Source organism: Macaca nemestrina, chromosome 4 (assembly GCF_043159975.1).
Source record: "Macaca nemestrina isolate mMacNem1 chromosome 4, mMacNem.hap1, whole genome shotgun sequence".
NCBI lineage: Eukaryota > Metazoa > Chordata > Mammalia > Primates > Cercopithecidae > Macaca > Macaca nemestrina.
The window spans coordinates 153,654,524-153,723,229 of NC_092128.1; the positions used below are offsets into that span (position 1 = coordinate 153,654,524).

Consider the following 68,706-nt stretch of genomic DNA (forward strand, 5'->3'; position numbering starts at 1 on the left):
GGGCCTTAGACCCGTCCTTCCTCTCCTGAGCTCTACCCTCCCCTGGCCTTTCCATCCCTCCCAGGCACGGGCATCCCCGGTTGCTCTTCCTCCCAACATTGGCAGGAACCTCCCGTACCACCCAGTGTTTCTTCAATAGAGTCGGTCGTTTTGCAGCTGCTGGTCGCCACCACCAGACAGAACTGTGGGTGTAAGGGACGCGCACAGGCAGCCAGCAATGGCAGCCCGCAGGGTCACACAGGAAACGTGCTGTAAGTGACATTCATATAAACAGAAATAACGGGCCGGGCGTGGTGACTCACACCTGTAATCCAGGCACTTCGTGAGACAGAGGCAGGAGGACTGCCTGAGCCCAGGAGTTCGAAACCAGCCTGGGCAACATGGCGAAACCCTGTCTCTACCAAAAAAAAGTTTTTAATTAGCTGAGTGTAGAGACACACACCTGTAGTCCCAGCTACTCAGGAGGCTGAGGCAGGAGAGTCGCTTGAGCCCAGGCATTTGAGATAAGCCTGAGCAACATTGCAAGACCCCTGTATCTAAAATAAATACTTAATTTTTTTTTTTTTTTTTCAAGGCCAGGCGTGGTGGGTCACACCTATAATCCCAGCACTTTGGGAGGCCGAGGCGGGTGTTTCACTTGAGGTCAGGAGTTCAAGACCAGCCTGGCCAGTAGTGTAAAACCACGTCTCTACTAAAAATACAAAAATTACACAGGCATGGTGGCAGGCACCTGTAATCCCAGCTACTTGGGAGGCTGAGGCAGTAGAATCGTTTGAACCCAGAAGGCAGAGGTTGCAGTGAACCAAGATCGCACCGCTGGGCTCCAGCCTGGGTGACAGAGACTCTGTCTCAATAAATAAAAATTCAAAAAAAGAAATGATCCCCTCCAGCCCCCAGAACACACACTAGCCTTTCCTTTTTGTCACAGCGCATGAAAAGCATCCACTCTGACGTGGGGAGACATGGAAACCGGGAGTGAACGTTTGTGAAGTGACTCTGTTTGACAGGTGTTAAAAGTCTCCAGCAGTGACTTAAGTGTTTGTGGATGGGCGTCCACGTGGGTAAATGAACCTGTCCAAGTCAGCAGAGGAGCCGAGTCTCAGAGGGGAGCCACACCCTGCACGGAAAGCTCTGCAGCAGTGCGTGGCAGTCCTGTCCGTAGGTTCCCGTGGGCTCCTTGCATTTTCAAATGCAAGGAATTGTTTATCTAATTCAATAGACACATTCCCTGTTTTCATTTAGACTTCTAGAATTTCATCCTCTTCCTTTAAGCCCTTTTTAAAATTTGGAGTTGAGGCGGGGCATGGTGGCTGACACCTGTAATCCCAGCACTTTGGGAGGCCGAGGTGGGTGGATCAGGAGTTCAAGACCAGCCTGGCCAAGATAGTAAAACCCTGTCTCTACTAAAAATACAAAAATTAGCCGGGCGTCGTGTGGCTGGCTCCTGTAATCCCAGCTACTCGGGAGGCTGAGGCAAGAGAATCGCTTGAAACCGGAATGTGGAGGTTGCAGCGAGCCAAGATGGCACCATTGCACTCCAGCTGAGCAACAAGAGCAAAACTCCATCTCAAAAAAAAAAAAAAAAAAAAAAAAAAATTAGGGAGTTGATAGCATTTATTAATTTTGAGAATGAAAATGTAAAATGTAAGCATTATAGAAAACCTGAGTAACACTATTTATTTTGTACATCAAAGTCGTCCATCAATCATTGCAGTATAAAATGCTCCAGGTGTGTTTCCACGTGGACTGGACTCTTAAAAATAACCATGTCATATGATCGAGCGGTCATTAAAGCTCACGTAATTAGGGCTAAGTCGTTCCCATCGGGAGAGGCTATTGTGGGACTTGTACCTCGGGCCAAGGGATGCCCTGGGCTCTGTTGGGGCAGAGGAGGGAGCTCTGCTGGGCGCGCTCTCCTTTGCCCTCTTTAGGCATTGCTCCTGCTCCGGGGTCCGTGACAGACATCAGGTTGTACCATCAAGAGCCCCACGCGTAACTGCCTCCATGTGATGCAGGCGGGAAGGCGGCTAGAGGATGGCAGGAATGAAGAGGAGACACCCGCCTTCCGGCAGGGGCTCCCTGCAAGCCCCAGGAGGCCGCCTGGAGTTGGGTTGGCAGCCGACACAGCTGCTGCCCCCACCCTGCCCATTCGGTAAAGGTCTCGAGCCCTCACAAGGGGGCGCCCAAGAGGATGGCCACCACCCACCCAGAGGGGCACAGGTCAAATGTGGTGGAAGTTTGATCTCACTTCAGATAAAAAAAAAAAAAAAAAATCGCCTGTTCTTGCAGCTTCCCTCCCTCTTTCCTTCCTGCTCTCCTGTACATCTGCCTGTGTTAAGCGACCCTGAGAAAAGCGTGTTCTCCGCCTCTTCCAACCTGGTCCATTTCCTGTGGTTTCTGTGACTCGCCTGTTCCCAGGGGCCTCCCCAAGGTGGGCAGAGCACAGGGAGAAGAAGTCGCTGAGCACCGGACGCAGCTCGGCCCTGGCCTGCCCGCTTCTCTCTGACCACAAGACCAAGCCCGGCTGCACAAGCCCCATCCTGTTAGAAGGGACAGTGGCGCTCCAAGTGAGAAAGCGTTGGAAGAAACGGTGAAAAATTCACTGCCTTCGCTGCTGAAAGTCTGACCGCAGGGGGCGGGACGTCGGCTTCAGACTGGTTCCCACGCTGCCCCCAGGAGCCATCAGCCGCGCTCATCACCTTTGTCCACGTGCCAGGCGAGTGGGCACCCGCAGGTGCCACCAGCGTGCAAGAGTCAGAGCTGAAAAACGCGTCCCCATTCATTCCCGCCGGTCACAGACCACCAAAGGAGGCCCGTGAAATAGACTCACAAAGCTTGGTGAGGGCCCTTGAACCGAAGATGGTCTTAGACTAGCCGGGGACACACACGTGTTGGCCTTTGCTGAGAAATGACGTTTCAGTCATACTGGATCCAGAAAACCAGGCACACTGTGGCGGGCAGAGCACCCTGCCTGAGAGAGAAGATGCACACTGGGCCCATAGTCAGCAGAGCCAGAGCTCTCGGCAGCAGAGGAGCACCACGTTGGAGCCAGGTTACTCCGGCACTGGCTCAGTTTCCATGTAACGGAAGTGCGTTCAAAGCCTGGGGAGCCTCCGTGGTGGAATCTGGCGGGTGTCGTCTCTGGTTAATCTCACCAGAGCTCGGGCGCCTCCGAGAGAGGGCAGGAGGTTAGTCGGGCCTGGCTGCGGTGGACGCTCCGTGAGGGCCGTTCCTGCGCAGCCGGGGAAGGTGGGGGCCGCCATGTTTGCTCGGCTCCAGTGAAAATTTGGATTGCCTCATCATCGTCGCGGGAACACTGCAGCGGGGAGACAGACTGAACGCGCGGTGACCTCAGGATGCTTCTTGGAAATTGCTTTTTAAAATAAACCCCCGCCATCAGCCTGTTTTCATTTGCCTCCCTACCCAAGAAGCCGAGTTCAAAAATAAACCTCCGTTCTTCCGGGTTCTCATTCATCAAGGTGCCACTGTACGATGTCAGAAAAGGGAAGGCTCGGGCTGCCTTCTCCACCGGTGATTTGCATCTGTTTTGAACAGCGTTCGCAGGCCGCGGCTCTTCACAGTCAAGCAGGAAGCGTTTCCTAGATTACCCTGCGGTGTTTATCTTCGACGGCCTGGTGTTCCAAGAGCCATCGATTTGCTGTTTCCTTGGGTTTCCTTGAAACTGGGCACCTCTGTGTGCCGTTGTCCCCACAGGGACCACAGCTAGATTTCAGCTCTGGTGCAGCCTGCGTGCGGGGTGAGCTCCAGAGAACCGCTCCCTGGGGCCTCTCCCAGGACGGCAGCCAGGTCCCCGCGAGTCTGTCACCCTTTCTGGAGCTGCAAAGCCGGCCTAGAGGACGGGCCCTCATCTGCTCCCAGCACACACAGGCAGGCCCAGGTCAGGTCTGAGAGCCCCATCGCGAAGCCCTGATTCTGTCTGTCTTCACAGGGATAAAAATATTCCTGTCCGGGCCTCACCCTCCTTTAATAAACAAATCAGTGAAGCCCCAGCAACCCCGGGGGTGTTTTCATTGGCACCTCACCTAAGAGTGCCGGCCACCCACCCAGGCCGCTCCCCAGAGTGGGAAGGAGCTGCCAGGGCCAGAAAGCCTCCTGGTAATCAGAACCGAGGGGCATGGGTGCTGGTGTGGGGGCTGCTCAGGAATCAGGGTGCAGGCCTCCCAAGACCGTGCACCTTCTTAACTCTTCCTGCTCAGACCTCCAAGGTTGCTTTCCTAAGAAAGCCACACAACAGCAGGAGAACTGAGGGTTCAAGCAAGAATAGACCGCGTCTGAACATCAACTCTTCTGCTTCTGAGGCTCCAGCCCTTCCCAGTCCCATCTTGGTGGCCACAGCCATGCAGTGGGGACGCAGCCATCTGCCTTACAGGTCATTTCGAGACTCGAGGATGATGATGAGAAAAATTCCATTATGTAGGAGAGACCCCTTCAGAGGTGGAGTTGAGCCACCAGGGAAGGTTTGCCTGTCCAGGTGGACTTGGGCAGGGCAGCCGGTCCCTCCCTTCCAAGACCTAGCTGACCCTGCCCATTGGGTCTGCAGAACAGCTCCCTTGGCACCATATGGAGACCCTCTATGTGTGGGTGTGTCCCTGGAATGTTCTAGCCTCCCCTTTGAACTTGGTAGGATCTAAATTTGGACACCCAGCTTTATCACTCGTGCTTGACTAAGCCATTTTATGTTTAAGGCTTTTGGAGATTTCATCAGGGAAAGGTCTGAAGCAGATGTCCCATGGGACAATATGAACAGGTCGGCATCCCTCCCCCCTCACCCATGCTCTGGAAATGGGGGTGGGGGCAGAGCTCCACTCACTGTCCTGTGCCCTCAGGGTTCACACCATGGACTGGAGTCGGGATGCTGCTTCTCCCCTTTCTTCCGTCTGACAATGAGTTTGGGCTTTGGGGAGGAAGAGAGAGAACATGAGATTTCGGAAAGGACTGCTGGGCTGCCTGAAGAGAGATTTGCCTCCAAGAGGGGACACTGCTCCTCACCCCTTCATCAAAGCATGGCTGTGACGTGAGAGTGTGTATTCTAGCTACTTCAGAAGGCAAGTGTCAGCTTCCCCAGCCTCATCGCACACACACAGCAATACAGATAACGTCTGTTGTGACCTGAAAATATTTTTAGATCCATGAGGCCCCGCTGACTTGACCTGCCAAGATGGGTGAGGCTCTCAGAAGAGAGGTCATCGTCAAGCTGGAAGACCCATCCTTGTGAATTCAGGGGCTTCTGACAGATAAGGAGACGAGAAAGCAATTAAGTGGACTCTGTACATTTTTTTAAAACTGAAAAAACCATGGCCCTGTGTTTCTTGGAAACCATCATCTCTAAATTTAATCTCAGTTCAACTTTTGCAGTGCTTAAGGAATTTAGAAAGATTCGTGAGCTGTGACCTTCCTCGAGAAGGCAGCCCTCATTATCTCTCTGCTGCCTTAGCATCCTTCCTGCTGACTGTCCCAAGTTACCCTTCACCGCAGCACAGACAGAACCTGGGGCTAGCACAGGGGAGAGGAGGGAAACCAATTTCTCTTCCTCAAAGTTGCATTTCAAAACTGTCCTCCCAACAGCTGTCTTAAAAAATGTCACTCACATCTGCAAAGGCTGTGGATAAAAGGGGTTTTTTTAGTGGTTTGCTCCTGCCTTCAAAATGCTTTTTTGGGACATGCATCACAGTTGAGGGTCAAAGGACATGGGTACAGAGAGACAGTGCGGAGGCTTTGGCCATAACCCCAACGCACTCCCACCCTCAGCCTGAGCCAGGCTGTTCTATTTTTATCACCTCTGTTTAATCTCACATCACTCCAGCTGTTAACCTTTTGCAGAAGATGAAATCGGAAAACAGGTCAGGTCGTCTAGCAGGTGCACCAGCCAAATCCCCACAGCGAACGCCGAGTGGGGCTGACTGTTCATGAATGGCCACAGCGATATTCTGTTGCCTCACATTCCCTGCCACAGCCTCTCCCTGTGAACCTGGGGTGGGTTCCTTGTCACTGCCTCAGTAGAGTGCAGGAAAGGTGACACTCTGTGACGTGAGGCCGAGTTATGAAACACCACAGAGCTTCCATCTGTCCCTCAGAATGTCCACCTTAGGAGGGCAACCGCCATATTGTGAGGAAGCCCAGGTCACTTTCTGAAAGGCCTGGCTCTTCATCTCCCCTCTTCGTTCTGTCACAGTTACCTCCCAGGTCACTGTCATGCCCCTTAGAAGCTATGCAAAAGAGAGGGGTATGGATGAAGGTCCTAATGCTACTTCTGAGCTGCATCTTTGCTTCTCTGAAGTCAACACCTACTTGTCCCTTTGCATTTTCTGAGACTGGGACCAGGAGCCTGCTGTCTGGCTCTGGCTGTCTGCCCTGCTTGTCCGGCTTCCTCACAATATGGCAGCTGCCTTCCTAAGAAGATGCCTCTCCTCCATGGAGAGCCTCACGTGGGCAGGAACCAAGGCCTGACATTCCCAGCCAGCTTCCTCTTGGCAGCCACGTGAACAAACCCTCCAGTTGAACCACAGAGGCAAACCGTCTCCACCAAGCTCTGCCCAAGTTACAGATTCATGAGCTAGACTGTTGTGATTTAAGCCACTAAGTCTTGGGTGGTTTGTTTGCAGCAACAGCCACCAGGCTCCAGCTTTCACCTTCTGTTACTGCAGTGCGCTCGGCCGGCACCTTCCATTGGCCACTTTCTGAAAGGCCTGGCTCTTCATCTTCCCTCCCAGGTCAGTGTCATGCCTCTTTGAAGCTATGCAAAAGAGAACGCGACGGATGAAGATCCTAATGCCGCTTTTGAGCTGCATCTTTGCTTCTCTGAAGTCAACACGTACTAGTCGTTTTGCATTTTCTGGGACCTGCAGTCGGCCTCCACCAATGTCAGATTCACAAGGAAGCCTCAGTCCCCTCCCCTGCATAGCCCTTCCAGTTTTAGTTTTATATTTTGGATTGTTTTTCTTAGAAGCCCTCCATAACTGTATGAGCCACCCACCCACAAAAGGTCCAAGCTGCCCTGTTCTTGCCTCTTTCCAGATGAGAGAGCGTGAGCGGTGACCCCGCCCTCGTCGCTCCGAAGGGATTCCGCTGTCAGAACCGGAAGTCTCTGTCCCTGGGACTCTCCACTGCAGGCTGAGGGGGACGTTTGACAATAAAAGGGTCAATTCATCAGGAAGACACAACAATCAAATGTGCATGGACATAAAGGAGCTTCAAAATGCAGGAAGCAAAATTCGGCAAAATTGAAGGGAGACAGATAAAATGCCCAGCCATGGCAATAACACCCCTCTCTCAGCAACTGATCGAACTAGACCAAAAAAAAAAAAAAAAAGATCATCTGATCACCACCTCCACCTACTTGGTGGTACTGACAGTGCAGCCGCCTTTGCCAAGAAACTGTCCCAAAAACATCACCGCAGTTTATTTTCCCCACAGTGAGCAGCAGCTGCCTCAGGAATAAGGGGGCCTCTGCCCTCAGTGCATGTCAGACACCCTCAACTCCTGCAGCCTCTGTCAGAAGAGATGGCAAACCCCAGAACTTGCATGGAGAGCCCCGGTGAAGCCCGTCAGGATCAGAATGCTACTAGCGCCACAGAACTGGGCACTTTGTGTGTGCATGGGGTTGACGCTTGAAATAGAGGCAAAACCCTGTCGCTTCCCCTTTGTGGAGGAGACTTAGCCTTGGAAGCTGGGTTGCAGCGTGGAACCCGTGTGCCCCCAGGGTCACTCCTCATCTGAGCTGGCCTCTCCAGCTCTGGCTATAAATAACTAAAGGGCAGGCCTGCAGCCTGGAAGGAGACAGGACGCACGCTGCTTCCTTCTGCCTCTGTGGGCGAGGGGGTTCTGTCCCAACCCCAGCACAGTCCGGGTTGTACTCCATGAGAAGTGTCCAGGAGCAGAGAGACCTCTCCATGTGTGCAGGCCCCTGGGAGCAGCTGGCTGGGACATAGGAGTTGAAGGAGGCACCTGAAGACAAATGGTCCGTGGCTTTTCCAAATAACCTTTCCTTTTTTTTATTTCCTTTTTATCCTCAGTCTTGCTGTGGTGCCCAGACTGCAGTACAGTGGCATGATCACATCTTGCTGCAGCCTCGACCTCCTAGGCTCAAGCAATCCTCCCACCTCAGCCTCCTGAATATCTGGGACCACAGGCATGAACCACTGCATCCAGCTCATTTTTAAATTTTTCTTTTGTAGAGGCAGAGCCTCACCATGTTACCCAATCTGGTCTCAAACTCCTGGCCTCAGGCGATCCCCCCGCCTTGGCCTCCCAAAGGGATGGGATGACAGGCCTGAGCCACCACCCAGCCAGGCCCTTCCTCTTAATCCCTGGCAGGTCAGTAGTGGCCTCAGCTACTGGACAGCGCTGGCCAGCCAGCATCCTAGGGAAGGAGACGCAGGGCAGCCCCTGCTGTGCTAACTCTCTTCCCCATCCCAGGGGCAGGGGGCCGACTCTGCTCTGGAGAGTTTTCGGGCACTCAGCTTCCTCCTCAGGGAGAAGAACTTGTCCCCCAGGACCTTGCGCAGCCCCACACTGTCATTGCTGCTGGGTGGGTCCTGCCTGATGGCCGGGAGCTGGCCCGTGAACATCTCCCAGGGGTCGAGGGCATCCACGGCTCTGTCCACCTGTGCCAGCTCCTCCTCCGCCACTTCCCGCTGCAGGGCCTGGATGCACATGGCCAGCCACCGTTTATGCTCCTTGATAGCCTCCTCAGGGCCCCCAAGTGCCGGCGGAGCCTCTGAGGCCACCAGGGAGCTCAGCCCTTCCTCTGGCTCCACCTCTGGCCCCGAGGAGAAGGTGTGACTGTAGGCTTCAGGGGTGAGGGGCTCGGACACGCTGGTGCCGGGCTCCGAGTCACTCTCGCAGCACATGCCCGAGTCAGCGCTGGCGGGCGGGGTGTCCTCCCACACCGACGGCTCCCCCGCCTCCTGGCTGGGCCATGTCCCCGCCACTGCCTGAGTCCAGGTGTAGAGTCTCTAAGAGGGAGAAACACAGGCTGAGTTTGCTCCCTGCCAGCCCTCGTCTAGCCAGGGAACTGCCAGGAGACCCAGCTCCTTACCTAAGGGGACCCCACCGTCCTCAGTTACCCAGGGGCAGGAGTCAAGCTGGTGGCGTGAGGGCTCTTCTGACCAGCAGCCTTTGAGGACTCACGTCCAGGCTGTGCCGGAGTCGGAGGTACCCACCCCCAAGAGCCCACCATTCAGGAACTTCATAAGCTACTTGTTATCCACAGTTAAAGAATAGAGCACTTACAGTTTGTTTTTTTTGAGATAGTGTCTCACTCTGTCACCCAGGCTGGAGTGTAGTGCTGTGACCTCGGCTTACTGCAACCTCCACCTCCCAGGTTCAAGCAATTCTCCTGCCTCAGCCTCCTGAGTAATGGGGATTACAGGTTCCCACCACCACACCCGGCTATTTTTTATAGTTGGCCAGGCTAGTCTCAAACTCCTGACCTCAGGTGACCCACCCACCTCAGCCTCTCAAAGTGCTGGGATTATAGGCGTGAGCCACAGCGCGCGCCCAGAAAGTATACATAATTAAATAAAATTTTAAATTTTAAAGCAAAGGTCCGGGCATGGTGACTCACGTTTGTAATCCCAGTACAGGGAGGCAGAGGCAGGAGGATCACTTGAACCCAGGAGTTCAAGACCAGCCTGGGCAACATAGTGAGATGACAAGGGGAAAAAATAGAAAAAAAAGCAAAAGGAATACTTGAAACTCACTTCCTAAATGTTTTCTACATCTCACTCTTACCTCTGCTCTCAAGGTTATTCTCCTCTCCTGCATCTGTACAGGGGACATGCAGTTTAACAAGCCCCCACTGCACACCTCTTCCCAACTCAGCACTCACTGATATCCCATTGGGACCTGACATCAGCCATAGTGGGACTGTTTACACCACAGGAAGTGGCAGAGACCACAAGTCCGGTTTTCTTTGAGAACATTCCACTGATTGCTTTCAATGGACAGCAGTGACCTTTTCTGGCCAGGCCCTTGGTTGGCTCTCCAGCACCAGCCAGAGCCCTGGGACAGCAGGTGACCTCACATCCGCACCGCTCCCCTCCCTACAACAGCAAGGAGGGCCAGGCTACCCTGGAGTGCCTTTGCCTTGGCGCTTTTCCCTCCATAGCCACGGGCGATGGTGCTCGTGGAAGGGAGAGCTCTGGGCAGAAGGAGGAGCTACACCCTCCAGCTCCAATCCAGACTATGCCAGGTCAGCATGTGTAGGGAGGGGCACACACGTTATAAAAGTTCATGTCAGATGGTTGCACAAGACCCCAAGTGAAGGCATCAAATGAGAGCTCTCAACCCTTTCTGCAGACCAAGCTGCCCTTCTGCCTGTTACACAGCCTCTCCAGGGTACTAAGAGCTGCCCCTCGATAGGGCACAGCTGGCAGCAGCAACCTTTACAAGGCGTCATCAGGTGCCAACCGGCCATCATGCCGCCTGCACCCTCAGGAGATGCTCCTACCCTCAGCCGTGGCTGCGCCTGGGCTCCCCCCAAGTCATAGGCTCCTCTCAGCCTTCCACTTGGGAAGGCTGCTTCCTCTGTGCCCCCTTCACCTTCCCTTTACTGCCAGAGTCTTCGAAGAAGATCCCTACAGAGAGATTCCAGCACTGTGAGCTGGAAATGCCCCAGCCTCTAGTTCAGCAGTGTCACCCAGGAGCCCTGCGCGTACCGCTCCTCACTCTGCCCCAGAAGGAAGGCGGGCGCGGCCGGGCCCTGCAGGGGGTTCTGACAAGCTGAGTCTGGGAACTACACTCCCACCTGCTTCCACGGCCTGGACCCAGCACCGGACACTCCCACCTGCCTCCACGGCCTGGACCCAGCACCGGACACTCCCACCTGCCTCCACGGCCTGGACCCAGCACCAAAAGGAGGAGGATGCAGGGGCTTCCCAGCGCAGTTTCATTGACTGCTCTTGTGCTTGTGCACAGTGCGCACCTGATAACTGGTTTTCATCCAAAGGTGGGTTTAAAGAAAAATTACCACCACCTGCCTTTGCACTCAGAACTCAGAGTACAACTTCCGAGCCTGCAAACAAATCTTCCCTCATGAATACAGACAAGCCATTTGCTCAGCAGCCCCACCCCGGGTGACAGCAGAGGGAGTTAGGAATGGAGGCCGCCTCCAACACAGCCTTGTTCTGTCAGCTCCCACCTCCTCCCAAGGAGCCTGTGCCTCCTCTGAGCAGCAGTGACCCAAGTGTTGGTGACGGGAAAGAAAAGAGCAAGTTACCCTGGGAAGACCATGCCACCCACCGGCTGCACCAGGAAGGCCCCATGCCGCTGCAACCTCCTGGCCGCAGCCGCCACATGCGGGCACTGGCAGGACTCGACCTACCACCGCCGGTGAGATCCGGATGGAGCTCAACCCCAATGCAGGTCCCGGGGCTCTGCACTGCCTGGAACCCGGCAGTTTGACAAAGCGTGTGCGCAGTCCTCGTGCCCTGCATGGTCTCCAGGTGGCGCTCGCGGGGCCTCCAGAGCACAGGTCCCAGCAGCTGGGCAGCGCAACTCGGGCAGCGCAACTCGGCAACTCACCTGGTACCTCTCGATGAGCCTGAAGCCCAGGATGTGCTGCAGCTTTCGCAGACAGATGGGACAGAGGTCCAGGGGCCGCCGCAGGGCCTCATCCAGGCTGAGCGCACCCTGCATGAGGCAGCGGAGCCAGCGGCAGTTCCCCAGGCCCAGAAGGTGGCAGAGCTCGTGGCACGTGACCTGGGGGGAAGGCCACCAAGCACCTTGCCTCACCGCCTTGCCCCCGTATCCGGCAGATCCCCAGGCAGCCCCAGCAGGGCCAAAATGAGGACCTGGGTGAGGCTGGATGGCCTGGAAGTGGTCCGGGCGCCCTCCCCCTGCCCCAGGTGGCACAGGCGTCAGTCCGCATCTCTGGCAGGGCTGCATTCAGGGCCCCAGGGGAAAGGTGAGTCAGGATACACCGCCCTGGGGAGGCCACACAGGATCGGGGCTTGGGGCTCTAATCCCTACCCTGCTTCTTCATAGCTGTGTGGCCTTGGTTTCCTCATTCCGTGAAGTTAGGGGTCCACCCGCTTCACAGTGAGGATGGGGCGGTGTAACGGACTGACTGACGCAGCGCAGGCTCAGCCAGCACCCTCCCGTCCCCTCTTCCAGCACCCTCCCGTCCCCTCTTCCCAGTCCCAGAGCCCCCACCCACCTTGCAGCACTGAACCATCCCCAGGGCACTGAAGCACAGGGCCCAGCCTCTGTCCTGCAGGGGGGCCTCAGGGCCATCTGCTGCTGCCTCCACCAAGGCTGGATCAGGGGCGCTGGGCCCCGACTTCGGGAATTCCCCCGAGAACCGGGCGAAGCTGCAGACGCCCACTTCTGGAGAGAGATGGTGAGAAGGGCACGCTCAGGGGTCAGCCTTGGCTCTAGGGGGCCCACCATCAAACCCACCTCATGCTCTCGTGTAAGCCGGCCATGGCCTAACAATACTTAGGTCCTGGGAGGCCCTGTCCTGCCCACATGAAGATGGGCCCTGGGGCAGAGGCCACGGCTGAGGAACAGCCCCTATGCCACCCCTCAGGAGGAGCTGGAAGGGACCGCCTATTCCCATGTGTGGGTGTTCACTTCCACCACGAGGGTGCCCTGCAGCCCCGGGGGCCACGGCCCCATGCCAGGCTGCCCCCCAGGCAGAGCTGCCAGGGCCCCGGCTCACCGTGCCCTGGAAGGAACTTGCTGAAGGTGAAGCTCCAGGCCTCGTGGGGGTACAGGTCGGACAGCGTGAGGCCCAGCACACACAGCGCGTCCCCTGGCTTGTTGTTCTTCAAGAAGGACAGGATGCCGTCTGCGGGGAGAGGGCCAGGGGATGGGGTCAGGAGGCAGCCAGGGACCCCTATCTACCGAGCTCAGGCTGGCACACCCTGTCATCCTCTTCCTCTGCCTGGGCCCCTTCCCAAGTCAGGTGTGGGCCACCTGCATTTGGTGTGACCTGAAGGCACACAGTACTGCATGATGGGGAGTGAGGGCCAGGGCCATTGGAGATCAGGACAGGGTAAGTCTGAGAGGCCATGGACAGCCCAGTGGGGGCGCTGGAGAGACAGCCCGGCCGACAAGACTGGCGCTTGCAGCCCCGGGAAGGAGAAGCTGCCCCAGCAGCTGAGCGACAGCCCCAGAGATGTCCACATCCCAGCCCTGGGACCCGGGAGTCCCCACAGCAAAAGGGACTGCAGATGATTAAAGATCATGAATGGGGGGGGCGGTATTCTGCATCAGCCAGGTGAGCCTGATGCCATCACAAGAACCCTCGCTAAGGCCGGGTGTATTGGCTCACACCTGTGACCCCAGCGCTTCCGGAGGCCAAGGTGGGTGGATCACCTGAGGTCAGGAGTTTGAGACCAGCCTGGCCAACGTGACAAAACCCCATCCCTACTAAAAATATAAAATGAGCTGGGCATGGTGGTGCATGCCTGTAATCGCAACAACTCAGGAGACTGAGACAGGAGAATCACTTGAACCCAGGAGGTAGAGGTGGCAATGAGCTGAGATCGCACCACTGCGCTCCAGCCAGGGCAACAGAGCGAGACTCCATCTTAAAATTGAAAAAAAAAAAACCCCTTCGTTAGAGGCAGCAGGGGGTCTGAGTGAGAGCACAGGGCCTGAGGGTGCTGCAGGGCTGGCTTGGAGGAAGGGCTGTGAGCCAAGGATGCGAGTGCCTCTAAAAGCTGGAAAGGGCTAGAAATGGATTCTCCCCGGAACCTCCGGAAGGAACCAGCCCAGCCGACCCTTGACTTTAGCCCAGAGAGGCTCCTGACCTGCAGAGCTGTAAGACCACAGTGGGTCATCCAAGCTAGCAAGTTGTATAACTTGTTAGCATGGTTCCCAGGAGCGTGAGTGTGGACAGATACAGGAGAGGCCCAGCGGCTGAACCTGGGCGCGATGACGTCAAAGCCGGGAAACCAGGAGCCCAAGGAGGGAAGGAAGGAGGCAGAGCAGCCACTGCGGGCCCAGGAAACCTGGAGAGGGTCTCAGAGTTACTGCAGAGAGGAGGGTTTGGGGCATAGAGGCATGTGGGGGAGAAAAGTGTTTTCCAAGGAGTTCTACCATTAAAAGGAACAGATTGCCAAGGAGGTGTGTGTGTGTGTTTTGAGACGGACTCTCACTCTGTTGCCCAGGCTGCAGTGCAATGGCGCAATCTCAGCTCACTGCAACCTCCGCCTCCTGAGTTCAAGTGATTCTCCTGCCTCAGCCTCCTGAGTAGGGGGGATTACAGGTGCGTGCCACCACACCCTGCTAATTTTTGTATTTTTAGTAGAGATGGGGTTTGTCATGTTGGTCAGGCTGGTCTCAAATTCCTGACTTCGTGATCCATCTGCCTCACTTCCCAAAGTGCTGGGATTACAGGTGTGAGCCACCGCACCCGGCCCTGTGTTTCTGAGACAACATCCCACTCTGTCACCCAGGCTGGAGCGCAGTGACACAATCACAAGTCACACTGCAGTCTTGACCTCCTGGGCTCAAGCGATCTTCCTGCCTCAGACTCCTGAGCAGCTGGGATGACAGGCATGAGCCACTGCGCCCCACCCAAAAAGGTTTAAATTATGAGTTTTCGGTTTCAATTATGAATTTTTTACATGGCCTTTCGTATTAACTTTTCAATTCCGATATGTATTTTCCATTTACTGCACAACTCATTTCAGACCAGCTACATTTTTTGTGTTCAGAGCCACAGGGGGCCAGTGGCTACTATCTTGGACAATGCGGGTCTAGGGTATGACCTTGGGAAATGAGTGACGGGTCTTGGAGGAGAGGCCAAGGAACTTTTGCTAACAAGGTGATGATGATTGATTGACAATGCCAACAAGGTGATGATGACAGTGATGATTGTTGTTAACCAAGTTATGTCCCCCCAAAAGATGGGTGGAAGTCCTAACCCCCAGGACCTATCATTGTTTGGAAACAGGATCTGTGCGGATATAATCTAGTTAAGATGAGGTCATTAAGGAGACCCAATGACTGGAGTCTTAGAAGAGACTCAGAGGCACATGGTGTAAAACTCACATGAAGTCAAAGGCCGAGATTGGAGTTGTACAGCTGCAAGCCACGGAGGGCCGAGCATTGCCAGCAGCCTCCAGAATCTGGAGGCAGCCAGGGAGGACCCTCCACAGAGCCTTCTGAGGCCGCATGGCTCTGCCAAAACTTTGGTTTCAGAACCGCGGTCTCCAGCAATGTGAGACAAGAAATGTCCCTAAGCCACCCCAGTTTGTGGTACTTTGTTACGGCAGTCCCAGGAACCCAATACAGTGATCCAAAGCATGCTACTCTCTGGGCAAGATGGCAGGACCCCATCTCTACAACAATACAAATAGCCAGGTGTGGTGGCACGTGCCTGTGGTCCCAGCTACTCGGGAGGCTGAGGCGGGAGGATCGTGTAAGCCCAGGAGTTCAAGGCTGAGGTGGGAGGATCGCGTAAACCCAGGAGTTCAAGGCTGCAGGGAGCTATGATTGCACCACTGCGTTTGAGCCTGGGCGACAAAGCAAGACCCCATCTCTAAAAAACAACAAAGAAAAATTAAAAACCAGGCTGAGTTGACCATACAAATGCAACCCGGCATACCCTCTGAGTTCCACCTGCTTTTGAACCTTCCCGGGTGCATATCCTTTCCCCCCAGTTTTTTTCCCCAAGGGGCTCCCCTGTGCACCTTCTGAAGTGCGGGGCTGGGGGAAACAGCAGTTCGTTCACTAAGCGGAGCAGGTAAAAAGCCCTGCAGTGACCCTTGTGGGACTCACTGCTATCTCTGAGCTGCCACAGTCCTGTCACAGACAGGACGGAGGCCGTAACAGGTGAGGTGCACTGCATACAGCGTGGGGGAGGTGGAGAGAGCTGAGGTTGCAGAGGCCGAGCCTGAGAGGCCCAGGGTCCCCAGCTCTGTTTTAGGGCCAGGGCCAAGGCAGGCCACACTGCCCCCAGACCTCACTCTAGGACCTCAGGGGTGGGGGAAGCCCATGGAGTGTCGGCTGCACCCAGAAAGCAGGCTGGGACACAGAAAAGAAACGTACCACTCAGGCGATGGCACCCCAGCCCAGCCAGGGGATCCCTGTCAACCCCCAAATCTCAACAGTCTGCTCCCTGTAATGGTACACTAGGGAATTTAGACAACCCTCCTGCCAAAAGATGGTCAGACAGGCAGAGAAAATGACAACAGCTGCTTCAAACACCCAAGATGGGGAGGAGTGGGTTACGGAGGAAGCCTCGGCAGCGGTACGGGGTAGACAGCAGCCCTTTATATGACGACGGTGTTGGCTACGTGATGTACACATCTGTCAAGACTTCCGAACCGTACACTAAAAAGGATGAATTTTACTATCTAAATTACACCTCAACAACCAAGGCAGAGACCTAATGAGAAAAACGGGGAGGATTCGAGCTCAAACAGATGAAGCTGGACTGTTTCTGGGGTGGGGGAATGGACAGAATGACCCTAATGACATGCCTTCTACCCTGGGAGGGATGCGGAGCCCTGGGGACCATCAGAATGACCCAGACAAGCTTCATGTCTTTGTCCCACAGTCAGCCCTTTGGTGCCCTGGCAGAAGGAAAAGAAAATCCTCTGTGGTGAAAAACATCAGCCTGGGCCAAAAATTCTCAAAGTTAAACTAATTTTTCCAATAAGATGCCTAACTAACAATCGAAAATAAGGCACAATGAGGCAGGATAACTGAGACAAAATTAGCAGAAATAACAAATACAGGCACATGGGCACTCCAGATTAGTGCAATCATCGGACAGACTGTCAAAAGCAACTATGTTCATGGACATCAATGCTGAACTTAAAGAAACGTCAGAGGCAGCTGAGACCCATAAAAACAGGACACTGCTAATTTGAAAAAGAATCCACTAGAAACTACAGAACTCACAAACATGACAACTGAAATTAGGAACACAATATACGGGGGGTTTGTTGATTTTTTTTTAGATGATGGGGTCTTGCTCTGTCTCCAGGATAGAGGACAGTACAGTAGCTCACTGCAGTTTCAAACTCTCAGCCTCCCAAGTAGCTGGGACTATAGGTATATGCCACCACGGCCGGCTATTTTTATATTTTTTGCACAGACAGGGTCTGGCTTAGTTGCCCAGGCTGGTCTTGAACACCTGCCATCAAGCTATCCTCCCACCTCAGCCTCCCAAAGTACTGGGATTGCAGGTGTGAGCCACCATGTCCAGCCTCAATATATGGGTTTAAGAGTACCTTAGATGAGACCAGGTGTGGTGGCTCACACCTGTAATCCCAGCACTTTGGGAGGCCAAGGCAGGCGGATCACGAGGTCAGGAGATCGAGACCATCCTGGCTAACAGTGAAACCCCATCTCTACTGAAAATATAAAAAAATTAGCCAGGCGTGGTGGCAGGTGCCTGTAGTCCCAGCTACTCGGGAGGCTGAGGCAGGAGAGTGGCATGAACCCGGGAGGCGGAGCTTGCAGTGAGCCAAGATCATGCCACTGCACTCCAGCCTGGGCAACAGAGTGAGACTCTGCCTCAAAATAAACAAACAAACAAAAAAAACCTTCGATGTGACTCCAGAGAGAGTTAGTAAGCCGAAGGATGAGAATAAATTCAGATTAAAGCATGAATGATCAAAAAAGATATAGAGAAGAGAGTAAGATGGATTAATATACATTCAACTGGAGTCATAAGAGAAGAGAGTGGGGCAGAGGTGATAATCGACAAAAGAAGCAATGGCTGAGAGTATCCCAGAACTGATGAAAGCTGTCCATCCACTCATTCCAGCCCCTTTAGAGGCCCTCCCTAAACTTGAACCTAGGTTTCCTATCCACCAAAGAGCCCTCACTTCACCTCTGCTTCTCAACCCAGCCTCACTCTCTCCAATCACCAGCAACCCGCAGGGAAGGGGCGAGGGCTTGAGGGTTAGGGGTCTTCTAGGCACATGTCAAGTACTATGCAAAGATGGAAGGTTGGAGTCATGCCAAGTGGCCTTAGAAGTGCTCACTTCAAGCCAGCGATGGTGGCTCACGGCTGTCATCCCAGCACTTGGAGGCTGAGGTGGGCGGATCACTTGAGGTCAGGAGTTCAAGACCAGTCTGGCCAACACGGTAAGATCCCATCTCTATTAAAAATACAGAAATTAGCCGGATGTGGTGGCGTGCGCCTACAGTCCCAGCTACTCAAAAGGCTAAGGCAGGAGAATCGCTTGAACCCAGGAGGTTGCAGTGAGCCGAGATTCGCACCACTGCTCTCCAGCCTGGGCAATAGAGCAAGACTCCATCTCAAAAAAAAAAAAAAAAAAAAAAAAAGAAGGGCTCGCTTCTCCTGCTCTGCGTGCTCTGGCGTTTTCCCGTGGGCACTGGCTGTATGGCCAGGTCCCCGGACACTCCTGGGTGGAAGAAGGAACTCCCTGTTTCAGTGCTGCTTCCCACACACCTAGGAAATGGACATTTCCCACCAAAAAGGAAGAAAAGATTCCTTTCCTCTCCTGGGCGCCTTCCTCCCACCTCTTCCTTCTGGAAAGGGGCTGCCTTGGCATGAGCCGTGGCTGCCGTCCTCACTCACCTGTGTGGAGCTGGAGCCTGTCAGAGTCCCGGCTGGGGCGCGAGGAGCAGCGGATGGACGCGGCCGCCACCGAGGGTAGGCACTTGACACGCAGGCCCAGGAAGAAGGCCTCGGTGCAGCTGCACAGCTGGCGCAGCAGGGAGCTTCCCACTGGCTCCTCGCTCAGATCTGGTGGGAGAGCAGCGCCATCAGCCCTGCGGCACCCCTGCCCGCCTGGGACCCTCTCCCCGGGAATCGCCTGTGGACACCGGCCAGCTGGGTGAACAAGGCCAATGTGGACCTACCCTGACAGCAAGCAGAGCATCGGGCTTAGAAAGAAGATGGAAAGCATGACTTTTTCAAAAGGGCAAACACCGAGGGACATAGAGGAAAGATTCGTGCACAGATGAAAGGACAGCAGTGACAATTGCATGTGAGCTCAGGGTGGGAGCAGGCAGGGCCTCACCAGGGACAGGGACTTCAGGGGTTAGCATCAGGCACTGCAGCTGAGCAGGCAGCACACAGAGCCGGGCTGCCTGGCTGCAAAATGCCAGCCTGGCTGGGGCAGAGAGCAGGACACAAGGGTGCAGGTCAAGGCTGGGGAGGCAGCAGGGGGCTCCCAGGGCAGCCCCTGGAGGGATGCACACACCAGATCACAGGTCAGGAAGACAGATGGACAAGGACCAAGGTTGGAGGCCAGGAGACCAATGAGAAATCGGCTGCCAGGACCCCAGGCCAGTAGCATCAGCCTCACCCAGAAAAGGAGGGAAATGCAGAGCCCGGCCCAGCCCCCGCCTCCTGACCCAGCCCCTGTGTCTCGACAACATGCCCATGTATCTGTGCGTCAGAGCTTGGGACGTGAGGCTCTGAGCCATTAGCAGGGAGGTGGAGGGAAGCGGGTGGTTCCCAAGCTGTTGGATTGGCTCCTATGGGGTGGTGGATGCATGGACCACGAGGGCTGGCGACAAGCCTGCGTAGGGTGAGCCCAGCCAAGGTCCAGCCCTGCTCTGGCTTGCTGTCGAGATGCCGAAAGGCGTGGTGCGCTGGCGTGAGAAGCGGACACCGGCCCTTTCCTCCTCTCCAAGCCCGAGAGCCCCTGTCCCGTGTGCCGTCTCTGCCAGGCTGCTCTTGGCATGTGAGAGGCACAGAGGCTGGCCCTGCTCCTTGCGCTCCCCGCACCTGCCTGGGCCGTTCCCTTCTGAGCGCGGATGCCTGGTGTCTCGGCCCCCCATTCACCCTGGGTCCCCCAGACTCTGCCAGACACAGAGCTCTGAGGGCAGTGACCACTCTGGGCCCTGAAGATCCCCACCCTGCTCAGCCCACCCCCTCCCACTACAGCATCAGGATGAGCACCCCCACGCCAGGGTCAAATAGACCTGCATTCCAGTCTCGTCCCTACCAGTGACCAGCTCTGCAACTCAGACAGGTCAGGGGACCTCTCCCTGCTTCCATTTCCTTGCCTATGAAATGGGCTGATCCTCATTTCGGCACCCCAAAGAAGAAATGGTCTTTTTTTTTTGAGAGTCTCACTCCGTCACCCAGACTGGAGTGTAGTGGCATGATCTCAGCTCACCGCAACCTCTGTCTCCCAGGTTCGAGCGATTCTCCTGCCTCAGCCTCCCAAGTAGCTGGGATTACAGGTGTGCACCACCAGGCCCGGCGGGATCTTTATACAGCCCGCAGCACAGTGCCTGGGATGGCTCTAGTTTCAACAGGCATAGCCAGGACCACGCACATCTGGATGAGGATCAGCCCCAGAGCCTGGGCTGTCTGAGCATAGTGTCAGGATGGGGTGGGAGGAAGGAAGCCTTGGCCCAGCCAGGACCTCCCTGCCTCCACCCTGGCATCCCAAACACCCAGGACTCTCTTCCCTCGTTTCAGTCCTGCCTGGGGGCTATGCACAGACATCCCCCCTTGTACTACATATAAGCTGGTCCCCCAGGAGCGTGCCGTTGACGGCGGTGCCCCATACCTATCGGCTGTAGGTAGATGTGCTTCCGAGCCAGCCGGGGCTTCCGGTGCTGCAGGGAGGCGTGGAAGGTCTGGAAGTCCTCAGGGGCCTCGGGGCGGCTCAGGAGCCAGTCGAAGGCCGTGCGGATGAGCAGGGTGCAGAAGAGTGTCCTCTGCGGGTTGTAGGCCTCGGCCAGGAAGAGCCGCTCGGCAGGGGAGAAGGCGGTGACGTACAGCTGCTGCAGGGCCGCGTCAGTGGAGACCAGGGCATCCTTCAGGGCCCGGGGCCCGAAGCTGAACTCCTGTGCGTGTCTACACTGCAGCATGGTGGGCGGGCAGGGCCTGGCCACTCCTGAGAGCCCCTGCTGGTGTCCATGGGCCACCCCAGGGACAGCCACGGTCTCGTCCAGAATCTTCCCTCGGGCTGATCTGAGCAGCTACTGGGGGCTCCCCACAGACAGACACTGGTCCAAGGGCCCGCAAAGCCCAGATTTGCCTGGTTCTGGATGCCCTCTGGCATGGGCGCTTCTGGGCCCACAGCACCCTGTGGGTGACAGGAACAGGTGTCCCCTCACTGCGGAGCACACATGGCCTGATGTCCTAGGCAGGGGATGGGTTGCTCCCGCCCAGGCCTGGGGAGAAGCTCCACAGAGGACGAGGGCATCAGAGGGAGCCCCAGCCCCTCCAGGACACAGCACTGCCACCCCGCCAGGTTGGAAGGACACTTTCAACCACTTCATCTTCTCTGGCAGATTGGGTCCATGGGCCACCCAGGGGACGGCCGCATCTCTTCCAGAAGCTTCCCTCATCCAGAACTGGGTATTGGGAAGTACCTCCCACTCGGCAGGGGCAGGGACATGTGTCCATGGGCCCCCAAGGAAGGGCAGGGGCCCCCAAGGCCATTCTTCCGTTCCCTCTCACCAGCCAGCTCTGTCTGGAGCCCTTGGAGGGAAGAGAGACCTTCTCCCCTCCCTGCTGAGCTAGAAGGGCTCCTCCGGGTGGAAACCAAATGCTCCTCTCCCCAGCATGATCACAAGGTGTGCACCATCACCTGGGCCCCCATCGCCTGGGGTTCCTCCTCACCCAGAGCCCCCATCACCTAGGGACCCCCCAATACCCAGGAACCCCCATCATGGCAGCTCCTCATCCCAATTACGAGCTTTCCTGGCAGGTCCCTGTGCGCCCAGCAAGCATACGTTTGGGGGGGTGGGGGTAGGCAGCCCCCGCAGCACCCAGACAGCCCCAGGACACACATGAGGGTCCCGAGATCCAAATGAAGCAGTCAGGACAGGCGTTTGTGCCACACCCCACCAGCTAGAAACAGGGAGAGGCGGAGAAGCAACAGCCGATTTCAACGCCTAGGACGGACCAGGCAGGGAGGAGACGATGGGGGGCATGGGGCTGGCAGAACCGTGACAAAGCTGCCCTGCAAAGCAGAGGCTCTGACCAGAACGGCAGCTGGGCAGCCCTGCACTCATCAGGCACACGCCTGAGAGCCGTCACCGGTGGCACGCTTGGTTCTGGGCTATGCTTAGGTCTCTGTCCGGAGACTGTGAGACCTGCCAGGGTGGATGGAGAGTGGGCTGGGGAGGGGAAGCCTCACAGAACAGATCAAAGCAAAGGGGCGGTTATGGGGATAGGCTAGAAACCAACCAGAAACCACAGAAGTGAGATGCACAAATAATGCAGCAAGGCAGGTGAAGCTAAGGACATATGAATCAGCAGCCCTCAGACAAGGCTTCCTCTAGAAAGTTGAGCCAGACACGCAAAACCCATTTATCTGCAGATCAGCAAGTTGCAAGACGTGCCAGCCCCAGCCGGAAAACCAGAAACTGTTTTTGCAAGGAGAATAAACAGCGCTATACGCTCTTTAACCCTGATTTCTTTTTAAGAGATGGAGTCTTGTTGTGTCGTCCAGGCTGGAGTGCAGTGGCGCCATCATAGCTCACTGCAGCCTCCAACTCCTGAGCTCAAGTGATCCTCCTGCTTCAGCCTCCCAAGTAGCTGTGACTATGGGTGTGTACCATGCCCTGCTAATTTTTTGTAGAGATGGGGTCTCACTGTGTTGCCCAGGCTGGTCTCAAATTTCTGGGCTCAAGCGATCCTCTGTCCTCAACCTCCCGAAGTGCGTCAGCCACTGCACACAGAACCCCACCCCACCCCCCAACTTCTTTTTGTTTTTTAGATGGAGTCTTGCTGTGTCACCCACGCTGGAATGCAATGTCATGATCTGGGCTCACTGCAACCTCAACCTCGGGTTCAAGCAATTCTCCTGCCCCAGCCTCCCAAGTAGCTGGGATTACAGGTGCCTGCCGCCATGCTAGGCTAATTTTTGTATTCTTAGTAGAAACAGGGTTTCACCATGTTGGCCAGGCTGGTCTCAAACTCCCGACCTCAAGTGATCCGCCTGCCTGTGCCTCCCAAAGTGCTGGGATTACACGCATGAGCCACCGCACCCGGTTGGTGTTTTGTTTTTTGTTTTTTTTTTTTTTTTAACAGAATGTTTCTATCTCTGTTGCCCAGGCTGGAGTGTAGTGGCACAATCATGGCTCACAGGGGCCTACTGAGTAGTAGGAACATGCGCACACGTACCACACCTGCCCACTAACCCCAGTTTTACACATTCATCTGGAAAATACACGTGTATGTGCTCACATTCCTATGTATATGTGAATACATAAACAAATTTGATATATGTAATTCATACATTTTCTTTTGGGGAAAAGGTGACACAGCTGTATATCCATGTGTGCACACAAATATACACAGATATATTTTTTTCCAGAGGAACGTACTGGCTTAGAGTAGGGGAGGGGCTGGGACTGAATTTCCACTGAGATCACTGCCCACCCAGAGCTTTCTATAGTTTCTTTCTCCAAATATATTTTACAAATGTAAGATCCAACTGTATATATAATCCTGTATCTTTTTGTTTCGTAAATCATGAGCATTTTCCAAATCCTTAAACAGTCTACAAAAAAGCTATTTTTGGCTGAGTGTGGTGGCTCACGCCTGTAATCCCAGCACTTTAGGAGGCTGAGACAGGCAGATCACTTGAGCCTAGGAGTTTCAGACCAGCCCAGTCAACGTGGCAAAATCTCATCTCTACTAAAAACACAAAAAAATTAGCCGGGCACGGTGGCATGCACCTGTAGTCCCAGCAACTCAGGAGGCCGAGGTGGGAGGATCACCTGAGCCCGGAAAGTCAAGGCTGCAGTGAGCCATGATCATGCCACCGCACTCCAGCCTGGAAGAGGGAGTGAGACCTTGTCTCAAAAAAACAACAAATTTAAAATTTATTTTAAAAAGTAAAAAATAGGGCCAAGCACGGTGGCTCACGCCTGTAATCCCAGCACTTTGGAAGGCCGAGGCGGGTGGATCACCCAAGGTCAGGAGTTCGAGACTAGCCGGACCAACATGGCAAAAACCCGTCTCTATGAAAAATACAAAAATTAGCCGGGCATGATGGCGGATGCCTGTAATCCCAGCTACTCAAGAGGCTGAGGCAAGAGAATCACTTGAACCCGGGAGGCGGAGGTTGCAGTGAGCTGAGATCGTGCCATTGCACTCCAGCCTGGGCATCGCTGCAAGACTCTGTCTCAAAAATAAAAAATAAATAAAAATGCTATTTTCAACCACTGCCCAAAAACACTGTGATGAACATCTTTGTACTAAGTCTGTGTTTCCATCTCCTCAGGATGAATTCCTAGAAGGGAAAATTCTACAGGGGGATGTTTAAAGGATCTTGATTTGTATTGCAGATTGCTTTGCAGAAAGATCACACCAGTTTACAATCCCACCAGCCCTCAAGGTTTTTTGTTTTTGTTTTTTGTTTTTGAGACAGAGTCTCCCTCTACCCCGCAGGCTGGAGTGCGGTGGCCCAATCTCAGCTCACTGCAACCTCCACTTTCTGGGTTCAAGCGATTCTCCTGCTTCAGCCTCCCAAGTAGTTCGGACTACAGGCACCTGCCACCATGCCCAGCTAATTTTTGTATTTTTAGTGGAGACAGGATTTCACCATGTTGGCCAGGTTGGTCTTGAACTCCTGACCTCAAGATGATCTGCCCGCGTCGGCCTCCCAAAGTGCTGGGATTACAGGCGTGAATCACCATGCCCAGTGAGCCCTGGAAGTTCGAAGTCTTCAGCAGCAGATAAAAATGACTATTGGCCAGGCGCAGTGGCTCACGCCTGTAATCCCAGCACTTTGGGAGGCCAAGGTGGGTGGATCATGAGGTCAGGAGATCGAGACCATCCCGGCTGACACGGTGAAACCTGTCTCTACTAAAAATATAAAAAATTAGCCGGGCATGGTGGCAGGCACCTGTAGTCCCAGCTACTCATGAGGGTGAGGCTGGAGAATGGCGTTAACCTGGGAGGCGGAGCTTGCAGTGAGCTGAGATCGTGCCATTCACTCCAGCCTGGGCGACAGAGCGAGACTCCGTCTCAAAGAAAAAAAAAAGACTATCAAGAGCCACAAACCACACTGTGTTCCAGGCAGGGCTTCATTGCTTTTACTCTCAGAGAAGTGGGTGCAGTTTTTGTCCCCATTTCCAAGAGGGTGAAACTGAGGTGGAGCAGGGTTAAATCTAACTTAGGCAATGCCACGACACACCAGAATCTGAGGTTGTGGGGGGCAGAGCAGAGGGGTTGGAACACACGGATTTTGTTTTCTAATAATAGTTATGTCCATTTCCTTTTTTTTTTTTCCAAGACAGTTTCTCTCTGTCATCCAGGCTGGAGTCCAATGGCACTATCCCAGCTCACTGCAAAACCTCCGCCTCCAGATTCAAGTGATTCTCCTGCCTCAGCCTCCCGAGAAGCTGGGACTACAGGTGTGCGCCACCACGCCCGGCTAATTTTCTATTTTTAGTAGAGACAAGGTTTCACCACGTTCGACAGGCTGGTCTCAAACTCCTGACCTCAAGTGATCCACCTGCCTTGGCCTCCCAAAGTGCTGGGATTATAGGCAAAAGTCACCGCACCCAGTCTTTTTTTTTTTTTTTTTAAATGAGAGAGAATCTCCCTGTGTTGTCCAGGCTGGAGTGCCGTGGTGCACTCAGCTCACTGCAGCCTCCAACTCCTGGGCTCAAGCAGTCCTCCTGCCTTGACCTCCTGAGTAGCTGAGGCTACAGGCATGCACCAACACACCCAGCCAATTTATTTTTTGTAGAGAAGGATCTCACTACATTGCCCAGGCTGGTCTTGAACTCCGAGGCTCAAGCAATCCTCCCTTATTAGCCTCCCAAAGTGCTGGGATTATAAGCCTGAGCCACCGCATCGGCCTGAACGTGCAGATTTTCAAGCACAGTGGTTCCCATCGCCATGGGAACCTTGCCAGGACCATGTGGGTTCTATGCAGCCCGAGCCTGTACCCAGACCCCCATGCCCACCTCCAGACACTAGCATGGGTCTCACTCCTGGACTCCTGGAGTGAACAGGGCAGTCCTGGCAGGTTCACACCGGGGTGGAATTCCCGCCTCTGGACCGCAGGGAAAGAAAGAAACATCAGATGCACAGACAATGGAGACGACCAGATCCCGTGGCCGTGGAAAGGGCCGTAGTGGGCAACTCTTGCAGGAGGCCAGAGGGTGAGCACGGAGGAGCCAGAGGGTGAGCGAGGAGGAGCCAGAGGGTGAGCAAGGAGGAGCCAGAGGGTGAGCACGGAGGAGCCAGAGGGTGAGCGAGGAGGAGCCAGAGGGTGAGCGAGGAGGAGCCAGAGGGTGAGCGAGGAGGAGCCAGAGGGTGAGCAAGGAGGAGCCGCGAGGACAGACCCAAGTCAGCCAGAAGCAGCTGAGAGATGCACGATCAGTGGTTCCGAAAGAGGCTGGGTGGGTCCCAGGGCAGGCGAACACACGGGTTCATTCATTTATCCAATATATACCAAATACTAGGCCGGACGCGATGGCTCATGCCTGTAATCCCAGCAACTTGGGAAGCCAAGGCAGGCAGATCACTCAAGGTCAGGAGTTCAAGACCAGCCTCGCCAACACAGTGAAACCCCGTCTCTACTAAAAATACAAAAAATTAGCCGAGCATGGTGGCATGCACCTGTAGTCTCAGCTACTTGGGAGGCTGAGGCAGAAGAATGGCTTGAACCCAGGAGGCAGAGGCTGCAGTGAGCCGAGATCGCGCCACTGCACTCCAGCCTGGTGACAGAGACTCTACCTCAAAACAATAAAATAAAATAAAATAAAAAATCTATTATAAATAATAGATATTAATATATATTCAATAAATCTCATATATAACCTTATATTAAGATTATATATAAGATTATGACCAGGTGCAGTGGCTCACACCTGTAATCCTAGTACTTGGGGAGGCAGAAGGATCACTTGAGCCGGGGAGGTCAAGGCCAGCCTGGGCAACATAGAGAGACCCCCGTCTCTACTCTATGAAAATAAAATAAGGATTTATTAGGAGAATTGGCCCACGGGCCTCAGAGGCTGAGAAGTCCTACAGTGTGCTATCTACAAGCCAGAGACCAGGGAAGCCCGAGGCGGGACTCAAACTCAGCTCAGGTCCGGAGGCCTGAGAACCAGGGCAGCCGACAGTGGGCATCCAGTCCCCGGGCAAGAGAGGATGAGATGTCCCAGCTCCAGCGGTGAGGCAGGAAATGAGGGGTGAACTCCTCCCTCTGCCGTCTGTTCTATTCAGGGCCTTGAGGGATTGGAAGGTGCCCAGCCACTTGGGGAGAGCAGTCCCTCTTCCTGAACCCACTGTCCTAATCCTAACACCATCTTGAGCAGCCTCACAGATATGCCCAGGAGCAGTGTTGCATCAGGCACCCTGTGGCCCAGTTAAGTGGACTTGTGACAGTGACATCAGCTGTCAAGGGCTTCCTGGGTGCTGGGCCCTGTGCCGGGGGCTCTTCCAACATGAGTGGACAAAACAGAGGTCCCTGGCCCCATGGAGCTTAGATGCTCCAGCAGGAAGGCAGGTGGCAAACGTGCTAAGTAAATAGCGTATATGGTAGCTTAGAAGGTGACAGGTCCTATTGGAAAAAGAAAAGGCTGGCTGGCTGCGGTGGCTCACACCTGTAATCAGCACTTTGGGAGGCTGAGGCGAGCAGATCATGAGGTCAGGAGATCGAGACCATCCTGGCTAACACGGTGAGACCCGGTCTCTACTAAAAACACAAAAAATTAGCCAGGCGTGGTGGTGGATGCCTATAGTCCCAGCTACTCAGGAGGCTGAGGCAGGAGAATGGTGTGAACCCGGGAGGCGGAGGTTGCAGTGAGCCGAGATCACACCACTGCACTCCAGCCTGGGCAACAAGAGCAAAAACTTCATCTCAAAACAAAACAAAAAGCCACCTCCCTGCAGAGGGGGGCAGGGTTCAGGGGTGCCAGGCCCGCACTCCCATTCCTGAGACAGTGATCAGAGTGGGCTCTGTTGAGGTGGGATCTCTGAGCAAGGAGGCAGCGGGGAGGAGGGGCAGACTGTCCCAGACAGAGGTGGGTGTACACAGGCCGGCGGCAGATACGTCTGGGGGCTCAGGGGACAGCCAGAGGAGGCTGGTGTGGCTGGAATGAATTGGGGGAAAGAACAGGGGATGAGATTGAGGGAAGATGGGGCCACGTCAGGAGCTGGGACGCTGTTGGAAGAGCTTTAACCTTTGCTCTGAGTGAGGTGGGGAACCGCTGCTGGGCTTGCAGACAAGAGGTGGGGTGCGGGGCTCCACAAAGCCCATCTCCTGCCCTAGCCACGCCAAGTGTCAGGGTGTAGAGGTAGCGCCCCCAGCAAACTCTGAGTCCCCTCAGAGCCTCCCGGGGACCCACTATGGAAGAGGCACCCAGGAAACCCTTGAAGCTGGAATGCCCTCAACAGCACGGGGGCTGTGGCATGAGCCTGGCCCTTTTTTTTTTTTTTTTTAAGTTTTTTTTTTTTTGAGACAGAGTCTCACGCTATCGCCCAGGCTGGAGTGCAGTGGCGCAATCTCGGCTCACTGCAAACTCCACTTCCCAGGTTAAAGCAATTCTCCTGCCTCAGCCTCCCAAGTAGCTGGGATTATAGGCACCTGCCACCACGCCCAGCTAAATTTTTTTTGGATTTTTAGTAGAGACGGGGTTTCACCATGTTAGCCAGGATGGTCTCGATCTCCTGACCTCATGAGCTGCCCGCCTCGGCCTCCCAAAGTGCTGAGATTACAGGCGTGAGTCACCGCGTCTGGCCAAGTTTGGTCCTCTTTTAACCCCATTGTGCCTCAGTGTCCTCCCAGGTGAGATGGGTGTGGTCCCACCTGCCTTCCTCCAGGAGCGTGGCTGGCCCAAGCAGGAGGAGGCGGCGCTCAGCCGGCCTCCAAGCATCTGACGCCACACGAAACTAACCAGCTTATTTTTGTTTCTGGGTGCCGGTCACACGACCTGTTCACCGGCTCCTCGCTCCCAGACCTTCTGCTCACCAGCGCTGCCACCCACGAGGGGCAAGCACCATCACCTTCCAGTTATCTCTAAATCATCCCCCTAGCACCACAGCCAGCTCAGAATGATTTGTTCTGTCGAGAGAGGGGCCTATCAATTATTTCTCTGGAGCAGCCCAGGGCCTTCCACATGCCCAGGAGGGTCTGTGTCCCAGCTTTCCAGAGAAGGAGACAGTAAAACAGATAGCAATGCCTACGGGCACCCTGGACCGGCCCTGACCAACATTCCCCTTCCCGTGCCTGCCACCCTGCAAAGTCCCAAAATCACTTACTTTTTTTTTTTTTTTTTTTTTTTTTTTTTTGAGATGGAGCCTTGCTCTGTCACCCAGGTTAGAGTGCAGTGGCACGATCTCAACTCCCTGCAACTTCCGCCTCCTGGGTTCACTGCCTCAGCCTCCCGAGTAGCTGGGACTACAGGTGCCTACCACCATGCCCAGCTTAGTTTTGTATTTTTAGTGGAGACGGCGTTTCACTATATTCACCAGGCTGGTCTCGAACTCCTGACCTTGTGATCCGCCTGCCTCGGCCTCCCAAAGTCCTGGGATTATAGGCGTGAGCCACCACGCCTGGCCCAAAATCACTTTCTGATGCAACACCTTGTCCAACCTCCAAAGCCACCCTGAGGTTCACCCACATCATGGCCCAGGAGACTGAGGTTCAGAGAAGGAAAGCCACTTGCCCAGGGTTACACAGCTCACCAGGATCTTGACCCCCCTACTCCGGTCCTCATACACGGACCTTCCCCGACTCTTGAGGGGGCTTTCCTGCCAGCACCCACATCCGCCTGACCACCCAAAGACCCTGGTCAGAGGCTTCCCTGCCAGCAAACCCTCCTACTCCAGGCAAAGCATCAGGAAATGAGAAAGGCCTTTTTTCTTTTTTTTTTTTTTTTTTTTTTTTTTTTTGCCTCTCTCACCCAGGCTGGAGTGCAGTGGCACAATCTTGGCTCACTGCAACCTCCTCCTCCCCGGTTCAAGCGATTCTCATCCCTCAGCCTCCCTAGCATCTGCGACCACGGATGCACGCCACCACGCCAGGCTAATTTTGGTATCTTTAGTAGAGACAGGGTTTCACCATGTTGGCCAGGCTAGTGTCGAACTCCTGGTCTCAAGTGATCTGCCTGTCTCGGCCTCTCAAAGTGCTGGGATTTCAGGGGTGAGCCACCGCACCCAGCTGAGAAATGCCTTCCTTTTACCAAAAGTTCAGAAGCCCTAACACATTGGTTCCAGGTGTGATTTGGGCCCAAACTGCAAACCTCAGGCCCATCTGAGTCTTTCAGGGAGGACCAAATCCCATAGCAACAGGAAGGGCCGCAACGGCAAGTTTTTCAAGGGGCCAGAGCATGTGCACAGAGGAGCCACAACCACAGACGGCCGTTTGCACACCTGCAAGCAGTGGTGGGCACACAGGTAACTCAGAGAATCTACGTGGGAAACCCAGCCAGAGACACACCGACGTCAGCCAACCTGAGCCGCCCAGGAAGGAGTGGCCATGCCAGCTCCAGACTGGCCTGGCTGGAAGATCAACAGGACGTGAGAGGCAAGCTCTAAAAATAGCCACCTCCTGGGACAATCGCTCGAGTCCAGGAGTTTGAGTCCAGCCTGGGAAACACGGCAAAACCCCGTCTCTATAAAACATTTTAAAAATTAGCTGGGCCTGGTGGTGCATGCCTGTGGTCCCAGCTACTAGGGAGGCTGAGATGGGAGGATTGCTTTAGCCCTGCAAGTGGAGGCTGTGGTGAGCTATGATTGCATCACTGCATTCCAGCCTGGAGGACACAGAAAGACCCTGTCTCTCTCATTCACACACACACACACACACACACGAAAGCACAGCCACCTCCCAGTGAAGACTGGAGAATGGGCCGGGCGCGGTGGCTCAAGCCTGTAATCCCAGCACTTTGGGAGGCCGAGGCGGGCGGATCACGAGGTCAGGAGATCGAGACCATCCTGGCTAACACGGTGAAACCCCGTCTCTACTAAAAAATACAAAAAACTAGCCGGGCGAGGTGGCGGGCGCCTGTAGTCCCAGCTACTGGGGAGGCTGAGGCAGGAGAATGGCGTGAACCCGGGAGGCGGAGCTTGCAGTGAGCCGAGATCCGGCCACTGCACTCCAGCCTGGGCGACAGAGCGAGACTCCGTCTCAAAAAAAAAAAAAAAAGCCTGGAGAATGGTGTGACAGGCTCCAAGCTGGGCATGAGAAGGCCCAGGTCCCTCCGTCCCTCGACCCAGGTACAGCTCTCGGACGTCCAGGGCATGACATCTGCCCAGACAGCATTTCCTCTCAAGGAGCCTTGTGGCCACATGTGTCTCGATGGGTCATTCAGGAAAACCCCAGTCCCCACTGTCAGCTGCCACCCAACAGTCCTTCCATCCTGCCAGGTCATTTCTGCACAAGACCACTCCTCACATAGAGCCAGAGCTGCATGTGAGCCCTGGGGGTACCCACGGGGAGGGAGCCGCCGTTAGTGGGGGTCAGCTTCCCAGCAGCCTCTGGCACTCATCAACCCATCCATGCTCCAAAAAGGAGACCCCCCAAATGGAGGTTCCTCGCTGTCCTTTGGGTCCTGCCCCAGTGTGTCCCCCTCCTCTGCTAACTGCAGTCATGACAGCAGCCAACAGGTCCTGTGCCTGCCTCCTCCAAGCCACACATGGAGCCTCATGGGGAAACAGGCTCAGACGTTAAGTGACTTGGCCCTGGTGACACAGCTGGGGGGCAGCAGGGCCTGGTTTCAAAGCCACGCTTCACACTGGAACCCCAGCTGCTCCTGGAGCAGGGATGTTCTAATGGGAGACAGAGGGCAGGACATCTCCTCTCCCAGAGCACCCATGTTCCACCCCTGCTGCTGTTAATACCATGGGTAAACTCAGACGCTTCTCCTTCCTCTTCCCCTTGCCTTTTTTTGTCCAAAGACTAGAAAAGAGCACGTCCACATCCCCCCATCCCCCCCACCCCAGGGAGGGTCGGCCACTCTGAGCAACAAGGGCGGCCAGGTTGGCCCAGTAACCAGGTATCCAAGGTTAGGCTGCCCTAAACCGCGGAGCTCCGGGCACTCGTTCTCCCCCATCTGACCACGCAGATGCCCGGGCTTCGGGCAAGAAACCACGCTCTGATTCTCGCTATTCTGAATGCGCTTTGCAAAATCTCCCAGCAGCTGCATCGAGCTATTCATTAGCTGACAGCCGAGACCTTCAGGCGGAACCAGACGGACGGTTTGGGGGTTTCTCACCTCTCAGTTTCCATTCGCTAGGAGGGGAAACCGGGGGCTTAGACCACAGGGCTAGTGGCCTCCGGGCCAGACCCTTGGCTTCCTGTTTTCTCTCCTCACCTGCGAACCCCAAACTCCTCTCCCAAGTGTTTCCCTCCCGTGATGGGTGCAGGAAGGACCCACGTCCCTGCCCTCCCTGGCCCTTTGTAAAGTTTGCCATTTCTCTGTCCCTCCTCCCTCGCTTTTCTGGTTTTGAGACCTGTCTTGCTTCCCTGCAGGGGTAATATCCATCGTCTTCTCCCTCAGTCTCCTCGGTGAGGAAGTATGCCCGGCACATACACAGGCTTGGGGGACCCCGGGGCGCCACGACATTCTCTGGGCCCTGGAGGCTCCCTGGGGACGTCCGGCACCCTCCTGGCTCGCCCCAGCCCGGAAGCGCCTTCTTTGGGGCGCCTGGCGCTGGATTCCCGAACCGTCCCCAGTTTGCTCCCATCGGGAAGCGTGCAGGTCGCCCTGGTCTGGGAGGATGGCGGGGAGGGGGCGCTTAGCCCTTCCCTGGCCCGGCCTTCTCTCTGCGGGACCTGCCCGAGCTGTGCCGACCCCGGCGCCGCGCTGCACCAAACCCTAGCCAAGTGCGCCCTTCGCCTCTCCGCTGTCCCTGCGCGCTCGTAGCCGCCGCCGCCCGGGCGTCCTCGGGGCTTGCTGCGAGGGCCGGGCCGGATCCGGAGCTGCCCCTGCCCACCCGCCCCGGCACGGAGGTCCCTCTCCATTCCCCCCGCCCCCGAGTCTTCTCCGCGCGCCCCGGTACCTCGCAGTCCCGCGTTCGACGGAGCCGGCAGAGGCCGCGCCCCCGGCAGCAGCGTGGGCAGCTCGGCCTGGGCCGGGAGGATCGGGAGGTCCCGGTGACGTCAGCGCGCGGGGCAGGGACCGAGGCGGGCTGGACTGGGGCCCGCGTGGGGCTGCGAGCGGGACAGGAGGGCCACACCCCTCCCGGCGCTCGGTGTCCTGCCCCACTCCCTCCAGCTGCCCGCAGTGCAGCGCATGTGGGCCCCTCCAGCCTCCCAGAAACACCTGGGCAGGGGGCCCCAGAGCCTAAAGCCAAGCAGGTGAGGGAGGTCCGTCAGCTGGGGCCAGTTCATGCCTCCCCAGGTGAGAGGAGTAAACTAGGCTACCCGGCAAGGTGCCAGGTGAAGAGGTGAACCAGGCCGCCAGGAGAGGCCCCTGGTGAGAGGGGTGAACCAGGCCGCCAGGTTAGTCCCATGGTCAGTGTGGCCCTGAGAATGGGCGCCCTGCTCTGCCCTGACCAGCTGTGAGCGCAGCCCTGGCCCTGTGCCAGTCACCACGAGATGGAAAGGACTCTAAGTGTGGGAGGATGACCGAGCCCAGCCCTGGCCGTGAAGGCCGGCACGACGGCTCCAGACAGAGCCCAGAGGCTTTTCCCTCAGACTGCCCTTTTCCTCTCTCCAAACCCTCCCAGTGCCAGCTTCCCTCGGGCAGCCTCCCACCAGCTCTGCTTCACCGTGCAGAAATGCCCCCCACGCCCTCAGCAGCACCCCACAGATGGCTGAGGGATTCGTCACCATCGTCCCACACCAGTGCAAAGAATTTTTTTTTTTTCAGTTGGAGTCTCACTCTGTTGCCCAGGCTGGAGTGCAATGGTGCAATCTTGGCTCACTGCAACCTCTGCCTCCCAGGTTCAAGTGATTCTTCTGCCTCAGCCTCTCAAGTAGCAGAGATTATAGGTGCCCACCACCATGTCCAGTTAATTTTTATATTTTTAGTAGAGACAGGGTTTTACCTTCTTGACCAGGCTGGTCTTGAACTTCTGACCTCATGATCCACCTGCCTAGGCCTCTCAAAGTGCTGGGAGTACAGGCGTGAGCCACCACGCCCAGCCACGAGGAATTGTTTTAAGCCTTAAGAAATAACAACACAGCTGGGCTTTGTGGCTCATGCTTGTAATCCCAGCACTTTGGGAGGCTGAGGCAGACAGATCACAAGGTCAGGAGTTCGAGACCAGCCTGGCCAATATGGTCAAACCCCGTCTGTACTAAAAATACAAAAATTAGCCGGGCGCAGTGGTGGGTGCTTGTAGTCCCAGCTACTACTCGGGAGGCTGAGGTAGGAGAATCACTTGAACCTGGGAGGCAGAGGTTGCAGTGAGCCGAGATTGTGCCACTGCACTCCAACCTCGGCGACAAAGCAAGATTCTGTTTGAAAAAAAAAAGAGAGAGAGAGAGAGAGAAAAAAAAGAAATAACAACACTAGGTGTCCAGTGTGCAAAATTTGGAAAATTATGAAAAATCAAAACAAAAAGAAGACCCCATAAGCCAACTGCGTAGAGGTAACCTCTCTTACCTTCTTGTCAGACATCCTTCTGATCCCCTTTTCCACCTCATTGAAATATATATATATTTTTAATTTTTTTGGCTGGGCGCAGTGACTCACACCTGTAATCCCAGCACTTTGGGAGCCTGAGGCGGGCGAATCACAAGGTCAGGAGATTGAGACCATCCTGGCTAACACGGTGAAACCCTGTCTCTACTAAAAAATACAAAAAATTAGCCAGACGTGGTGGCGGGCGCCTGTAGTCCCAGCTACTTGGGAGGCTGAGGCAGGAGAATGGCGTGAACCTGGGAGGCGGAGCTTGCAGTGAACCGAGATCACACCACTGCCCTCCAGCCCGGGTGACACAGGGAGACTCTGTCTCATAAATAAATAAATAAATAAATAAATAAATAAATAAATAAATAAATATTTTTTGAGACAAGATCTTGCTCTGTTGCCCAAGCTGGAATGCAGTGCTACAAACGTGAGTCACTGCAGCCTCGACCTCCTAGACTCCAGCAATCCTCTTCCCTCAGCCTCCTGAGTAGCTGAGACTACAGGTACATGCCATCACACCTGGCTAATTTTGAAACTTTTATGTAGAGATGGGATCTTGCTATGTCGCTCAGGCTGGTCTCAAACTCCTGAGCTCAAGCGACCCTCCCAGCTCGGTCTCCCAAAATGTTGAGATCACAGGTATGAGCCACCATGCCCAGCCTAAATACGTATTTTAAGGGATTCACACCACATACTGCGTTCTACAGGCAGTCCGTGACTTCACACCCACCAATAGCCAGAAGTCCATCTCCACACCCTGATGGTCTGCGCTGGACTCCGTGTCATGAATCTGTCACCTGGTTTGGGACATTCTGGTTTCTCCTGGTGTCTCACTAGCATATATCACAGTGATAAATGATCTTGTTTCCACGGATGTTTGCACAGGTGTCCGGTTCCCCCTACCTCGGGATAAATTCCTACAAATAGATTCTGGCTCACAAAGCTGCACTTTTTGACACGTGTTGCCGTGGGGGATTTTCCAGGTTATTTCTGTTGGGGATGGAGAACTCAGAACCTGAGAAAACATGAATTTTGTTTGTTTGTTTGTTTTTGAGATGGAGTCTCACTCTGTCACCCGGACTGGAGTGCAATGGCATAATCTGTGCTCACTACAACCTCCACTTCCCGGGTTCAAGTGATTCTCCTGCCTCAGCCTCCCGAGTAGCTGCGATTACAGGTGCCAGCTACCACGTCCAACTAATTTTTGTATTTTTAAGAAGGACAGGGTTTCATCATATTGGGCAGGCTGGTCTCGAACCCCTGACCTCAAATGATCCACCCACCTCAGCCTCCCAAAGTGCTGGGATTACAGGCGTGAGCCACCGAGCCTGACCTGAATGTTCTGTCCTAAAACTGCTTATTACAAAGAAATTGTGGAATACCCTTCTCCGGCCCCCCACGCCCCTCCCTGAATAGCTACAAGGATGGGAGCCACAGGAAAAGGAAGCATGTGTTGAGCCCGGAGTGGCAGTTCCTCCTCTGTCTGTTGGGTCAGCCCAGGAGACTGGAAGCCCAGATGAGTAGGGTCCCTCCTGGGTGCCCCAAGGTGGGACATGGTGGGTGGCGCCGTGCCCAGTGCCAGGTCCCCTGGAACACAGAGGCAGCCTGCTGATGACCTGGCCTCTGCCAGCCAAGGCTTCAGGCAGCCAACGCACTGTCCACACTGCACCGGTGACACACTGGTCTCCACACCAGCAGACTGCACACCCCTTTCTGGTTGAAGCTACCTGGTCAGAGTCTATTCTAGAAAGAGGCAGTGTGATATGGGGACCCCTGTCCTTTCAGCGATGAACACAGAGGGCTGCCCCCACCTTCGTCCCCATCACCATCCTCTGACCCGGGCAGACCTGGGGTTAAAAGAGAGCCGTGGTAGGGGGGAGGGATAGCATTAGGAGATATACCTGATGTAAATGACGAGTTAATGGGTGCAGCACACCAACATGGCACATGTATACATATGTAACAAACCTGCACGTTGTGCACATGTACCCTAGAACTTAAAGTATAATTAAAAAAAAAAAAAGAGAGAGAGAGAGAGAGCCGTGTGGCCTGAGAAAGCTGCTTTGTCTTGCCCTGCCTCAGTTTCCCCAGGGTGGGTTAAATAGTGGCCCCCAAAAGATGTGCCTGCTTGCACCCTCAGAATGGGACCTCATTTGGAAACTGAGCCTTTGCAGATATGGTTAAAGTAAGGATCCCACGATGAGGTCATCCTGGGTCAGAGTCAGGGTGGGCCCTAAATCCAACGCAAGTGACCTTATAAGAGACAGAAAGAGGTTCCTCATTGGAGGAAGAAGACAATGTGAAAAATAATGACAATTTTTTTTTTTTTGAGATGGAGTCTCACTCTGTCACCCAGGCTGGAGTGCAATGGCATGATCTTGGCTCACTGCAACCTCTGCCTGCCTCAGTGCTTCTCCTGCCTCAGCCTCCTGAGTAGCTGGGATTACAGGAGCACGCCACCAAGCCCAGCTAACTTTTGTATTTTCAGTAGAGATGGGGTTTCACTGTGTTGGTCAGGCTGGTCTTAAACTCCTGACCTCAAGTGATCCACCTGCCTCGGCCTCCCAAAGTGCTGGGATTACAAGCATGAGCCACCACACCCAGCCAACAATGTTTTTAAGAGAGAGAGAAAGAGGCTGGGCGAGGTGGCTCACGCCTGTAATCTCCAACACTTTGGAAGGCCGAGGCAGGAGGATCACTTGGGCCCAGGAGTTAGAGACCAGCCTGGGCAGCATCTCTATAAAAAATTGTAAAAAACAGACAGAAAGTAGAAGACACAGAGGAGAAGGCGGAGATGGGAGTGGTGCAGCCACAAGCCAAGGACACCTGGAGCCCCCAGAAGCGGGAATAGGCAGGAAGGACCTTCCCCTGGAGCCCTGTGCAGAAGTTTGGCCCTGCCCCAGCCTTGACTTCAGATCTCTGCCCTCTAGAATTGACAGTCAATGTGGGCTGTTTGAAGCCACACAGCTGTGGTCATTTGTCACAGCAGCCACAGCAAACTCATCCACATTGGAAAACAGGAAAATGCTTCGCACAGGTTTTATAAGGATGAGGAAAACTCTCCCAGGGGCCTTGGCACACGAAGTCCTAGGAAGCAGCAGCTGCTCACTCAGCAAACTCCAGCCCCTGCATGTGCTGGGTGCGGGGCCGCGGGACAGGGGCTTGGCCTCTCTGCAGCTCAGCCCTGCTCCAAGGCCAGCAGGCAAGGGTTCAGGCAGACAGTGCTGTGGGGACAGAGGAGGACGGCGCTGAGGCTGACTTCACCACACAGCAAGATGAGCCGGGGCGAGGGCAGAGATGGGGGTGTGCCAGGTGGAAAGAACCGTGCGAGCAGAGGCCTGCCTGTCAGAATATGTGCAGAGCTCTGGGCAAAGACAGGTGCAGGAAGTGGGGCAGAGCCAGGGGAGCAGGAGAAGAGATGAGGCTGCATCCGAGAAGGCGGGTTGCTGAGGGCCAGCGGCTGGGGGGTGAAGGGGCTCGGAACACAAGCAGGGGAGCCGTGCATGGCTCAAGCAGGGGTTTCCATGGCCTGACACTGAGGTCTCCTGGGTGCAGCAGGTGACGTCCAGGTAGGAGGCAAAGGGGTCTGAATCCCGGCCCAGGCAGGATGCACCAGGCCAGACCCCAGCACTGCCTGTGGCACTTGGGGTGCCCCAGCACAGAGTATAGTCAAGCCCTCCTCCCTGCCATGGGCTCCCTGCCCATGCCTCAGTTTCCCCAGGCCTCCCTGGAGCTGTTGCTGTAGCACTGTAGGAACGCAAAGCAAAGCTAAGGACCCTCCTATCGGCCTGAGGCCTCCTGGGCAGCCATTCTCAAGAGACCATGTGCTGGGGGCCCACCTGGTGTCACCTCGTGCTGGACACAAGACCCTGACCCCTGAAACTGCAGTATCCACCCCTCACCCTGTCCTGGGGTAGCTGGGGACCCTCTCAGGCCTGAGGGGAGGACAGGAGCTCCCCAGCACGAGGAGCACGCCACTGCAGGGTTGGGGCCAAACAGGGCGAGCTCCCAGACAGGCTCAGCTGGCCCTGGCCCTGGCCCAGCCTCCCCGTGCCCAGCCTGTGAGGCCGCCCTTTGAGCTTCTGGATTAGTATTCACACCGGGTCCCCAGCTCTGAAAGCCCTTGTTCCCTCCAGAGAGCAGCCAGGGCGGCTGGGGCTGGGGGGATGCTCAGTGCAAAGTGACAGCCCCAGCCATACACTGGGGCCCTTAGCCCGCTCCCCCAGGACCCCTCCTCCACTGTTGGGGCTGTCCATGGGCTCAGCCAAGGCTGGGGGACTGGGAGGGAGGCCCGTCTGTCCATCTCTCTGTCTGTCTCTCTCTCTCTGAGTTTGTGTCTCTGTCTGTCTCTGTCTCTTGGGGTTCTTGGTCTCTCTCTGTCACCAACTCCCTCCTCCCTCCATCCCCGTCTCCTATCCTCTCGTGCTGCCTGCAGTCAGGGGCTGGGAGTAACTCCACATGTAGTTTCTCCAACAAGAAAAGACACACGGGCCAGACACATGGCAGCGAATCTCCCGTAACATCTCCCTGCACCACCCGTCCCTGTCGGGGTCTGTCTTGACTCTGAGCTGCCTGCAGACCTCCCCACAGCCCCCACAGTTGGACCCCAACAACAAGAATAACAAAGGCTTGGCTGGGCGCAGTGGCTCACGCCTGTAATCCCAGCACTTTGAGGCCGAGGCGGGCAGATCTCTTGGGCCCAGGAGTTTGAGAGCAGCCTGGACAACATAGCAAGACCTACCCGCATCTCTACAAAAAATTTTAAAATTTTTTGTAGCGTGGTGGCATGCACTTGGGAGGCTGAGGTGGGAGGATCACCTGAGGCTGGGGAGGTCAAGACTGCTGTGAGCTGTGATTGCACCACTGCACTCCAGCCTGGGCAAGGGTGAGACCCCATCTCAAAAAAAAATAATAATAAATAACAAAAGCTATGTTGATGGTGCCCATGGCCAGGCGCACGCTGATCAGGCCAGCTTGGGGTTTCTGGGCCTGAGTGGCACCGAGCTCAACCGTGTCCCCGCTCCAGCCCTGTGTCCTCAACTCTGAAACGTGGTTCTAAGATGGATGGGATTTGCCATGAGGGGGCATCCATGGGCAGGGATGCAAACAGTTGGTACACAGGGTCTTGGAAGGTTTCTGACCTGGAGGCCGCCCTGCCCGGCACCTGTGGGTCACACCGCTTTGGCGGATGCAAGGATCCTGAAGGCCTGGTGTCTGGTGATTTGGCCGGGCGCCCACCCAAGGCCACACCACGGACCATGGAAACCCCCTCGGAGTCCTCAGACGTGCCTGGCCCCTGGCTTGGCCAGCAAGGTCGCCAGGGAGGCCCAGCATCCCTCGGGGTCCCGCCCTGGGAAGGAGCCTCCAGTGAGTGCGTGGGCTGCGCTGGGCTGGTCCATGAGGCGCATGAGGGGCCCCAGCTCTGCAGCCAGAACCCACGGCCAAACCCACGGCCCAGCGGCTTCGTCCAAGTGGACAGAGCTGGCCTGAAGCAGCCGAGACCCTCCTGAGCCATCACCTCTGCCTCCCACACACCCAGAGCTGGGGTCGGGGGTGAAAATGAGGAGGGAGCCCCTGCTCCTTGGGCGTCTCCAGCAACCCCAGCCGCACAGGGGATCTCGGGTATCGAGGAACAGCCAGCGTGCCCAGGACGCGCCCGGCTCCCTCTTGAGGCTTCGCTGCCTGGGGTGGCTGCGTGTCTGGACTCCCGGAGGTGCCTGAAGAAGCCCTGTAGAAGCCGGGGTCTCCAGTGCCTGCTGCGGTGCACACCCACCCAGCCTGGCGGGGCTCAGGGAGCCTGTGGGGCCGGAGACCCAGGCAGGTCCCCAGAGAGCCAAGTGCCTATTAATGGGAGCTCCGGAAGCAGCCCCCTGGTGAGACAGCTCTGGGGGTGCCACGAGCACCCAGACCTTCTCAGTGCCTCCCATCCCAGGAAACCATATTATATCCCGGCCCTGCCCTCCTCCTCCAAGTGCCACTGTCACCAAGGAGCATCTAGTAAACCTCCAAAATCTCTCTCAACTGCCCGCCCCACCCAGGCCGGCTACAGACTCCCCGGCCTCCACACACCCCCTTCCAAGCCACTTGCCCCCAACAGGAAGCCTTTCAAAGACCATGTGTCACCACTGCCAGCTGTCAGCTGCGTCCCTCGGCTCTGTCTGCCCCAGCCTCACATCCCTAGTTCCTACCTCCGGAGTTCCTCTGCCTACGAGGCCCCCTGCACCCTCAGCTGGGCCTCCTCAAGTCGGATGAAGCCCCAGCGTCCTTCAGGGCCATGGCCCCTCACCACCTCTCCCGGGCTCCAGACTCCATCCTTTCTTCCCTGGCCTCCTGGCCTTTGCCTGGGCTGTGCCCTCCATCTGGAGCAGAGGCCTGGTTGCCTTCCACCCCACATTTAGGGTTCAGGCCCCACAGCTGCCTCTTCCCAGAACCCTCCCGGCACGCACTTCAGCGACTCTCACAAGTACCTGTTCAGCATCAGCCTTCACCCAGGAGTACAGGCTGGGGACGAGGGCAGCGGCCGCCTCTGCCGGTCCTGTCAGCACCTAGTGTGATGTCCAGGCCACCGTGGGTGCTCAACCCGGGCGGCTGTGCTGCCACAGGTCACAGCACCAATCAGACACCCCCATCCCCACACACACCCTGCACCGGCCCACGCGGCCGTCACACTCGGAGCACACACACTCTGACGCGGCTGCACTGTTGGTACACGCACAGGCGCACACACCCACACGCACAGGCGCACACGTGGGGGCACGCACGCTGGGGTGCCCTGACCTCCCCGCACGCCCTCCTGCAGCCACCCCGGCCTCTGTCCCCACGCGTGTCACACACGGCCGGGCGTGCTTGCTCACGCCGTCCTGCGACGTGGTTCCAGCCGGCGCCCGGAGCTCGATCAGGAGAGCTGCTGTTGGCCGCCTCTCCCTGCCAGCGTTTGCCAAGCGGTTTCCATGACGACACATCTTGGCTCCGACAGGAACCAAGGAGTGTGGGGAAGAGGGTCCCCATGGAGGGGGCGAGGCGAGGCAGGAGGTCTCTGCATCTTCAGGCTCCCGGCAGGCATGGGGGACTCCACAAGTGCAGACACCCCCCCAACCCCAAGCCAGGCTTGCACCCCGAGAAGGAGGCTCTGGGATGGTCCCTCTGGGCTGCCTGGCACAGGAACTGACTTAGGTCACTCAGTCATTCAACGAACTTTCTGGAAGAGCCACTCTGTGCTTGCAGCTGGGGCTGCAATGCCGCCCAAGACGTGGGCTCGCAAGAGGCTCAGAGTCGAATCCTGAGGTTAAACTGACGTCCCCACCACCCCACTGAAGGCCCCATCTAGCAGGTTGGCCCGTGGCTCCCTAAGCCCCAAGGCCCACCAAGCACCTTCTCAAAGCGGGGCTCCCTTCTGTGGTAGGTCAATTACAAACATGACCCCAATGCCCTACTCCTTCCTGAATCACCATGCCCTTTGCCGTGTGACTTTGCCCCAATTGCTATCTAGAGGTGGCATCTACTTCCCCATCCTTCAATCTGAGCCTGTCTTATGACTTGCTGTGGCCAATAAAAGGTGACAGCAATGACATTCCCAGCTCTGAGCTTAAACCTCCAGGGACATGGGTGCCTCTGCCTGCTCTCTCTGACTCCTGCTATTGCACAAGAACAAGCTGGGCTGCTTTGCAGGAAGGCAAGAGGGCAATGGAGCCTGGGTCACCCTAGCTGAGGCCATCTGGGACTAGCTAGCTCCCAGCTGCCCACAGATGTGTGAGTGAGCCCAGCCAGGACTAGCCAGGCCCAGCAATGAGCAGCAGTGCCGCCTGGTCCTTCTTTAATACTAAGGAAATGTGAAGTCATGTGTTTGGAGCTATTTGTTACTCAGCACTAGCTAACTGATACCCCTCTCTCCAGGGCCCTGGCCAGCAGCTGCCCCACCTCAGCACAGGCCAGAGGCTCTAGAAGTTCCCAGGGGTGCTGAGAACCAGGCCATGGGGAGGGCTGGATTCCACTGGCTAACAGTGCCAGAGGGTGCCGGGGGCAGAGCTTGTGGGAGGGGGTTCCCGTGTCAAGTCCATGGCAGGAGCTACTGAAGCAGAAGCATGACTCTCCACTGCCTTTCTTTGCCTTGGTTTTTCCCCCTGTGAAATGGGCCCATCACCCTGTCCTGTCTCCTGGGGCTACCTGGTAAGGTAGTGTGTGTGGCAGCTGGAGGCGGATCAACTATGTGCCAGCGCTGGGCTGCAACCTAGGGATAGAGGCCCATGGCTGCCTTCTAGAGACCCACAACTGAGAAGGTGGCATCACTAAGCCCAGCTCACAGACTGGAAACCGTGGGGAGAGGAGGGCGGCTTGCCTGAGGCCCAGGACACACAGAAGCAGGCGGGCGTGGCCACAAGCCCCAGCTGGGTCTGAGCTGGTCGTTATCTTCATGTTTTTCTCCCTGTGGTCACCTTTTTGGAATATCGTACTTCCTGAGCTAACTGCACTTACGAGGTAATGATTGGTGCGAGTTTATAGTCTCTCTCTCTCTCTCTCTCTCTTTTTTTTTTGAGATGGAGTCTCGCTCTGTGGCCCAGGCTGGAGTGTACTGGCGCGATCTCGGCTCACTGCAAGCTCCGCCTCCCGGGTTTACGCCATTCTCCTGCCCCAGCCTCCCGAGTAGCTGGGACTACAGGCGCCCGCCACTGCACCCGGCTAATTTTTTGTATTTTTAGTAGAGACGGGGTTTCACTGTGTTAGCCAGGATGGTTTCGATCTCCTGACCTCGTGATCTGCCCACCTCGGCCTCCCAAAGTGCTGGGATTACAGGCATGAGCCACCGCGCCTGGCCTTTTTTTTGGTTTTTTGTTTGTTTGTTTGTTTTTAAGACAGTGTCATTCTTTCACCCAGGCTGGAGTGCAGTGGCACGATCTCGGCTCACTGCAACCTCTGCCTCCCGGGTTAAAGCAATTCTCCTGCCTTAGCCTCCCGAGTTGCTGGGATTACAGTCACCATGCCCAGCTAATTTTTGTATTTTTAGTAGAAATGGGGTTTCACTATGTTGGCCAGGCTGGTCTTGAACTCCTGACCTCAAGTGATCTATCTGCCTTGGCCTCTCAAAATGCTGGGATTACAGGCATGAGCCACTGCACCCAGCTCACTCTTTTTTTTTTTTTTTTGAGACAGAGTCTCACTCTGTTGCCAGGATAGAGTACAGTGGTATGATTTTGGCTCACTGTAAACTCTGCCTCCCAGATTCAAGTGATTCTCCTGCCTCAGCTTCCCGAGTAGCTGTGATTATAGGCGCCCGCTACCATGCCCAGCTAATTTTTGTATTTTTAGTAGAAATGGGGTTTCACCATATTGGCCAGGCTAGTCTCGAACTCCTAACCTCAAGTGATCCACCCGCCTTGGCCTCTCAAAATACTGGGATTACAGGTGTGAGCCACTGCGTCTGGCTCACTCCTTTTTTTGAGGCAGAGTCTCACTCTGTTGCTAGGATAGGGTACAGTGGTGCAATTTTGGCTCACTGTAACCTCTGCCTCCCAGATTCAAGTGATTCTCCTGCCTCAGCCTCCCGAGTAGCTGGGATTACAGGCACCCGCCACCATGCCCAGCTAATTTTTGTATTTTTAGTAAACGGGGCCTCACCATGTTGGCCAGGCTGGTCTTGAACTCCTGAGCTCAAGAGATCTGCCCACCTCGGCCTCCCAAAGTGCTGAGGTTACAGGCGTGAGCCACCGTGCCGGGCCCCGCAGTCTCTTTTCACCAGGCACGGTGGTTCAGCATTACCTCCTGGAGGGCAGCTGATCCGCACTGTTCTCCCGGCTCTGAGTTCCCCCAGGCCAGAGCTGAGAGCCAGGCTCACCAGATCCCTGCAGGAGGGCCTTGTATCTGAGTCCAATTTTCCTCCAGCACGAGGCCTGGCATTTAGTTACCTGCTATCTTGTCCGCTGTTCAGTGTTCTTGGCCTTTGGATATTTCACCCGGCGTGTTTCATTGTCTTCAGGGAAATGGCTGGTCCAGGCATCCAGCCTGCTGTCACTGGGAAGGGACATGTGCCCTGAGATGGGGCTGATGTCACTGCTGCACCCTGGTGGGGCACACCAACCCACAGCTGTGCCGCCCAGGAGGTGCCCTTCTATCAGAGGGCATTTGCCAAAACCAGCAATGGTTCTCATTCCGTGGCCTCGTGGGGTCAGGAGGAGAGAAGTCAGGGCCAGTCCTGCCCAAAATGGGAAGCATTATAGAAAACCTTTCCTACCTTAAGCTGAAAACCTAAAGGGCTACACTCTTAGGGTAAGAATGAATCGGAATTAGCCCTGCTCCCTCCACAGGAAAGACACTTGGTGCTAAGAGAAGCAAAAAGAAAAAGTTCTTGAGAAGTTAGGGCAACAGGTCTTCTCCAGCACAGATTTGAGGCCCAAGAATGCAGAGAACTCCAAGCACTCAATGCGTTGTTTTGACACAGGGTATCTCTCTGTCACCCAGGCTGGAGTGCGGTGGTGTGATCATGGCTCACTGCAGCCTCGAACTCCTGGGCTCGAGCAATCCTCCCACCTCAGCCTCCCAAGTAGCTGGAACTTCAGGTGCATACCACCACGCCCAGCTAATTAAAAAGAAAAGAAATACACCAGGTGCAGTGGCTCACGCCTGTAATCCCAGCACTTTGAAAAGCCATGGCAGGTGGATCACCTGAGATTAGGAGTTCGAGACCAGCCTGGCCAACCTGGTGAGACCCTGTCTCTACTAAAAAATACAAAAATTAGGCAGGTGTGGTGGTGGGCACCTGTAATCCCAGCTATTAGGGAGTCTGAGACAGAATTGCTTGAACCCAGGAGGTGGAGATTGCAGTAAGCCGAGATCACACTACACTACTGCACTCCAGCCTGGGCAACAGAGTGAGACTCCGTCTCAAAACAAAAAAAAATGTGTAGGCCGGGCGCGGTGGCTCAAGCCTGTAATCCCAGCACTTTGGGAGGCCGAGGCGGGCGGATCACAAGGTCAGGAGATCGAGACCACAGTGAAACCCCGTCTCTACTAAAAATACAAAAAATTAGCCGGGCGCGGTGGCGGGCGCCTGTAGTCCCAGCTACTCAGGAGGCTGAGGCAGGAGAATGGCGGGAACCCGGGAGGCGGAGCTTGCAGTGAGCCGAGATCGCGCCACTGCACTCCAGCCTGGGCAACAGCGTGAGACTCCGTCTCAAAAAAAAAAAAAAAAAAAAAAAAAATGTGTAAAGATTGGGTCTATGTTGTCCAGGCTATTATCAAACTCCTGGCCTTAAACAATCCTCCTACCTCAGCCTCCCAAAGTGCTGGGATTACAGGCATGAGCCACCGTGCCCAGACCTTTGAGCGGCCAGTATGTTTGGTTTGCAGTGGCCTCCAGTGGGTAATGCCCCAAATTACTCCTCCCTAGTGGACTCTACCTTCATCCTAGGCCTCAAATAATCTCTCCATCAACATTTTTCAAAGCCAGTGAGCAGCACATAAAGATGACTAAGAACACAGGGAAACAGGGCACCATAAGTGACCTGCACAGGCTTCAGACACAAGGACGGTTGTGCACTGTGCCAGACACTGGGGTGGTTTTGTGCTGTGACCGACATTGGCCAGGTGGTCCTGTTGACTTGTTTCCAGGCACCCGGCCTAACCACAGTCCCCAGGATCCTTCATAGCTGGGCATAGCCACATGGCTCAAGTCTGGACGATGGAATGTGGGTGATGATGATAGGAGCAACCTCCAGTCCCAGCCCATAACATACTCTCAAAGAAGTTAGTTAAAGGAGGGCCAAGTGCAGTAGCAGCATTTTGGGAGGCACAGACGGGTGGATGACCTGAGGTCAGGAGTTTGAGGCCAGCCTGGCCAACATGGCAAAACTCCATCTCTATTCAAAATACAAAAATTAGCCAGGTGTGGTGGCACGTACCTGTAATCCCAACTACTCGGGAGGCTGAGGCAGGAGAATCACTCGAACCCAGGAGGCAGAGATTGCCATGAGCTGAGATTGTGCCACTGCACTCCAGCCTGCGTGACACAGTGAGACACTGTCTCAAAAAAAAAAAAAAGACGAGGAAAGGGGGAAGAGGAGATGAGAGGAGGAAGAGAGAGAGAATATCTGAAAGGATAGTGGCTAAGAATTTCCCAGAACTGATGAAAACTACTAATGCACAGATTTAAGAATCCTAGTGAATTCCAAGCAGAACAAATTAAAAAAAACTCTCACCTACAAAAGATAGTAAAATTGCTGAAAACCGAGGACAATTCAAAAATATATATATATATTGAAAGCAGCCAGAGGAAAAAAAAGAGTTATTTGAAAGAATGGACGTTAGACTGACAGCCAAACTTTTTTTTTTTTTTTTGAGACGGAGTCTCACTCTGCCGCCCAGGCTGGAGTGCAGTGGCCGGATCTCAGCTCACTGCAAGCTCCGCCTCCCAGGTTCACGCCATTCTCCTGCCTCAGCCTCCTGAGTAGCTGGGACTACAGGCGCCCGCCACCGCGCCCGGCTAGTTTTTTGTATTTTTTAGTAGAGACGGGGTTTCACCGTGTTAGCCAGGATGGTCTCGATCTCCTGACCTCGTGATCCGCCCATCTCGGCCTCCCAAAGTGCTGGGATTACAGGCTTGAGCCACCGCGCCCGGCCCCAGCCAAACTCTTGAACACGGCAACAGAAGTCAGGGGACGCTGGGATATGCTGAACAAACTAACGCACTACAAGAGAGCAACTGCCTAGCTGGATGTGGTGTGGTGGCTCACGCCTGTAATCCCAACACTTATGGAGCGCTAGGAGGATCACTTGAGGCCAGGCTGGTCTCGAACTCCTGACCTCAGGTGATCCGCCCACCTTAGCCTCCCAAAGTGCTGAAATTACAGGCGTGAGCCACTGCGCCCGGCCCCCAAGAATAACTTTAACCAAAGAGGTGAAAGATCTGTACACTGGAAACTGTTAAGACACCAATTTAAATAAACTGAAGAGGACACAAATAAATGGAAAGATATCCCATGTTCATGGATAAGAACAACAATTTTTTTTTTTTTTTTTTTTTTTTTTTTTTTTTTTGAGACAGAGTCTCGCTCTGTCACCCAGGTTGGAGGGCAGTGGCGTGATCTCAGCTCACTGCAAGCTCCGCCTCCCGGGTTCACGCCATTCTCCTGCCTCAGCCTCCGAAGTAGCTGGGACTACAGGTGCCCGCCACCACACTCGGCTCTTTTTTTGTATTTTTAGTAGAGATGGGGCTTCACTGTGTTAGACAGGATGGTCTCGATCTCCTGACCTCGTGATCCACCCACCTCAGCCTCCCAAAGTGCTGGGATTACAGGTGTGTGCCACTGTGCCGGGCGACTAATATTTTTTAAATGTCCATACTACCCAAAGTGCTCTACAGCCTCAGTGCAATTCCTATCAAAATTCCAATGGCATTTTTCACAGAAGTTGAAAAAACAATCCTAAAATTCATATGGAACCACAAAAGACCCCAGAGCCAAAGTAATTTTGAAAAAGAACAAAGCTGGAGGCATCACATTACTTGACTTCAAAGTATACTACAAAGTTAGAGTAAACAAAACAGTATAGTACTGGCACACAAACAGACACACAGACCAGTGGAACAGAACCCTCATGATTAGTCTTTGACAAGGGTGCCAAGAATACACAGTGGGGAAAGGATAGTCCCTTTAATGAGAGGACCAGACTACTCAGGAGGCTGAGGCAGGAGAATCGGTTGAACCCGGGAGGCAGAGGTTGCAGTGAGCTAAGATTGCGCCATCGCACTCCAGCCTGGACAACAGAGTGAGGCTCTGTCTCAGTAAATAAATACGTAAATAAATAAAAGAGGACCTAGGGAGACTATCTCTACAAAGATTTTAAAAATTAGTTGGGTGTGGTGGCATGCGCCTATAGTCCCAGCTACTTCAGAGGCTGAGGCAGGCAGGTGGCTTGAGCCCAGGAAGTTGAAGCTGCAGTGAACTGACCATGCCACTGCACTCCAGCCTGGGCCGCAGAGCAAGACCCCATCTGTAAAACAAACTAAAACATCACTGGGCGCAGTGGCTCATGCCTATAATCCCAGCACTTTGGGAGGCCAAGGCAGGCAAATTACCTGAGCTCAGGAGTTTGAGAGCAGCCTGGGCAACACAGTGAAACTGTCTCTACAAAGAAAATACCCCAGAAAAGTAGCCAGGCATGGTGACCCGTGACTGTAGTCCCAGCTACTTGGGAGGCTGAAGTGGGAGGATCACTTGAGCCTGGGATGTACAGGCTAGTGAGCTGAGATTGCATCACTGCACTGCAGCCTAGGGGACAGATCAAGACAAGAAAGAAAGAGAGGCTGGGCGCGGTGGCTCAAGCCTGTAATCCCAGCACTTTGGGAGGCCGAGACGGGCGGATCACGAGGTCAGGAGATCGAGACCATCCTGGCTGACACTGTGAAACCCCATCTCTACTAAAAACTACAAAAAACTAGCCGGGCGAGGTGGCGGGCGCCTGTAGTCCCAGCTACTCGGGAGGCTGAGGCAGGAGAATGGCGTGAACCCGGGAGGCGGAGCTTGCAGTGAGCTGAGATCCGGCCACTGCACTCCAGCCTGGGTGGCAGAGCGAGACTCTGTCTCAAAAAAAAAAAAAAAAAAAAAAAAGAAAGAAAGAGAAAGGAAAGAAAGAAAGGAAATAAAGGAAAGAAAGGAAAGAAAGGAAGGAAGAAAGGAAGAAAGGAATAAAGAAAAAAATAAAATAAATTGGTCAGGCACAGTGGCTCACGCCTGCAATCCCAGCACTTTGGGAGGCTGAGGTGGGTGGATCACCTGAGGTCAGGAGTTCGAGACCAGCCTGGCTAACATGGTGAAACCCCATTTCTACTAAAAATACAAAAAATTAGCCAGGCATGGTGGCGTGTGCCTGTAATCCCAGCTATTTGGGAGGCTGAGGCAGGAGAATCGCTTGAACCGAGGAGGCAGAGGTTGCAGCGAGCCAAGATTGTGCCACTGCACTCCAGCTTAGGCAACAAGAGTGAAACTCTCAAAAGAAAGAAAGAAAGAGACAGAGAAAGAGAAAGAGAAAGAAAGAAAAAGAAAGGAAGGAAAGAAGGAAGGGAAGGGAAGGGAGGGAGGGAGGAAGAAGGGAGGAAAGGAGGAAGGAAGGGAGGGAGGGAGGGAGGGAGGGAGAGAGGGAGGAACAGTGCTGGGAAAACTGGATATCCACATTCGAATGAATGAAACTGGACCCTTGTCTCAGATCATTATTACTAAATTAACTCAAAATGGATTAAAGACTTCAATGCCATTTATTTTGAGTAGAAAATAAGTCATTTCTTTAATACATCAAAATGTGGCATTTCTTGACTTTGCTTCTCTCCTGGTCCTGGCTTCCCCAGAGGATCCACTGGGCTGGGCTGGAGCCCTGGGGATGGCAGTGTCCCACGAAAGGACGTGGCACTGCCTTCCTCAGTCCTGAACCCCAGTGGCAGAATCTGGTTCTACTTAGTAGCAGTCAGCCTCATCCCCCTGCAGGAAGCCCCCCGTGGCCAGCATGTCCTGCAGGAGGGACTGGGGGCTCTTCTCCACGTGGTCGCTGCTCTCGGCCAGTGTGCTCCGCAGGCCCTCCAGGTCTAGGGACCTGAGCATGGCCAGCACAGCCTCAGGCTCCTGGTCCCCTGGGGGCTGGGCATGCTCACCCGTCCGGCACCTCGGCAGGGCGGCCTCCACTGAGGCGGTGTTGGGACCACCCCCGGCCTCCCGCAGGCTGCTGTAGGAAGCAATCTTGTCCCTCAGGAAGAGGAGGAGGTCACAGGACTTCTGCGCCACGGGGCGGTCGCAGTCAAACAAGGCACAAAAGGCGAAGTCAAAGAGCCCCACGTGGCAGAAAGCCCTCAGTGCCTCGGTGAGTGGCCGGGCTGGGGCCACCTCGGGTAGGGCCACAGCATAGGGGCAGTGGGTACGTGGCGGGCCCAACGTCTGGCCCAGGAACACCAGCGCCAGCTCCAGGCCCTGGGCGCGGACCTCCCAGTCCAGGTCCCGGCTTGCCGCCTGCAGCACAGTGGCCACGAACTGCTCCGTGTCCTGGGCCGCGTCAGCGTGGCCGTCCCGCAGCCACTCGGTGAAGACTTGCATGACCGCCCTCCGTGGGAAGCCCTCCGAGTCCACGGAGAGGATGTGCAGGAGCTCCAGGAACAGGCTCTGGGGGACAGGGAGCGGGTGGGGATGGTCGGTGGGGCGGCAGGAGTGGGGCTCCCACAACAGGACCCCAGGGGCATCCGTGGGGCTGGCCCCGGACATGGGCAGTCTAGGGCCACACCCCACTCTGGCACCTTCCCGTGCTACGCAGTGAGCACATCGCCCTCCAATCCTCAGTTTACCCATCTGTCAAATGGAGGTAACCATGTCTAAGTGGAGGGGTGCTGGGGAGACAAGGCGAAGAGCACAGGCCCCACGCCCAGCAGAGCCCCAGGGCCTCGGCAGTCACTCCCAGAGGTGCTGCCCACAGCAGCAGCTGCTCCCACGGTGGATGCTGGCTGCTCACCCACCCGCAAGCAGTCGAGCACACACGATGGCCAGGTGGGAGCTGCTGGCCGAGGAACCCGCCACCTCCTACCTTCTGGGCCTCTGCATGCTCAGGGCTGGCAGGGGCTGGTAGCCAAGGAACCCAGCACTTCCTACCTGCCGGGCCTCTGCATACTCAGGGCTGGTGGGGGCGTGCAGGCCCCGGCTGGAAAGTTGCCCCGTGGCGGTCACTGCGCTCGCTCGGACGTAACTCTCAGGGTCCTGGAGGAGCTGCCGGGCCAGCTCAGGCACCTCTGAAGCCAGGAGGGCGCATCTGAAGTCGGCCTGTCCTGGGGGTCGAAGTGGCCACATGCAGCTGTGACCGAGGGCCAAGCCTTGCCGCCTCGGCCTCTGCCTCCACCCCCTTGTGGGCAGCCGACATGGCCCAAGTTTCTAGAGCCAGCAAGAGGCTGCTGGTGCACCCCGGCTCAGTGAGCCCCCAGCAGGCGGGAAGGCAGCCCCTCCATCTGCCAGCACTCACCTCCCCAGTGCCTGCTCAGCTGGGTCAGGAACTCGAGGGCGGAGTCCCTCACCTCCCAGCAGGGGTGGCACAGGCGTTTCTGCAGCACAGGGAACAGCTCTAGGGCAGGAAGGGGCAGGTCAGGGCGAGCTTGGGGCCAGGCTCACGCTGCCCTCGGAGCCGCCCAGTCCCTGCTGCCTCCACCCCTGTGACTCCAGCTCCGTTCACTCCTGTGAGGGGCTGCGTTACCTCTGAGGAACTGCGGGATGAGGGGGCCAAGATCAGAGCAGCCAGGGGTCTTGGGTGAGCTCAGAAGCCACTGGAGTGTGGCCTGGAAGGCCTTCTTCAGAACCTGGAGCAGACAGGGCGGGCTGTAGGGCCACGAGAGGCGGAGGGACAAGCTGTCTGCCTGTCCCCTCACCTTCCTCTGTGCTGCCCCCACTGCAGGGACAGAGATGGGGACAGGAAGTGGAGACAGAAGGGAACGCTGGGCTTCCTTCTTTTTTAGAGACAGGGTCTCACTGCAGCCTCCACCTCCCAGGCTCAAACAATCCTCCTGCCTCAGCCTTATGAGTGGTTGGGGCTAGAGGCACACATCACCATGCCCGGCTAATTTTTGCAGTCAAATGCTCTACCCCTGAGCTACACCCCGGGGCTAATTTTTGTATTTTTTGTAGAGATGGGATCTTGCTATGTTGCCCAGGCTGGACTCAAAGTCCTGGGCTCCACGGATCCTCCCACAGCACAGTAATCACAGCTCTGAGCTCCACACCCCTCTCGGGCTGATTTTAATAAGGCAGGATCTGCTGCAGAAGCGGCTCCCCAGACTGTGAGCAGGAGGCGGCAGTGGCCCCCACCAGAAGACCCACCACCCAGGCAGCGGGATTTCTGCATCAAAACATGACCAATGACGCAGGGCACTTTTCCGTAGGATCTCAGGAGGCCCTGGGCCCTTCCTCCAAAGCTGTCCACTGTCTGCTCAGCGACAGGCGGCACAAGGTCTGTACCCGCCAGGGCCCAGCTCCACAAGGGGCTATGGAGTGGGCACGTTCACAAACGGCGCTTAGGAGAACCCGGAGCCCACGCCCAGGGCCGTCCTGGTGCCACTTCATTTCCCTTGTCCAGAATTCCCTGCAGGCCGCCTGGCCGGCGCCCCTGCTCCCCACGGCCCCACACATCCCTGCATGCTGATGTATCTTCACCAACAAGAGGCCCTGGGCCCGACGCATGCAGCCACCTGTGTCATGAAGCTCTCTGAGCAGTGACTCTGTGGCCCTGTGTGAAGGCCCCGTCCCTAGAGGCCCGCATGGGGCCAGGGTGGAGTGGGGGGGTGGGTCCCACTGCCTCTGCCTCCCTCCTCTCCTCGTTCCCTATCTGTACCGTGGGGCTGGAGCCGGGGCTCTCGAGGCACTCCAGGAGGACAGCAAGCGCCTGCGTCACCAACTCCTGGGAGCCTGAGAAAGAGGTGAGTGGATAAACCACCCCCACCTCCACCCCACGGCCCTCCCCATCAACTCTGGGAAGGAGCAGGACAAGGCCTCATTTGCCAGCTGAAACCTCCTGCACGGCCCCTGCACCCCTCAGCCCCCGCCCCAGAGAAGAAACACAGAGGGACAGCAATTCCCAGGCGCCTCCGAGCAGAAAGGAGAGGGGGGGCTTGGGTTTCGCCCAACGCCAAAGCCGTACAGAACACACTCACCTGTCCCCTCTGACAGCGTCCCCAGGAAGTCGAGGGCTGCTCGCTGGACCCGGACGCAGCCCGCCAGAGTCCCACAGAGGTGGCCCCCCACGCTGGAGGCGGGAGCAGCCGAGCCATCACAGAGCCGCAGGACAGTCACTGCAGCCCCCAGCAGGGACGCCTGGGGCCACGGCGACGGGCGCTGGGGCTGGCGAGGGAGGGGAGCGTTAGCCAAGGTTGCCGTCCCACTGCCGGTGTGGATGCAGGGGCGCTGGGGCTTCGAGGCATGTGGGGCGGGGGACATCAGCCAGGGTTGTGATCCCACGGCTGGCGTGGACGCAGGGGCGCTGGGGCTGCAAGGGGTGCAGGGCGTCAGCCCAGGTTGCGGTCCCACTGCCGGTGTGGATGCTGCCGGGCTGCATGAGGGCGGGGCCACACCTACCAGCGGCTGCAGCTCCTCCAGGTGAGCCAGGGTGCGGCACAGGAGGCCCGCACAGGACGACTTGGAGGCCAGGAGCGCGTCCACCGTCGTGGCGTCGTCTGCCGTCCCGTCCAGCAAGCCTGGGGACCAAGCCAGGAAAGAGCTCCCTTAGAGAGCACTTCGGCCTGCCCACGGTCGCCAGCCACCCCCGGCCACCACTCGCAGCAGAGGCCAGGACCTGGGTGCAGAGCAGCGGCTCACCAGGGATGATGGCCACGCCCCCGGTCCCCTTTCCTCTTAGTGGGAGGCCTGGGTGTGACTAAAGTGGGATGGGGGTGGCGAGTCTGGTACTCCCATCCATCTCCCCTCCCCCAGCTGCAGGGACCCAGGTTCCGCCCTCCCAGCCCTTTCTAAGCGGCGTACCTGGGGGTCCGGGGGCCTGAACTGTGGCCTTCAGGACACAGGCCAGGGGTTGGAGGAGGACCTGGAAGGCCTGGGTCCTCAGTGCCTGTGGGCTGGAGACAAACACACAGTGAGCCCCGTGACCCTGGCCATGAGGCAAGCTGGCTGTGCTAACATCCCCAGCAAGCCTGGGGCAAATCAGGGAGGGGGTTGGGACACCCCGCCAAGAAACAGTTTCTCTGCAGGCCACTGGCCAGGGGACGCCATGGGACAGAGAGTGGCGGGGAGACAGACCTGACCAAGGAGATGAGCCTGATACTCCCAATGTCCTTAGAAGCAGACACTGAGGGGTCTCCTGGAGGGCCTGGCCATGCACCCAGAGAGAGGGGCAGTGCCCACTCAGGCGGACAGGGACGGGGTGTCCCCAGGTGTGCACAGCGTCCACTTTGTAGGAGGGACCTGCCCTCATGTCTGGGTCCAGGTTGGGGCAGTGCCTGCTCAGGGGGACAGGGACAGGGTGCCCCCAGCCTCCTGGGTGTCCCCAGGTGTGCACAGCATCCACTTTGTAGGAGGGACCTGCCCTCACATCTGGGCCCAGGTGGGGGCAGTGTCCCCACAGTGCATTCCTGCAAGGCCGGGTCTGTTCCTCCGTCCTCCCCGTCTACTCTCCTAAACATTCGGCGATCCCGGAGCTCAGAGCCGGGCTTTCATGGTACCCTTGGGCCCTTTGGGCAGCGGGTCCTGAGGTCATGTCCACCCCTAATGTGAGCCCACCCAGAACCCTGGCAGGCCGTCCACGGCCTTCCCACCTGTCCTGACCCAGGCACTGCCGTTCCACCGCCCCCAGGCCCCCCCATCTGCATGGTGTATGTGCTGGGGAGCTCCAGCACCTCCAACCAAGGCTGCGGTGGGGGACAGGTGGGAGGGCTGCGGAGCGCAGGGCCTGGGCAGGACCATCCCGCTCTGGGCAGAGCAGCTCCGGCCATCCTTCTTACCTCTGGGGATCTCGCAGAGCTTTTGTCTTGAAACAATTATTCTGGTGCTAAAGATCCTGCAGAAGCCGCCAGCCTGCACGACTGCCACGCGTAACCCACGCATGGCGCAATCACACCCCACACGGCCGCCTGACTGTCCCTGGTTTCCGGAACTCCCCTGCCTTGAGGGCTGCGCTCTCAACCTCCCTGCCTGCCCTGGCTCCCAACACCCACCTCGGCATGAAACGCACCCCAGCCCATACCAGTGCTCGAGCTTCAGGATCCCCAAAGCCAGGGGTCCCACGTGGGTGGGACCCAGGCAGCTCAGAGCCTGCGCCAAAGTCTCCCACAGGCCGCCGTCAGAAGAACTGAACACAGGAGAACTGCAGGGAGACCCCAGAGAGAGAAATTATCCCCCATCCCCTAAAACCCCATTCCAGGCCTGGCTGAGAGATTGCCATGGCCCCAGCGCTGAAGGCGCCCAGCCCAGGACAGGCCTTTCCCCCCGAGGGTTCCAGGGTCACCCCGGTGCCACTTCACTGCAGGCCACATCCTCAGGGAGTCTCTGGCTGCCAGTGGGACATGCCCGGGCATCATCTGAGGAAAACAATTGCCCACCCAGGCCCCCCAGCTGCGTCCCGGGGGCCTGACCGAGCCACACAGAGAAGCAGGTCCACGAGCGAGTGTGCGGCGGGGATGGGGTCTCTCTCCAGCAGACAGGCCACACGGGGACTCAGCCGCACCCACAGGGCTTCCGTCCAGGGGCTCTGGCAGCGCCCGAAGGTCGTGGTCAGGACGTTCAGGGCCTGAGTGACCTTGGGGGTGGCCGTGCAGCACAGGGACTCCTCCACATGATCCGTGATCTTCTGGGCACACGCGGGCCAGTCATCCCCCCGCAGGCAGGGGTGCCCCTCGGCTCCACCTCGCATGGACAAAGCCAGGACGTGCACCAGGAGCTGACTGGCCGCCGAGGCCACAAACAGGCTGGAGTCTCCCTGTAGGGAGAAGATGGTGTCGACTGCACCTGGGCAGGGGATGGGGCAAGACAGGAAAAAGGGGATGAGCCAGAATAGAGCCAGGGGAGGCAGACAGCAACCTTAATCCAGGACTCCAGGGCCTCAGGGAAGATGCAAACAGCAGAGGGCACCCCAAGATGCCCCCAAATGCCCCTCCACTCAAAAGCAAAAGAGAACAGGAACTGAAGCTCCCTAGAGACAAGCACCTCCCCCCAGCTGAGCGTTAAACACACACAGCTTGTGATGCTTCCCAATTCGTTCCTTGTTGTTTTTTGTTCTTCTTGTTGTTGTTTTGAGACGGAGTCCCGTTCTGTCACCCAGGCTGGAGTACAATGGTGCAATCTTGGCTCATTGCAACCTCCACCTCCCGGGTTCAAGCCATTCTCCCACCTCAGCCTCCCAAGTAGCTGGGATTACAGGCACCTGCCATCATGCCCTGCTAATTTTTGTATTTTTAGTAGAGATGGGGTTTCACCATGTTGGCCAGGCTGGTCTTGAACTCCTGACCTCAGGTGATCCACCTGCCTTGGCCTCCCAAAGTGCTGAGATTACAGGCGTGAGCCACTGTGCCCGGCCTTGTTTCTTGTGTTTTGAGACAGGGTCTTGCTCTGTAGCCTAAGCTGGAGTGCAGTGGCTCAACCACTGCTCACTGCAGCCTCCACCCCCTGGACTCAAAAGATCCTCTTGCTTCAGCCTCCCGAGTAGCCAGGACTATAGCCAGGCGCCACCACGCCTGGCTCTCAAATAGTTTCAAAGACTGAGTCCTCACAGCTGAGAAAGCCGTCTCGGCTCCTAGGGCCTGACTTGCAAACCAGAGGACACTGGACAGCAGTACTGTCACGGTGCATTCTTCACAACAACCCTGCGACATCACACAGACCAGACGCTCAGATTCAGCAAGGTGCAGTGACTCCCCTGGGGTCACACAGGCAGGATGAGGAATGGGGTGGGGTGTGGGCGCACTCACCGTGGTCGGCCAGGAAGCGCAGGGCGCTGGGGTGCTGTGCCAGGGAGCACAGGCCCTGGATCCAGCCGCTGCGCACAGTGGGGACGGCCCAGGCTGCTCGGCCGAGGGGTCCTGCCTCCCCAAAGAGCCCTGGTAGCAACTCCCCCTGCTGGGAAGCAAAAAAAGAGGTGAGGGGGGGCCGGGCGCGGTGACTCATGCCTGTAATCCCAGCACTTTGGGAGGCTGAGGAGGGCAGATCACGAGGTCAGGAGTTCAAGACCAGCCTGACCAACATGGTGAAACCCCGTCTCTACTAGAAATACAAAAATCTGCCGGGTGTGTTGGCACGCACCTGTAATCCCAGCTACTCAGAAGGCTGAGGCAGGAGAATCGCTTGAACCTGGGAGGCAGAGGTTGCAGTGAGCCAAGATCGCACCACTGCACACCAGCCTGGGTAACAGAGCGAGACTCCGTCTCAAAAAAACAAACAAAAAAGAGGTTAGGGGACCTGGCAGGTTTCCAGGGATGTGGAGCAAAGCACAGATGGGTTTTCAGTTTTCCAGGGCTGGTGGAGGCACTTTTGGAGGACGCTTTCATGTATGTATGTATGTATGTATGTATTTATTGACAGTCTCACTCTGTTGCCCAGGCTGGAGTGCAGTGGCACAATCTCGGCTCACTGCAACCTCTGCCTCCTGGGCTCAAGCTATTCCCCTGTCTCAGCCTCCCGAGTAGCTGGGATTACAGGTGCCCGCCACCACGCCCAGCCAGTTTTTGCATTTTTAGTAAAGACAGGTCTTTACCATGTTGGTCAGGTTAGTCTTGAACTCCTGACCTCAGGTGATCCACCTGCCTCAGCCTCAAAAGTGCTGGGATTACAGGCATGAGCCACCGCGCCTGGTCTGGAGGGCCCTTTCCTACCAGCTGCTGACAGACAAGGGCCCCCGGATTCACTGTACAGCAGCGCCCTAGGACGTCTTGGAAAGTCTGTCCTGCAGCAGGATGGTGCCTGGGTGGGCTGCTAGGGAGTCTGCAGGTGCTTAATTGGGGGGCACCATGAATGGCAAGCTAACGGTACTGGATGTGCCTTCGAGCAACCTGGCGAGGGCCTGTGGGGCACCAAGAGAAGCCGTCGTGCTAGACGGGCAAGGGCCCTGAAGCTCACATCAGGCATCACCTGACAGACTCAGCGCTGCCTGTTTGGAGCTGGAAGACACAGCTCTGGAGGGCTCTCGAGCTCTCATGCCTTGCTGCTACGTAGAAATTCTTGGCTGGGAGCAGTGGCTCATGACCGAGGCAGGAGGATTGCTTGAGGCCAGGAGTTTGAGACCAGCCTGGGCAACATAGTGAGACCCCATCTCTACCAAAGATAAAAAAAGTTAGTCAGGTGCATGCACCTGTGGACCCAGCTACTCAGGAGGCTGAATGGGGAGGGTCACTTGAGCCCAGGAGGTCAAGGCTGCAGTGAGCTGCCACTGCACTCCAGCCTGGCCGACAGAGCAGGATTCTGTCTCTAAAAAACAAAACAAAAAAAGGCCGGGTTTGGTGGCTCACGCCTGCAATCCCAGCATTTTGGGAGGCCGAGGCAGGCGGATCACTTGAGGTCAGGAGTTTGTGACCAGCCTGGCCAAAATGGTGAAACCCCGTCTCTACTAAAAATACAAAACTTAGCTGGACATGGTGGCAGATGCCTGTAGTCCCGGATACTCGGGAGGCTGAGGCAGGAGAATCGCTTGAACCTGGGAGGTGGAGACTGCAGTTAGCTGAGTTTGAGCCACTGCACTCCAGCCTGGGGTCTCAAAAAATAGTAATAAAATAAAATAAAAAATAAATAAAATTAATTTTTTTTTAAAAAGACATTCTCATTAGTCATTCATTCATCTGTAGGCTGGGTCGCTGGAGGTGCAGGATGTGCGGTCTCGTTTGGTCCTCATGACAACCCCATGGCGCGGCTACGACTTCCATCTCCGTCCTAGGGAGGGACGGAGGCCACGGCGCGGCTACAACCTCCATCTCCGTCCTAGGGAGGGACGGAGGCTTGCGGCCATGGGAAGGTCAGACAGCTGATCAGAGCTGGGAGCCAATCCCAGTCATCTTATTCCAAAAAACCTCAACTCCTTAGCCCCAGCAACACTCTGGGAGAATTTTTCAAAGGGGCTACAGTCAAGGGTAAAAGCATGCAGTTCTGGCGAGGACACAGGGTTGGGGCAGGCCGCTGGAACTTGGGATGGTGATGGCTACAAACGCCCCACCTGCCTGCAGGAGGAGAAGGTTGCCCACCTCTCCACGGGACACTTGGGTGGGAGGCCCCAGGCTCACCTGAAGATACTGGAAGCAGTTTTCCTGGGCTGCGAAGGTTCCTGCCAGGCGCAGAGAGAAGGAGAGGACCCCGGGACTCAGGTCCTGGACTTTCAGCACATGGGACAGCAGCTCCACCAGGCAGGGGTGCCCCTGCAGCAGCACGAGACTGGACTCTGTGGGGACAGCCCAGCCCAGGGGTTACCAGGGGCAGAGCACCAGGTGTCCCCCTGGATGACCGCTCTTCTCCTAGCAATTCCCAGACCCTTTTCTTGCAGGGTGTTAGATTTAGGGATCCAACTGGGAAAAAAATATTTGCAACAAATACGGCAAATGACTCATAATTTTAATTCAGTAAGGGCAGAAAAACTAGAAAGTTTAACAACAGCTGAAAGGCGGAACATTTTCACCTTTCACAACAGGTGAATGGCCAAAGATGCTGAAAAAATGTTCTGCCTCACTGACAGTGAAAAAGAAATACAAATCAAAGTGAAAGACCAGGCTGGGCGCAGCGGCTCACGCCTGTAATCCCAGCACTTTTATGAGGCCAAGGCTTGTGGTCACTTGAGCTCAGGAGTTCGAGACCAGCCTGGCTAATATGGCGAAGCCCTGTCTCTACTAAAAATACAAAAAATTAGCCGGGTGTGGTGGCTCATGCCTGTAGTCCCAGCTAATCAGGAGGCTGAGGCAGGAGAATCGCTTGAATCCAGGAGGCAGAGGTTGCAGTGAGCCGAGATTGCGTCACTGCACACCGCACACCCCAGCCTGGGTGACGGAGCGAGATTCCATTCCAAAAAAATAAAAAAGAAAACAAAAAGTAGAAGAGCATTTTCACCTTTCAAATTGGTACTTTCCCTTAGCGCTCTGTGCAAGGAGGTACAATGGAACAGGCATTCCTCTCTAGACGTGGCATCCTGTATTTCTATACCTAGCTACGCTATTGCTCAAAAGCACCAGTGGCGAGAAAGATATTTTGAGGCAAAGGCTGGGCGAGTTTTCCAGTGAGAGGCTCTTGTAGAAAGAATGTGGTTCAGTAAGAAGGAGAGTGAGGAGCATGCAGAGGAGGAGAACCAGGCCAGGACTCAAAAAGCACTGAGTCCACCTGAATCAGCACTGCAGGCTGGGCGAGGTGCTCATACCTGTAGTCCTGGCACTTTGGGAGGCCAAGGCAAGAGGATCACTTGAGCCCAGGAGTTCAAGACCAGCCTGGGCAACATAGCAAGACCCTGTCTCTACAAAAAAATAAAATAAAATAAAATAAAAATTCGCCTGGAGTGGTGGCACACATCTGTAGTCCCAGTTACTCAGGAGGCTGAGACGGGAGGATCGCTTGAGCCCAGGAGTTCAAGGCTGCAGTGAGCTATGACGGCACCACTGTACTACAGCCTGGGCGACAGAGGGAGACCCTGTCTCTAAAAAAAAAAAAAAAAAAAAAAGGCGGAGCGCGGTGGCTCATGTCTGTAATCCCAGCACTTTGGGAGGCTGAGGCAGGCAGATCACGAGGTCAGGAGATTGAGACCATCCTGACAAACATGGTGAAACCCTGCCTCTACTAAAATATAAAAAATGAGCCGGGTGTGATGGTGTGCGCCTGTAGTCCCAGGTACTCAGGAGGCTGAGGCAGGAGAATTGCTTGAACTTGGGAGGTGGAGGTTGCAGTGAGCCGAGATTGCACCACTGCACTGCAGCCTGGTGACAGGGCAAGACTCTGCCTCAAAAAAAAAAAAAAAAAAACAACTCACTGAGTTCAAAACTAAAAAATCATTGTTGAAGGTTTTGAAACAAAACAGAATTAAAATACTAAACAACAATAACAGAAGCTCGTGATGGCCGGAAGATCAAGCACTCTGAGATCCTTCAGTTGCCTGGATAGAGAATGGAAAGTCTAATTAACTTCAGACTTTTAAAAAAAATCCAGTTCTCATGTTAAAAATATAAGAGTAACCACTAAAGAACATAAATAAGCCTGTGGTCCCAGCATCTTGAGAGGCCGAGGTGGGCAGATCACCTGAGCCCAGGAGTTCAAGACCAGGTTGGGCAACACAGGAAGATCTCTCTATAAAAATTCGCTGGGAGGCCGGGCGCGGTGGCTCAAGCCTGTAATCCCAGCACTTTGGGAGGCCGAGATGGGCGGATCACGAGGTCAGGAGATCAAGACCATCCTGGCTAACATGGTGAAACCCCATCTCTACTAAAAAAATACAAAAAACTAGCCAGGCGAGGTGGCGGCGCCTGTAGTCCCAGCTACTCGGGAGACCGAGGCAGGAGAATGGCGTAAACCCGGGAGGTGGAGCTTGCAGTGAGCTGAGATCTGGCCACTGCACTCCAGCCTGGGCGACAGAGCGAGACTCCGTCTCAAAAAAAAAAATTCGCTGGGCGTGGTGGCACGCATCTGTAGTCCCATCTACACTGGAAGCTGAGACGGGAAGATCGCCTGAGCCCAGGAGGTCAAGGCTGCAGTGAGCCGTGATTACACCACTGGCCTCTAGCCTGGACAACAGCGCAAGAACTTGTCTAAAAAAAAGAACATAAATAGAATGTATCACTTCAAAACCAGAAGAGGAAAGATTAAAAAAAAAAAAAAAAAAAAGCTTTATCAATCTGATGGAGGGCAGAAAAGGAGGAGGATAAAGGCACAAAGATAAGGCACAGGAAATTAAAAAATACAAAAGAATTCGAATCTAACGGTCACCTCGACAAATTAAAGAGATCAAACTTATCTGTTAAAAGAAAGAGTTGCTGAGATTAAATTAAACACTGAAAACGAGCAATGTGGTGTTTCTAAAAGCAATAAAATGCAACAAAGGGAAAGGCTGGGAGCAGGAGAGAAAAAGACACAGTAGGCAAATTCTAACTTTAAAGAAGCTGGTGTAGCAACAGTAATAGCAAACAAAATGGGCTATAAAGCAAAAAGCAGTATTCACTCAGAAGAAAGTTCACTGATCACACAGAGAAATTCCAGAAAGATACAACATTCCTACATCTATGTATATCTAACCTAACGTCAAAACGTGTAAAGCAGCCTGGGCAACGTGGTGAAACCGTCTCCGCAAAAAAATACAAAAAATTCGCTGGGTGTGCTGGTGTGTCCTTGTAGTCCCAGCCATCCAGGAGGCTGGGATGGGAGGATCACTTGAGCCCAGAAGTTGAGGCTACAGTGAGCCGTGATCACGCCACTGCATACTAGCCTGGGTGACAAAGTGAGACCCTGTCTCCAAAAAAAAAAAAAAAAAAAAAAAGCCAGGCACAGTGGCTCACACCTGTAATCCCAGCGAGAGGCCAAGGCGGGCAGACTGCTTGAGCCCAGGAGTTTGACACCAGCCTGGGTAACACAGTGAAACCCCATCACTACAAAAAAAAAAAACCTTAGCCGGGCATGGTGGTGGGCTCCTGTGGTCCCAGCTATTAGGGAGGCTGAGGTGGCAGAATCATCTGAGCCCAAGAAGTCGAGGCTGCAGTAAGCCGAGATCATGCCACGGTACTCCAGCCTGGGCAATAGAGCAAGACTCCGTCTCAAAAAAAAAAAAAAAGAAAAAGAAAAAGAAAAAAATATGTAAAGCAAAAAAAAAGAATGCAACTCAAAGAAAAGTCATGAATCCATGACCTTGGTGTAAGCTTTTTACACACCTCTCAGAAACAAGCAAACAAATTAGCAAGAACATAGCAGGTCTGAACTAATGAACAAGTGTGGAAACTACTCTTTCCATCAAGTACAGCGCAGGAGAAATGACAGAGGCTGGAAGGGAGGAGGAAACAGGGACTCACTGTGAATCCAGACTCGGTTTCTTTAGGAGAACAAAATTCAATTGTGCTGATGATTCCAGAGCCCTATAAATTTACTAAGAACTGTTGAATTGATACCATTTATTTATTTATTTTGTCCTTTTCTCATGTCAGACGGGTCACGTACCGACATCATACCACAGTTCCACGGTGCCACATCTCACACATGCACCTGAACACTCAATTATCATGCTTAGGCTGGGTGTGGTGGCCCTCCACTGTAATCCCAGCACTTTGGGAGGCCAAGGCGGAGGGATCACCTGAGGTCAGGAGTTGGAGACCAGCCCAGCCAACATGGTGAAATCCCATCCCTACTAAAAATACAAAAATTGGCCAGGCATGGTGGCAGGTGCCTGTAATCCCAGGTACTCGGGAGGCTGAGGCAGGAGGATCGTTTGAACCCAGGAAGCGGAGGTTGCAGTGAGCCGAGATCGTGCCACTGTACCCCAGTCTGGGCAACAGAGCAAGACTTGGTCTTGAAAAAAAAAAGAAAAAAATCATGCTTACAAACTACAGAAGGATACACGTTAAGTGGGTGAATTGCAGGGTATGCAAATTATATCTCAAGAAAGCTACTGAAAAATACTTCTTAAAATTTGAATACAGGCCGGGCATGGTGGCCCACTCCTGTAATCCCAGCAGTTTGGCAAGCCCAGGCGAGAAGACTGCTTGAACCCAGGAGTTCCAAGCCACCTGGGCAAGATGGTGAGACCTCATCTCTATGAGGGAAAAAAAAAAAAAAAAAGCTGGGCCTGGTACACACTTGTGATCCCAGCAACTCAAGAGAATGAGGCAGGCAGACTGCTTGAGGCCAGGAGGTCGAGCCCACAGTGGGCTGTGATCACACCATTGCACTCCAGCCTGGGTGACGGAAAAACCCTGGCTCAAAAAAAAAAAAAGAAAGAAAAAGAAAGTAAAGAAAAACTGACTACAAACTAGGCCACAGTTGAAGACCTTCAAATACCAAAACATCAAACTCATACAGTGAAATCTCTAGAACACGGAGAAAACTCGCCTGGGTACTATGTCTCAATAAAAGTCTCAATAGCTATAAAGACTCAAAACATGTATTTTCTAACCTCCATAAAATAAATTAAAAATCAATAATAAAAAGACTGGAGAAATCCACATTTTGAAACTAAATGATATTCTTTTAAATAACTTGTGGGTGGAAAAAAAATCAGAATGAAAAGCATGAAATACTTAGAACTAAATTACAACCAAAGTACTGCATAGTAAAACTGGTAAGATGGAGCTAAAGTCATACTTTTAGAGAAACGCACTCTTAAGTACATATACACACATATATACATACACATATATACACACATACATATACACACACACATATATATGTATTTTTTTTTTTTTTTTTTGAGACAGAGTCTCACTCCATTGCCCAGGCTGGAGTGCAGTGGCGTTATCTCAGCTCACTGCAACCTCTACCTCCCAGGTTCAAGTGATTCTCCTGCTTCAGCCTCCCGAGTAGCTGGGATTACAGGCATGGACCACCATGTCAGGCTAATTCTTGTATTTTTAGTAGAGACAGGGTTTCACCATGTTAGCCAGGCTGGTTTCCAACTCCTGACCTCAAGTGATCTACCTGCCTCAGCCTACCAAAGTGCTGGGATTATAGGCATGAACCACCGCACCTGGCCTTAAATGTATGTATTAGAAAACAAGGAAGACCCAGATATTTAGCTCAAAAGAGGGTAAACGGCACTTTGGGAAGCAGAGGCAGGTGACTGCCTGAGCCCAGGAGATCGAAAACAGCTTGGACAATACAGTGAGACCCCATCCTAAAAAAAAAAAAAAAAATTACAACATAATTTAAAAATAAAACGAGTAAAAGAACAGGGTAAACCAAAAAAAGGAAGTAAAGAATAGCAGAAATTAAAAACATGCAGTCTATCCCAACACAATGATCGACCATGAGAATAAACATTTCCACGCAAGAATATTTATGTAAAAGGAAAGCCATGATGACACTATTTGTTTTGAGACGGAGTCCATTCTCAGTCGCTCAGGCTGGAGTGCAGCGGTGCGATCTCAGCTCACTGCAACCTCCGCCTCCTGGGTTCAAGCCATTCTCCCCTCAGCCTCCCGGGTAGCTGGGATTACAGCGCATGCCACCATGCCTGGCTAATTTTTGTATTTTTAGTGGAGACAAGGTCTCACCATGTTGGCCAGGCTGGTCTTGAACTCCTGACTTCAAATGACCTACCTGCCTTGGCCTCCTAAAGTGATGGGATTACGGGCGTGAGCCACCATGTCAGACCTATGACACTACTTAAAATGATGAAAAATGAGAAATATAAACATCTAATAATAACAGTAGAGTGATTCGATGAATTAATGGTCCACTCCTACAGCAAATAACATGTAGTCAATAACATTAATGTATTACATGGAGAAAACACTCACTATGATGGCAAGAGAGAAAGCAAGACACCAAAATTATATTTACGGTATGACCTCATTTTTTTCCCAGAAAAATACAGCTTTATGATGTGTTATGAAAAAGGCTGGGAGGAAATTAAAAGGTTAATGGTTTAATTTTCCTCTTTACTCTTTTGTTCATGTTTTAAAGAACATGAATTACTTTTTTTTTTTTTTTTTTTTGAGACAGGGTCTCTATCACCCAGGTCAGAGGGCAGTGGCACAATCATAGCTCACTGCAACCTCTACCTCCCGGGTTCAAAGGATCCTCCCATCTCAGCCTCCAGAGTAGCTGGGACTACAGGTGCGCCACCAGGCCCAGCTAATTTTTGTTATTTTTTTTTTTGAGATGAGGTCTCGCTATGTTGGACCAGGCTGGTCTCGAACTCCTGGACTTAAGCAATCCGCTCACCTCAGCCTCCCAAAGTGCCGGGATTACAGGTGTGAGCCACTGCATCCAGCCCCTACTTTCATAATCAGAAAGAAAACAAACCTGATGTTTTAAACACACTAAATACAATGAGAACAACAATAAAATAAGTTTGTTCACGCCTTCCACAGAACTGAACCTTGGGATGCCCTGATCGTGGCTGAACTGGCTGACTTTCAAGCTCTAACTCTCCAGATAATTCTCTCGGGCTTCATCTTGACTTGCCCTCAGTCTGCCACAGATAATCTCTAGGAAGTGAAGGAAAGACATCTGATTTGCAGTTTCTGCCCTTCTTCCAGGACAGGGGAGTCCCCACCCGGTCCCTGCTCCCTGTCCCAGGCTCTGCGTCTGGTCTCTGGATAGACAGTAAACAGCAGCACCACCTTCTTACCTCCTTCAGTGACAGTTTTAAACCAGTCCAGCAGCTTCTCCAAACAGGTGTCATCTGCCACCGGCTGCCTGGGATCTACCAGAACAGCACAGAGAGCAGGGAGCAGCCGGGAGCATTCCGGGTCCATGGTGAGGCCGCAGTCCCTGCAAAGGCAATGTGAGACCCAAACCTCAATGCCCACTGCAGACCCAGCTCGTTCTAGTCACAGCAGCCCACCATGCCTGCTCAGGCCTGGGAAGAGGCCCCAGAACTTTCATCTCAGACCAGAACCATGATCCCCAGACCAGAGGTCTGTTCTGCAGGGATGGATCAAAGCTTTGGTCTAGGTGGGGCCCCGAGCGCTGGTGCTGGGGCTGAAACGGGCAGATGAGAGTCTGGCTGAAATCACAAGGCCTCCAGAGCTGAAAGTCTGTCATCCTTGGGCTTTGGTGCAGTAGGGGCAGCAGCGTGGTGCTGGCCCAGGCTGCAGGTCGGCCAGAGTCAGGGGCATCTTCGAGTTCCGGGGTCAGCCATGTGTGCAGGGGGTAGCTATCCATGCCCCAGGGCCAATCTGGGCTGGAAAGTATCTGTCCCTCCCAAAGTCAAGTGGTGGCTGCATTTGAGGTCGTAAAGCCAGCAGGGGGGTGCGGAGGGGAAGGGGCGACTGTCCGTGTGTCTGTCCCTCTCAGGGTCAGTGTTGGCTGCATTTGGCGTTCTGCAGTCAGCAGGAGGGTGCAGAGGGGAAGGGGAGCCTGTCCTTGTGCCGGTCCCTCCCAGGGTTAGTGGTGGCTGCATCTGACGTCCAGCAGCCGGCGGGGGGAGGGGGGTTCGGCGGGGTGCGGGGGGCCCGGCGGGGTGCAGAGGGGAAGGGGCGCCTGTCCCTCCCAGGACGGGGTGTGCATCCGTGCGTCCGGCCTCGGGGGTGGGCGGGGTGGTCAGTGGCTCTGTCTGACCGGGGCATCGTCTGCCAATGTCCGGGGAGGCTGCGTCCCCGGGAAGAGGAACCCTCCCAACACTTTGGAGTCGGTTTTGACCGCGGGAGCCAGGCCCGAGGGTCCAGAAAGGGCGCCAGACCAGGCGGCCACAGTCGGGCTGGGAAGCGAGCGTAGGTCGCGTACACCCCGGGCTGGGCTGCTCCCTGGCCCTCCCGCCCCCTCGGCCGGGCCTTGGCCTCCCCACGCCCGGCTACCGCTACCGCGACCCCCTAGGCTCCGCGCGCCTCACCGCTTGGTTCCGTCCTCCGTCGCAACCACCCCTTCCCCAAGGCTCCGCCTCCGGACTGTGCCACCTGCCAAGCCCGGAGGAGGCGGAGGACGGAGACGGCTGGCGTGGGGAACCGAGACAGCTCTCCTGGAGCCCCCTCTGGAAGCCTCGAGGGCTCACACTTGAAGGAAGGCGTTCAAGCTGAGAGGGACAGGCAGGCGCCAAGCCGGTCGCTCCGACTCATCACCCCCGCCAGACACCCGATGGTACATGCCGAGCATCCGGTGGGTGGGCGGGGCGTCCCGGGGGCGGGGAATCTCTGAGGAAGGCGCGGCGTTGTGTCCGGAGGGGCGGGGCCTCTCCTGCAGGGGCGCCCTGTGTGTGCGTCCGCCGGAGCGAGAAAACCACGTGCCGGAGAGAAGCGTCCCGATCTGTGCACCAAAGCCCTTGGTTATTTGGCTTAAGGTTCTCAAATTAGGTCCTCCGCGGCCGCCCTGTGGCTCATGCCTGTAATCCCAGCCTTTTAGGAGGCGCAGTTGGGACGATTGCTTGAAGCCAGGAGTTGAGACCAACCTAGGCAACAAAGCGAGACCCTATCTCTTACAATTAAAAAAAAAAAAAAAGCCGGGCCTGGTGGCTCACGCCTGTAATCCCAGCACTTTGGGAGGCTGAGGCGGGTGGATCACGAGGTCAGGAGATCGAGACCATCCTGGCTAACACGGTGAAACCCTGTCTGTACTAAAAATACAAAACATTAGCCGGGCGTGGTGGCGGGCGCCTGTAGTCTCAGCTACTCGGGAGGCTGAGGCAGGAAAATGGCGTGAACCTGGGAGGTGGAGGTTGCAGTCAGCCGAGACCACGCCACTGCACTCCACCCTGGACGACAGAGTGAGACTCCATCTCAAAAAAAAAAAAAAAAAAAAAAGAAATGTGACATGGCACGTGTACATTAAATATGAGATTATCAGCAGGGTGTGACACACACCCCATAATTAAACGTATTAATAGTTATTCAGGGCCGGGTGCAGTGGCTCATGCCTGTAATCCAAGCACTTTGGGAGGCAGTGGTGGGCGAATCACGAGGTCAAGAGAGTGAGACCACCCTGGCCAAGGTGGTGAAACCCCGTCTCTACTAAAAATACAAAAATTAGCTGGGCGTGGTGGCATGCACCTGTAGTCCCAGCTACTCGGGGAGCTGAGGCAGGAGAATCGCTTGAATCCAGGAGGCAGAGGTTGCAGTGATCAGAGATCGCACCACTGCACTCCAGCCTGAGCCACAGAGCAAGACCCTGTCAAAAAAAATTTAAAAAGTTA

At 55.2% G+C, this 68,706-nt stretch overlaps 2 protein-coding genes and 1 pseudogene across 6 annotated transcripts; all 3 read right to left on the bottom strand.

Annotated features, from left to right (window-relative positions):
* Positions 1-1,589: 1,589 nt before the first annotated feature.
* LOC105483391 (archaelysin family metallopeptidase 1) lies at positions 1,590-41,386 on the bottom strand. Of its 2 annotated transcripts, none has more exons than XM_011744228.3 (7): positions 40,944-41,386; positions 20,484-21,005; positions 18,533-18,700; positions 12,683-12,811; positions 12,179-12,348; positions 11,545-11,721; positions 1,590-8,975 (listed from the first exon to the last, which is right to left on the bottom strand). In XM_011744228.3, the coding sequence occupies exons 2-7, from the start codon at positions 20,785-20,787 to the stop codon at positions 8,415-8,417; spliced, it is 1,509 nt and encodes a 502-aa protein (XP_011742530.2). In that variant the 5' UTR covers positions 20,788-21,005; positions 40,944-41,386; the 3' UTR covers positions 1,590-8,414. The 2 variants fall into 2 exon arrangements, with proteins under 2 accessions (XP_011742530.2, XP_011742531.2); XM_011744229.3 differs by lacking the exon at positions 40,944-41,386 and adding an exon at positions 32,900-34,176.
* An 8,312-nt stretch (positions 41,387-49,698) lies between these two features.
* On the bottom strand, positions 49,699-67,624 carry LOC105483393 (BRCA1 associated ATM activator 1). Of its 4 annotated transcripts, XM_011744236.2 has the most exons (14): positions 67,414-67,624; positions 66,211-66,353; positions 59,189-59,343; positions 56,891-57,038; positions 55,559-55,931; positions 55,171-55,290; positions 53,955-54,046; positions 53,553-53,671; positions 53,132-53,318; positions 52,813-52,886; positions 51,682-51,784; positions 51,454-51,552; positions 51,090-51,262; positions 49,699-50,609 (listed from the first exon to the last, which is right to left on the bottom strand). In XM_011744236.2, the coding sequence occupies exons 2-14, from the start codon at positions 66,335-66,337 to the stop codon at positions 49,914-49,916; spliced, it is 2,466 nt and encodes an 821-aa protein (XP_011742538.1). In that variant the 5' UTR covers positions 66,338-66,353; positions 67,414-67,624; the 3' UTR covers positions 49,699-49,913. The 4 variants fall into 4 exon arrangements, with proteins under 4 accessions (XP_011742538.1, XP_024649076.1, XP_011742536.1 ...); XM_024793308.2 differs by lacking the exon at positions 56,891-57,038 and having other exon boundaries at positions 67,414-67,452; XM_011744234.2 differs by lacking the exon at positions 67,414-67,624 and having other exon boundaries at positions 66,211-67,398.
* On the bottom strand, positions 63,059-63,154 carry LOC112427005 (small nucleolar RNA U13; annotated as a pseudogene).
* Positions 67,625-68,706: the final 1,082 nt, after the last annotated feature.

Bases quoted from the DNA above. Each gene is read 5' to 3' on its own strand.
- LOC105483391 (XM_011744228.3), bottom strand. From the start codon at position 20,787: ATGCTGCAGTGTAGACACGCACAGGAGTTCAGCTTCGGGCCCCGGGCC. The intron at 12,349-12,682 runs GTGAGCCGGGGC...ATCTCTCTCCAG, and splicing joins CAAGTTCCTTCCAGGGCACG to AAGTGGGCGTCTGCAGCTTC. The intron at 8,976-11,544 runs GTGAGTTGCCGA...TCTCCCTCTTAG, and splicing joins GGCTCATCGAGAGGTACCAG to AGACTCTACACCTGGACTCA.
- LOC105483393 (XM_011744233.2), bottom strand. From the start codon at position 66,337: ATGGACCCGGAATGCTCCCGGCTGCTCCCTGCTCTCTGTGCTGTTCTG. The intron at 51,553-51,681 runs GTAACGCAGCCC...TTCCTGCCCTAG, and splicing joins CATCCCGCAGTTCCTCAGAG to AGCTGTTCCCTGTGCTGCAG. The intron at 51,263-51,453 runs GTGAGTGCTGGC...TTCGACCCCCAG, and splicing joins GCTGAGCAGGCACTGGGGAG to GACAGGCCGACTTCAGATGC.